The following is a 72,089-nucleotide window of genomic DNA, read 5'->3' on the forward strand; positions in this document are numbered from 1 at the left end:
CTGATTTAATTCATTATCACCAGTTAATTACTATGGTTACTTGGCATTTTGAGAATTTAACTTTTGAAGTTTTTTACTGAAAAAAAATCCTCTAACAACCCATGACATGTAGAAACTTGTAATTTTCTTTGGCATGAATTTTAATAGAGCATGCATAGACCTTGAAATCTGGAATTGTTATTTACCCAATGCCTAAATACCACCACTTATCACCTCATTTTAACAGTTGCACTTTACCCAGAAAACTAAATGAAACATGGATTTTTGAGAATTTGATGAAACACATGCATATCAGGTCATATCACTTGACAATATCAAAGTTTACCATATTTAATATCAATGGCGGTTTCAGAAGATTCTTGGCTTACATTCAAGTCGTAACGTGTAGATGTCAAAAGCTTATGATTAAAATGTTTTGATTTAACGCTTACAATGTGAGTCCAGTTATTTATTTACCAAAAAAAGTGCCAAAGATTTTCAGCACGCTGACAGCTGATGGTCTATGGCAATGCTTTTCCTTGGCATTATTGACATTTTGGGCTGTGTAATTCTTTGCTGTAGGGGCTTTCCCGTGCATTGTAGGATGTTTAGCAACATCCCTGGCTAACACCCATTGGGCGTCCCCTCCCCTGAGGTGTGACAACCAAACATGTCTGCAGACATTGGCCAAATGTCCTTCAAGGGCAAAACCATCTCCATCCCCGTTGAGAACCCTGGTCTAAGGCATTTATTCACCCTGGTTATACTCTCTCACAAATCTCTTTCTGAGCATCACTGAAGGTTAAGATGCATTTTCACAATTTCTTCAAAAGCTTCAATGATTTGGACAGCTTTTTTTCTAGAGGGCATTTGTAGGTTTCCCCTTGGCTTTCACATAAACAGCCTAAAGGAACACAAACCTATAAACTGGTTTGTAGCAAGTGTGAGTCCTTCTTATCTCACAGGAAAGGGCAGTGAAGCTTAGCACGGTCTTTGTGGGTTTTCTTTGCTTTTACTTGGTGGAATAACATGTTTCTGATTTTCACAGGAGGAGTCAAGGAGTCAAGACGGCAATTTCCTTTCATCTGAGGGGACATGACTGATCTATTTCAAGTGGCAAACTAGTACTGTTCTGTGCCGTCTTCTAATGCTCAGTCTAATTTTCCGTAAATATTTGAGCACTCTTTCAGGTATTGTGGCTTTGTGACTGGGTTTGTATCACTTTTCCTAGAGATATTTTAGATGAAAGTATGCATCACTTTAGAAAGTAAATAGTCATAATGGAGTAAAAATAATCTCCTGAACCACATGGTTCATCATCCCCATTTCAGATGACTGTTGTTCCCCCCGCCGCCCCACTCTATAAGATCGTATTGACATTAGTTTACGGGGTGATAGAAGCAGTAACTTATCATTGCTCCTGTGCAGGTTCTTCTATTTGGTGCGAAGCAAGTTTTTCTTTCCATAAACACTTGACACAGCAAATAGAATAAGTCTTAGACGTCTTTCACTCTGAATTTTTCATTTTCCAAAACTAAAGTTAGCATTCTATTTTTTTTTCCTGGTAGTTTTAAAACTTTTTAAAATCTGTGTAGAAACATTTTTTTTTTTTTTTTGTGATACGCAGGCCTCTCACTGTTGTGGCCTCTCCTGTTGTGGAGCACAGGCTCCAGACGCACAGGCTCAGCGGCCATGGCTCACGGGCCCAGCCGCTCCGTGGCATGTGGGATCTTCCCGGATTGGGGCACGAACTCGTGTTTTGTGCATCGGCAGGCAGACTCTCAACCACTGCGCCACCAGGGAAGCCCTGTGTAGAAGTATTTTTATAATGCTGGTACAATGGGCATGTTGGGTTTGCCCATCTCTGCCAGTTGGGCTATTTTTAAAAATTCATTTCTATATGTCTTCTAGATGATACTGAAAGGTCATTCAAGTCATTTCTTTGCCAGTCTTCTTCTGTATCACCATTTCCACTATTCTTTCCTTTCCTTTCCAAGGCATCCCTTGTCCCTGGGTCCTCCCGAGGCCCTAGTAATGGCTTCCTGGCTATAGCATGAGGATGCAGAGCCTTTCTGCTCTTTCCTTTACATCTTGGAGACCGTAGAGATGAAGGACTTTGCAGGAGGGACTGGAAGGAGGTCTCTGAAATTCTGCATGCTCAGAATAAATGGGTCTAAGGAGATTTTAAAAAATTATCTAAATATTATTGTCCCTTTGGCCCAGAAGACATTTTCATTTAAATCAGAAATCTTCCCTCGGGAACCCCAAATAGGTTAAAGTACAACACAGTAAGTAAGAGGTTGGAAATGATCGATAAATGCAGAGAAAGGGAACCAAGCCCATTTCATCATTTGATTGTGGAAGGTGTTGATGTTGATTTTTCTTTATGTCTACGTAACCACTGGAAACCACAGAAGTACTTGCTGTATTACAGCATCATTTAGGTACAGTCATATTTTCTCTTGTGTTTGTTCCAGGGAAGATGGTGGATTTTCCAGGGTACAGTCTGTCTGGTGTAGTTGCCTCCTTTTTCTTTGTACTGCTCAGCATGAAGCAGTCAGGTAGGATGCTCTTCTTCCCTTTACTGCATATTCGAGTGTCTCAGAGGTCCAGTCTGGGTGCAGAGTTCTAAATTCAAAAGGGCTAGTACAATATTAAGAGTGGGGATTCAGGGGTCAAAGCACCTGTGTTATAAAAAGGGCTCCTCCACCTCCAGCTGTGTTACCTTTGGAAAGTTACTTGAATACCTTCTGCCTTAGTTTTCTCATCTTCATGATAAGAATAACAACCTACCTACATCTCAAAGCTTAGCACAGCCTTTAAGATTAAATCAGACTGTACATAGAAAACACTTGAATCAGTACCTGGAACATGGTAAGTCATCCATTCTCCTGCTTCTATTTAGGACAACACTTCCGGGGTGAGAAAAAAGTGGCTGCTTCTTACCATAAATTAAACAGCATAAAAGTACTTGGAAATAAGGAACTGGAAGGAGACTTCTAAGAAATGGGGTTGGAAATCTCAGTAGCTGAATTTTGTTGGTCAAAATATTGTACCTTGAAAAGGGATTGTGAAAATTCAATGTCAGTGGGTAATATCAGAGCCCCAAGGAAAATGCAGGATTGCAAGGTGGGAAAAAACATTGGATAGGACATCAGAAGACACAGGCTCCAGACTGAGGCTGTTAGAAACTATATGATGTGGTGAGGCTTCCCTCCCTGCTATGGGATGCACCTTCCTAACCTGTAAAAGAAGTCACCCAAATGGTATGACTTCAGTTCTAGCTTTATATTCGGATTCCATCAACACAATGCAAGCAGACGTCTATCTATGTTCCATAGTGACCTTTTGAGCACCATCTACTTGATGTTGAGCATCAACTAAACGAGATGAATTTCCTTCTTAGGAGGGTTGGATCTGCACAAAGTGCAAATGGCCCTGGAGCATTTTAGGATGAGAAATAACATAATATACATGACATATGAAATTATTAAGCATAGGAACATACAGAATTATTAAACAGCTCTTCAATTTGTAGATAAAGAAGACGTCAAACATGACTTAAAATTTTATTGGAAGGCTTGAACTCTTTATACTAATCATTGCCTTTTTTTCTTTCTTTTTTTTTTTTTACACAGAGTATAGTTGCTGTACAATGTTGTGTTAGTTTATGCTGTATAATGAAGTGAATCAGCTATATGTATATATATATCCCCTCCCTCTTGGACCTCCCTCCCCCCCTCCCCTCCATCCCACCCATCTAGGTCATCACAGAGCATGGAGCTGAGCTCACTGCGCTATACAGCAGGCTCCCACTAGCTATCTACTTTATACATGGTAGTGTATATATGTCAATCCTAATCTCCAGTTTGTCCCACCCTACCCTTCCCCCCCGTGTCCACATGTCCATTCTCTACATCTGCGTCTCTATTCCTTCCCTGCAAATAGGTTCATCTGTACCATTTTTCTAGATTCCACATATATGTATTAATATATGATATTTGTTTTTCTCTTTCTGACTTACTTCACTAATCACTACCCTTAATCCACCACAAAATGTCCTTGCAAAAACTGCATTTTACATAGCCCCAGTAACTGGAGTCTTGCCCGGTCCAGACAAAAACAAAATGAAACAAAACAAAGCAAAACAAACCCAGTTCATTACATAGGATAAGACAAAAACAATTCTGAAAAGCTGAAAAATCTATTGAATAAATCTATTATCTAAATTTTAGGAAAAGTGATTACAATGTTAGTCACCAAAGTGAAATTACTAACTAGAAAATAAATCACTGTAAAATATAAAATAAATCACTAACTAATAAAGTTCCCAATTAAAAAATCAATTTACACATTAACTTATTTGAGAATAAAAACAACTCAGAGACGGTGGTTTTAAAATCTTAAAGATGAATAAATTGAGGTTGCAAATCTTAAAATCTCATCGAGAATGATGGATTTGCCCCTGAATCACACAGCTGGTAAGTAATAGATTTAGCACTCACACTAAATTTTTTTTTTTTTTTTTTTGCGGTACGCAGGCCTCTCACTGTTGTGGCCTCTCCCGTTGCGGAGCACAGGCTCCGGACACACAGGCTCAGTGGTCATGGCTCACGGGCCTAGCTGCTCCACGGCATGTGGGATCTTCCTGGACCGGGGCACGAACCCGTGTCCCCTGCATCGACAGGTGGACTCTCAACCACTGTGCCACCAGGGAAGACCATCGCACTAAAATTTTTGAACTGCATGTTATTTTTGGTACACAAGATTGTCTCTGTACAACCAAAGATGCAAATCATAATGCTGGGTTTCTCTAAAACATTGCAAATAAAACTTTCCCTCCTCCAGGTGCCCCCATTTTCATAGAGTAGACATCCCAAAGCAATCATATTGATCCTCCAGTTGGCATTTCCCAGTTTCTCTTTGTCACTCTTTTGTAGATGACTTTAGAGTGATTGGTTCTGCCCATCCTACCCTGGTCATGGTTGGGGAAGATGCCCTACTAACCTGTCAGCTCCTCCCTAAGAGGACCACGATGCACATGGAGGTGAGGTGGTACCACTCAGAGCTCAGCACACCTGTGTTTTTGTATCGGGATGGAGCTGAGGTGACGGAGATGCAGATGGAGGAGTACAGAGGCCGGGTAGAGTGGATAGAGGACAACGTTACTGAGGGAAGTGTGGCTCTGAAGATACACAACATCCGGCCATCTGATCATGGGCAGTACTGGTGCCGTTTCCAAGAGGGAAACTATTGTGGAGAAACAAGCTTGCTGCTCAACGTAGCAGGTGAGTATATCAGAAAAGACATAGGGGCTCAGAAGAAGTATATTAATTTGTGTTAAGCTTGGTTCCAATTGAAGAATTCCCTTTGAATCATCAAGGCAATTGCTCCTGTCCAGTCCTCTATCCTGATTCATTTGGAGGCAGGTGGTTCTGAAATCTTTAAAGTGAACTCACAAACAATTCCCCCAAATTTAACTTACACAGTTTTGACTATTCTTGAGGATTATTTAACATTGATGACATGTAGTCACTAGCAGTTTTGCTGAGGCAAGAATTTGTGCCATATATGCTAGTGCACAAGGGCAAGTCAATTGCTGGGTGAGCGACCCTAGCGGACTGCCCTGCATCCATGTTCTCTACTCAGCCTCAAGTACACAGTCACTGAGATGTGAACACATTGTTTCTTTGTGTAACGCCACCTCAAGTTAGAAAGTTAGTGATGAGACTAAGACGTTAAGAACATGGTGCTTTTATGGAGATTACTGTATACTAGTGTTCAGTGAATTGGGGGTTCACAGATGCTTTGGGGACATACCCATTGTGAGTGACAAGGGTCTGCATGGTGTTTTTGTGTTAGCAAAGTAGGACAGAGTCAGAAGAAGGGAAAGACTGAAGAAAGGATGTCTCTGTGGAGAAACAAATATCTGAAAAGTAAACTATCGTATGGGTCCCTGACAGGAGTAACTCCTCCATGTGCTAAAGAGAAAATCAGGCAAATCCACTTGCCTTATCAGGGAAATAGTTCTCTGGAGATGTTAACATCTCTGGCTGATGTGACCTCTTTCTGTTCCCTAACACATTTTGTCTCAACACCTATGTATGATTATTAATGTTATTATATTCAAGTTGATTCAAGATGGATGAAAGAATCCACATACTTCTGAGATGTGGAGTGGGGAGGGCACGTACTAAGGCATTTCACTATCAGGGACACTTGAAAAGAAACCATGCATTTTCTAAGCCTCTAGGTGAAGAAAAGGTGTCTCTGTCCCCAGCAAATGATAGAGACAGAACTACCATCTATGGAAAATAGAATCCTCTTCGTTTGGGTTTGAGAGTTGTGTTGAATAGAGAAAGAATTTCATGATTATATAAAACTGGGATGTCTTGACAACATTTTCCCATGGAATAGAATATTTAGATACAGAAACTCAACATGAAGCTTCCCATTTTACATGACCCAGATTATCTGTTTGCACCCCAAGTTCACAACCACCAACAAAAGAAATGAGAAGAATATTCTCCCTGGAAATGATGTCTCACTTTATATTAAATATTCTATTTAATTGGAGTCAAGATATTATCCAACAAGTCAAAGTGCCTGACACAATAATATTAAGATGAAACAGGCAGAGTCTGTGGCGTGAGGGAGTTCGTGAGTAAATTTTAACACATCTTAGTTTGCCATGCTAGAGACACAAGCAAAATGTTATTATGTCCCTTTCTCTTATTTTCATGTCTGGGTCTGAATAAAAATACTGCTCATGTGCTAAAATTTAAGGATCCAGACTGGGGTATAAATAAAGTATATGTGAACTCCAGTTTGAATGGGAAGAGGACTTTGGGCCATCTTTTGCTCCCCAGAACCTTGAACTTCTGCTCTCTCCCTATGCACTGTCATTGGACTCCCAGCCTCTGTGATTTGTGCCTCCATGGGCTTCGGGACTTAGGGCTGTGTCTTTCCACCACAGGTCTGGGGTCTGACCCTTACATCCACATGGATGGATCTGTGGAAAGCGGACTCCAGCTTGTGTGCACTGCAAAAGGCTGGTTCCCAGAACCTCAGATTTCTTGGCAAGACATCAGGGGAGAAAAGTTGCTGACTATCTCTAAGCATAGCATCCAAGATGAAGATGGCTTGTTCTATGTAGAAAGCACTCTTGTGGTCAGGAATGTCTCTACAGAGATTGTGTCCTGCTTTATCCACAGCCCCACACTCACTGAGGAGAGGGGCTCAGACATCTCCATCCCAGGTCAGTGCTCTGCCTCTAGGACCAAGATGCTCTGATTAGCAGGAAAGGTTGCAGGGACTGTTCCATAGCACTTAATATTTTTTAATCAAGAAGAATATCTAATATTTTGTAATATGCATTAAAAACTATAAAACATTTATGGCTGGAAATATATACACTATATAGCTATTGTTAATGGCATTCCAGTTTCTTTCAGATTCTGCCTTTTCTTCTTTCTTTATTAATTTTCTTTACTCACAAGTATGTGTTACATTGTAAAGGAAATACAACTGTATTCTTTCAATTGAAATGTTTTCTTGTGCTGTATTTGTGCCAGTTACTTCTAGGAGCTTTTATCATCTGAACATAATCAGAGATGGAGACAGCTGCTTCCATAGCAGCATCTTTATCCTCATTTATAAATAGCAACAAAAACAACAGCCCAAAACCCAATACAGCAGTGGAGTGTTAAGTGTCTTATGTTACTTATAGCATTGATGAAAAATGGTATTTTCAAATAATTTTAATGGTTGAAAATATCCCCCTGATGGACTACTTAAATGATAAAGATTACATCTATCTATCTATCTATCATCTATCTATCTATAAATAGATATTTCCAATCATGGAAAGATTATTGGCTTTAAATAACTTAAAATTTCACTAAGACTTTTGGGACACCCTCTACATTTAGATATAAAGAAATAAGTACATAGTTATTCATATAAATGGATACAGGAAAAAGAGTTAAAATAAATATTATATGTTAATGTTAAAAGGAACAATACATATATATACATAATTGCAAAACATATACATATATATTTATATATCTCTCAGTCTGTAATTATGGGTGATAATTGTCTATGTCCATATATTTTTATACTTTTCATGCATTTATAAAAAGAATATTATTATTTTTATGAAATAGTTAAATATCGATATGTTAAATATAAGCAGAAACAAGCAGAATCATGGGGTGGTAGAAATGAGAGTATTTTTGTTGTGCAGAGAAAGGGAAAAACAGCTGGACCACCAGGAGGTGGATGGGGAAAAATCATTATTTTTTTACATTTTATTTTTCGTATGAATCAAGTGTTTCCATAAGATGTAGAACTTTGGGGGTTTTCTTTGGGAAATATTTTCTCTCCTTTCCCTTAGACCAAATTCCTTGATATGTTATTTTCATTCTTTTTCCAGAAAAACTCCAGACAGAGCTGGGTAAGTAGAGGTGGTGGCTCTCACAAGTATACACGAGCCTCTGTCCTCTCCAGGGGAGGGTGGTGCTCCTTGGACAAAGCGTGCACAGAGAAGGTGACACCTCGTGATCCAGATGAGGAACTGAGGCATGACCTTCCCAAGTCTCACATTTAGTAGTAGAGGGACCAGCAAAGTGTAGCTTCCTGAAGGCAACTTTGCACCTCGTAACCTGCCACTTTCAGTGTTCATGGGACCCCAATGAGCCTCAGATGGATGCCTAAAATGGGTGCAGACCTAAGCTCTGGCCTTCTGGGTGGGAGGAAAGGGAGTGTGTAGGGCAAGGCAAAGGACAGCTGGCCCAGCTCTGGAGGCCCTAGTGTGAGTTTCTAGTGCGAGGAAGCAGGGCCGTCATGATAACTGGCGGCCCTCACCCACCACCTGCAACCTCTGGCCCTGCTACGGTTTCTGTACCTGCTCTTCACCCCAGTAAGCCTGACCTCATCACTGTTGGGAGGGAGCTGTGACTTTCTTAGATGCAGCCTGGGACCCTGTGCTTGGGGTGATCATTTTCCTTTTTATTTCTTTAATAGTTGGACTGCAGGTATGATTTTACTGTACCTAAGATAAGTGGTTTAAACAGTAACCAACTGATTTTTGAACCTCTTTCAGTTTCTCCTTTGTTGCCTTATCATCTTCCTCCTGTTCCTCATTTCTGTGACCTCTTCTCCCAGCCCATGACAACCAACCTGCCCCCTACCTGCTCGTTTTCTCCTTCCATCAGTACTCTGCTTTCCCTCAAGTCACCTGTTACAGGAATATATGCTTATGTGGGTGCGTGCCTGTGCACATGTTAGGTGAGTTTAAGCACACTTTTCGGCCCATGTAGGAGTTTTTGAGGAAAATTAGGGTGGCGAACACACCCCAATCTCTGTCAGAGTCTAGTGTGACACTTTGGACCCCTTTGGACCATAAAGATAAAGGAAAGGGCCTTGGGATGGTCAAAGGTAACTCCACAGTTTGAAGAGAGTGCACATCTGCGAGTCTTACCTTCCAAGTCAGATACCCTCCCACCCAGGTGACATCTGCTTGTGATAGGACAGAAACCTTGGCTGGCAGAGCTTGTTAGTTACAGATCAGAAAGCCAAGCCAGTGTTTGGGCAGGTTGACCCACGTCTCTGTCCCTTAAGAAAAATTTAAGTGAAGACTCATTTCTCTAAGTTATCTGAACCAAATTGACATGCCCATTGGACACCTAGCACACAAAATACAATCTGATGTCCTGTTGTTTCTAAGTTGTGCACACCTTCTGGGCCCACATTGAAACAATATGAAAAGACAAAGCTTCCGTGGGTTCCCCGTCAGGAGGAGGGCTGTGCCCTCAGGAGCTTTGAGGGTGAGCTCCTAATAGAGAGTAGAGTAGGAGATTCACAGCTACCTCCGTGTTTTTAGAGCTTGTGAATTAGAGCTCAGAGGCTGCTGGTGAACCGAGATTTCCTTAGAAGTCCTGAGACTGAAATCCTAGTTCCCTTCTCTGGCAAATAATGTTGTTGGTTATACAGATAATGACTAAGTTTTTGAAATGGTAATAACGTGCCTGGGACGATGTTAAGTGCTTTTCAGGAATTATTTTCTTTTCTTACAATAATTTAAAGGTGAATAGATTTATCATCATTTTACAGTTGGGAAACAGTCAATTTTAGCTCTTAATTACCAATCTCTGGAAGAGTAATTCAGTTTGAGAGTTGATTTGTACCACAGATCATGGACAGGAGTAAAAAAAAACCTCATATGGACAACAGAGATGAGGAAACAGTCTGCTTTATTACTATAAGATACATGGATGGAGAAATAGCAGCAAACTAACTACTAGTTCTTTTTTTTCCTTCTGATTCCTACTTTTGTCTTTATATTTAAAGAGATACATATGAAGTAGAGATAATATGTTTTAGGTAAAATTGAAGAACAAAGCAAACAACATGCTGGATATAACTGAGAGTCAAATTTTAGCAAGAATAGAATGAAATGATCTGAAAATTAAAATTATGTTGGCAACGAGTTTCCTCTCTAGAGAAGTACCTAGAATATTTTGGATAAATACATAATGAGGACATTTTGCCTTTGATCATTGACTCCCCGTCCAGACAGTTTACAAATTTATGCTTGTATTTCTTTATAAATGATCATTACACTTCAGCATTAGAATGGTAAAAACGTTCTACCATTTGATGGAAAAGGATGACTCTAAATATAGTATAGAGCATAATCAACATGGCCAGGACCTGATGAGAACTGAAAGTTGGGTCCAGGAATAGCCAGGAAAGCCCTCAGAGAAAATCTCCATTCTTCATAATGGGGGAATTAGACTCATTTTTATGTATTCATTCTTGCTTTGTGCTTCGTATTTTGCCAATCTCCCCAATTCTTGATCTTATAACATTTCTCAAGATCACTTGAGAACATTGACTGCTGTGTGTTTAGCGCCCCACATATGTGGGAGCTTGGGAAACTGAAATACGGTGGCTGGATCTGACTTATAAGGTATTATAAAACAAACTAGGGAAGGTTTCTTCACATTTCATTACTAAAAAGCCACCTGACTCAGTTTTGTTCCCTTCCCATTATCAAGGTCTAGAGTGGGATTGGCTCCAATGACCTCAAGTCTTATAATCTTAGGGCTCCACTCACACTGCATGGTCATCAAACTCTTTATATGGTTATTTTGTTTAACTCCAGTAAACACTTATGATTTTGATAGTGATATATTTGTCTTATGGTATAAGAAGCTGAGACATACACAGATTAAGAAGTAGTTTAAGGTTGTGCAAATTTAAAATGATAAAATTTTAATTTGATTTTAATTGCAAAATTATTTTCTTATTGGGCTATAAACTGAATAAGATTATAGGTAGGGGCTGCAGGTGTGGATTCTGTTAGTGATAATTTTCAGACAGACACACATCATGGGATGGTTCTGCCTTGAATAGGGACAACCTCTATCCTGATTCCACCAAACCTCTACCTCTCCAAGGGATGACCTTGAACCTCAGGGTTCCCCTGGGGTGTCCCTGGGTTCTAAACCCTACTCAAGGTGTTCTTACTGATGACACTATTTGCTCCAGTTTGGATCTTCCATTGCGTTTTGTCTGCTGTATTTAACAGCTTCCTTAAAAGTGATTGGACCTTCCCAGCCCATCCTTGTCAGAGTGGGAGAAGACATACAATTAACCTGTTCCCTGTCCCCAAAGACTGATGCACAGAGCATGGAGGTGAGGTGGGTGCGATCACACCGTTATCCTGCTGTTTATGTCTATATGGATGGGGACGATGTGGCTGGAGAGCAGATGGCCGAGTATCGAGGGAGGACTGCATTGGTGAGTGATGCTATCAATGAGGGGAGGCTGACCCTGCAGATAAACAATGCCAGGACTTCAGATGATGGGAAGTACCAGTGCCTTTTTGAAAAAGATGGTGTCTACCAGGAGGCTGATTTGGATCTGAAGATCATAGGTAAGGATTCTAGATAGATGTTTTGAAATCAACATTTGTTCCCACTGCTTTGACTTGCTAGTTCATGGAAAATTTCTCTGGCACCTGAAATTTTCTTAATGTCCATTCACTCGTCAAATTTTTAGTAAACTCTCCCATGTGCAGGAGCTGTAATAAATACATAAAGTCCACAAACCCTAAAGGACCAGATTTGATCCTTTGTGTGTAAATTTGTATCCTTCCCAGGATCTCCATAAAGTGGCCATATACCTAGTAAAATGTGAGATTCTTACTCCATAAGTACACAGGACTCATTATTTCAGTGTGTTTTTAAAATTCTGGGAAATATGTAGTTATTAGGAAGCATGATGATTTGAAGGCTAAACTAGATCCACCATATAAGCAAAAATCATAAATATTGACAGTATTGGCAGGACGGAGGAGGAAAGACAAAATCAATCCCTGCATCATGATTTCCCACTGCCTATGTTTGTGGGTGAGAATTGATTTTCCAAGGTTAGCAAATGCCATTGAGGACATTGCCTAAATTGTGGAAAATCTACTTGTTTCTCCCATTGATGGTGTATTCAAATTAATAAATATGTTTAGAAAACATCCATGAGAGCACATGTTAAAACTTTTAATGAACTTCATCATTTTCTGCCATTGGAGGCATGTATTTATAAGATTTTGTTCTTTGAGGATATTCTGTCTTTTTTATTTTTTATTTTTCTGGCCATGTGACTCATGACCTACCTGGTCAAAGTTATTTTGTTTCAGGTATAGAAGAAAAAAAATTGGATTTGAAATGTATTGTATCCTTTAATCTGTCCCAGAATGATTTTAGGAATACAAAGCATAAAAATAAAAATTTGCAAACAAAAGGAGACAAGTAAAGGCTCCAGCTAGTCTCGTTCCTGAGTAGAGTATAATTCCCCCCTAAGCTTTGCTTTCTTCTCCAAGTCTCTGAATCCTTCTCTTCCCCCTCTGTGCAATCACTGACTGTGTAACCACTTGCAGAGACTCTAAATTGCCTTCCTTGATCTCTATTCCCAGGTTTGGGTTCTTCCCCTCGGATCTCCATGGAGGCACTGAAGGATGGAGAAACAAAGCTGAAGTGCACTTCAGAAGGGTGGTTCCCACAGCCCCATGTGCAATGGAGGGACATGGAAGGAAAGACAATACCATCAGTTTCCCAGGACCTGACTCAAGGCAGCCAGGGCCTGTTCCATGTGGAGGCATTTCTACTGGTCAAAAGCAGCTCTGTTGTGAATGTGACCTGCTCCATCAGCAACCCCCTTCTTGGTGAGGAGAAAATGACAACTTTTTCTCCTTCAGGTTAGTGATTCCATGTGCTCCTCTCAGCTTTGGGAAATAAATATGAAGACCAACCCAAACTTACTCATTTTATTGCTTTTCTATTTTTTGTTTTTTATGTTTTCTTTCTGATGAAGTCTCTTGCTATCTCTTGCAAAGCTGGTCTTCAGGACACCTAGAGATTCTACTCTTTAGAGTTTCTTCCTGAAATTCCCAACTAAAGCCCTAAGGTTATATGGTTACATTATTATCTACTGAATTCCAAGAACTGACTCTATCATCACTATATCTATAATCTCTTTTCTTCTAATGTGAAAACAATGACATCATTTTTTCCCCCTCATGATGGGTTTTCTTCTGGATTAGAAATTAATTTTCCTTAACACCATCTTCATGGCTGTGGACTCAGTAAATTTATCCTTTTGCTGCCCTCATTATTCCAGTGATTGTGGTGGTATAATTGGAAAAGAGAAGGGGGAGAACTCTGTGTGTGTGTGTGTGTGTGTGTGTGTGTGTGTGTGTGTTTGTGTGTGTGTGTTTCTGAGAGGAGCAAACAAGAAAGTTAGCATAAACCCCCAGCCTCTCCTCAGCCTCTGCAGAGCAGGGAGAAGCAGACCCACTTTCTTCTTGACAGGACTAATTCTCACCTTCCTCTCCAGTCTAGGAGCTCTCAGATGAAAAGAACGATCTTGAAAATTTCCCAGTTTCATGATTTAATGTGATTCTGGGGTTTCCATTTTAGAGCCTGGGATGACTTTTTCATGGAAGATACTGCTTATTTTGGGATTGCTTCCTCTTGTTGGGGCTGTAGGCTTGATCTGGAGGAAGAGCTGTAGAAAAGGTAAGTTAGGGAAACAGAAACAGCGTGGAGCACACTTTGTGATGGGAGCCTTACTGTACACTTTCCCTAACCTCTCTTTTCAGCAGGCACTGAAGCACAGAGACATTCAGGGGATAGGCAATAATTGATGAAACATGAGAGTTGATGGCTTACATTCATGTAATTGAGGATCAGTGCTGAAAGAGCTCAGTTTACAGTGATAATAGAAGCAAAAGAATTAAAAGACAATAATTTAATCTCCCAGTGCACATTCCCAAGTGATTTAGTTAAGGGAGAGGAAGAAAAAAAGTGGCAAAGCCATCCTCACTTTGAAGTTGAGACTTAACTGGGATTCTGTTGGCATGAACATTTCACTAAGATCATTACAAATATGGCGACTTGCTTATTGGCTATTCCTGCTCTGCCAGTGAAGGACTTCTCATGTATTGATAGGCTGTTTTGTGTGCCCTAGAAAGTTCTTCCACTTTAAATTTCTTAAGTCATTGTAACTTTTGTTTTCCTGTTTGGATGTTAATATCATGAAATTGATATTTTAGAATATTCCTGTATTGATTATTATCAGAATGGATTTTCTTTCTTTGCAGTGAATGAGACATTGGATCCAAATACAGCTCACTCAGAACTGATCCTTTCTGAGGGAAATGAGCGTGTAGCCCACAGACGGTCATGCAGCCAGACTTACTACAGTTATCTGACGGCCTCCTCACTGTGATGGGCCAGGAGGGGCTCATCTCAGGAAGGTGGTTACAAGAAGCGGAGGTTAGGGACAGGACAGTATGGGTCCTGAGTGTTGTCAAGGACGGTGTCGTGAAGGAGTCATCTTTGTGTCAACTGAGAATGGGTTCGGGCAGTGAGTTGTTATGGAAATGAGTACTGGGCCATTTCCTCTCCTCTAAGCCTCCGCTCTCTGAAGATGTCTCTGGGACAGGTTAGAATCTCTCTGGACTACACTTCTGGATGTCTCTCCTTCTATAACATGAACAAGTGCCTTATCTATACCCCCCTAATTTTCTTCTCTGAAATTCTGGACCCCCTTCATTCTTTGGTCCCCTACTGTAGGTTCTCCTGACATTTTCCCTGCACCTAAGAGAGCCCCAGAAACACCTCCAAGGAAAACAATAACCCTGGATTCTGGAAACCAGGATTATATTCTAAGTCCCAGCTCTTTTCCCCTTTCACCAACCGCTTGAAGGGGTCTCACACGATCACCCATTTACCTAATCAAGAGGCTTTAACTTTACTCTGGCATCAAATCTGACCTGGAGACTGATCCCTTCTGTGACCTATCATATCCCAAGCTCTCTGATATCCTGCCTACGGATCACAATCTGATATCTGGTGATAAAAGACCCTTAGAAAATCCAATAGGAAATGCAATTTAGCCTAGAGGAGGAAGTGCAAGGAATGATCAAATATTTGATCGGTTTCTCTAGGAAAGTGACAATTAATTATCCAAGTGGGGGTGAGAAAACAAAAAATATGGTTAAAATGAGGTAAAGAAAATACAGCTGAATATAAGGAGAAAAATCTGATCACTAAGACATAATCTTGAAAATCACATAAAGTGTGTAATTCCTGCACCAGACTTTTTCAGAAAGTTAATTAAGAATGTGGAGTAAGGAAATTTTTCAGAAATTTTAGTCCAAGAGAAAAATGTGTTATGTGTGATGTTTATGAAAATATCAATTTCTGTTTTAGAGTGAAAAAAAGCACACAGTTTAAAATTAACAATTATAGAATAAACATAAGCAATTAATGCAACACAAGTAATAAAATGCAACGGAAATAAAAATATTTTAAAAGTCACAATGAATTAAAAGAGAGAAGCCACACATAGGAGAAGAAAGAATGTGAAGAAATAAAGATTTGGAAGAAGTCTTAAAATCTTCTGAAGTGTGAATGAGGAATACCTGCAAATGACAGGCTGCTGCTTTCTAGGAAGGCAGACATCACGGTTTTAGCTGTCCTTTGAGGATTATTCATCTGTGGCATTCTGGAATTTTCTCTTTTGGGTCATGATATGTTTTCTCTATTTTTAAACTCATAAACTTATGTTTGAAACTATGTAGTGTAATACTGTAGTATTATTATTTTACAAGTATTTTAACATTTATTTTATTTAGTTTTTAAATTTTTCCAGTAGTGGTAAAATACACATAAAATTCATCATTTTAGTCATTTTAAAGTGTCCAATTCTTATTGTTGTTTTAACTTAAAGGGAACCAAAAATCATGAACAGTTTTCAGGCCTTTTTAGACTCTGATCTTACAGTTTCTTGAAGAGAGAAATCTCAATGGCAGAATGCAAAATGGGAAAGATGTTATTACTAAGATGAGAAAGATATATAATTACTGAAATGACGTCTCAAATCTGAGTTCAATCAAAATTAGGAAGGAATGTAATCAAAGTGTATTTAATTTTCATATCCTTTAGAATTTTATTTAAAGAAAAAAATAACTGTCCAATTCTGTGGTATTTTTACCTTCACAATATGTGCAACCTTCATCAGTATCCAGCTCCAGAATATTTTGATTACTCTAAAAGGAAACTCCATAACCATTAAGCAGTTACACCCATTTTTCCCTCCCTCCAGCCCCTAATATACTTTGTTTCTGTGAATTTGCCTATACTGGGTATTTCATATAAATGGAATCATAAATACTATATATATGGATTTCTTTGTGTCTGTATTTTTTTAATTTAGTGTAATGTTTTCAAAGTTCATCCATGTTGTGGCATGTACCAGTACTGCATCCTTTTTTTTAAAATTAAAAGACTTTATTTTTTAAGAGTTGTTTCAGGTTTACAACAAAATTGAGTGGAAAATCTAGAGCACTCCCATATCCCTCCCCTCTCACCCCTTAGTTTCTTCTATTACTAATAACTTGCATTGATGTGGTACATTTGTTACAACTGATGAACTGATACTGGTACGTTATTTTCAACTAAAGTCCATAGTTTACATCAGGGTTCACATTTTGTGTGATATATATATACATATACACACACACACACACACAAACACACATATATATATGACAAAAGTAAAATATCCCAAACTGAACGCATTGTCCTTTCTGTTCCATATCATACTTCCAATACCATTTGTACCCATTTTGTTGTTACCCTCACATATCCTCATCCACATGTCCATTTGATTATACCTATTAATATTTTCCCCACCGTTCATTTACCTCTCTCCTGCTTTTATTATATCTTGCTTGTTATTTAAGCCCTTCCTTTATTGTCAGTAAAGTTAATATTCTGGACTCTGGATTTATTCTTCTTGGGTTCAAATACTGACTGCCACTTAGTGGCTGTGTGTTAGGGAACTTTTGCTATGGCAGTATACCTTCCAAGAGAGGTTGTTAAAGGGACTTGTCACTTAAAGATCTGCTAGAAGTGCAGAAAAATCTAAGTGGATCTAAGTTGATCTCATCTACTGTCAGAAAGAGAGGGTTCATTTAACAGGAGAAGCTCATATTTTATATTCTTGAAAACGTAAGCTTTGTGATAAACACCTGGAGAAGGCTTAGCTGCATTAAAGGCAAAGGAAAAACCCTCAACAGCGGGAAGAACTTGGTCAGAAAGAAAAAAATAGGCAATGTTAATGATGACTCTTTCTTCATGAAGTCTGAGGATGTTTCTCCATTCCTATTTGATGATTTTTTTTCTCTGAAAACATAAATTGTAACATCCATTCCTTTTTTATTCACATACAGTTCTGGACTTGCTGACCAGTAAGAACTTGTTTTTTTTTTTTAAAAAAAAGGCTCTTCCTTCCCAGGAGGCTTGTTCTCCTCAAATGGTTTTACAGTTATTTATCAGTCTTCAACACACCTTGGTAAAGTCCAAGTTTAGAAGTTGATGGACACCAAAGTCTGAAGAAAGAACAAGCTGAGCCATTAACTTTTAAAAGACTTGAACAGATTTCTGTGGGTATCTCCAACAGTACTGCTCAACTGAGACCCTCCCCTTTAAACATCACTCCCTCTTCCATATTTGATAACAAAAATAGTAAGAAGAGAGATTTTCTCTTTAAATGTAGCTTTAAACATATTTACTTCAAAACACAGTAAGTACCAGAACTGAAGAAAGGCTCATGAATTAACTTGGAGCTTTCTCGTGACAAATCGTTGCTGCCCAGAAAGAGTATTTCCCCAAAGGGAGCACTGGAGGAAATTCCCCCAGACATTTTCTAGCTGTGCCATTTCTCTCTCTCCCTCTACCTCTCTTTGAAAGGGGTCGGATTTATACCTAGTGAGAATGACCTACTCTTCAGAAGAAGAGCTTTCTTGGACAACATACATATAAGAAGCTTGAGCAGAGGCAGCAGAGGTGCTGACACTTCACTTATGGAGGTAATAGAGAGTTTCTTGGGGGACGCTTGTATCACAACTACTTAAATGAGTTAAAGAGGTCTTTGGAGAAGAATCAGGACAATTTTCAGTGTGATCTGAAGCTGCACAGATGGTCAAAGATGCGCCAGCACCCTGAAGGCTAAAATAAGGATGAAGGGTCCCACAGAAGGTGATTCCAGTAAAAGGATAGATGTGGGACCCATCGATCATATTGTAAAAGGACACATTCCCAGCATCCCAGTCCAAGAAAACTCCTATCTTGCAGGAGTGCTGCCTCAGTGACAGAGGCTTTCTCTGGGAGGTGGGAAATATGAATTCTCCTGCCTTGTATACCACCACCCAGAAATTCTTCTCTGGACATTCTAAAAACCACCCCTCTCTCTTTGCTGTGTCTGAGCAAACACCCAGAGCCCATCTAGCTCTAGATCCAACTTCTGTCCCAATATTTACTTCTACCTCCCAGTATTGTCTCTCCACAGTAAGAAAAATCTTGCCCAGAACACTGAAGATGGCTTCAGACTCCCCTTGCTCTTGGTGTGTTGGGGCATCACCATTCTGAGAAACACTCTCTTTTGAATAAATATGTTTTCTGCTCTCAGATAAGATGAGGTTGGGAAGAGCTGTGGCTGGATCCAGAGTAAAAACCACTGTAGGTATGGGGAAAAAAAATAAAGGTCATTCCACAGTGGAGACTGGTTAGTTTTAGGAAAGATGCAAATTACTGGGAAAGGAGAATGAAGAAAAATAAGAGGGAGAGAAATGGAAGATTAGGTAAAACAATGCATGTTCTCTCCTATGTTCATTCATAGGAGACACATGATGTGTAGATCATAGAAGGCCAGGGATGGATAGGACCTTGGGTAACCATGTGTTCCAGACAGGCTGAGACCATTTAGCCAAGAAGTCTGTCTCATCTGAAAATCTCCAGGATCACATATTTCAAGTTGGTGTTTCTCTAACCTCCTGCAAATGCTGGTTGCTCTACTGCTTGCTCTTAATAGTTAAGCCATGCCTTATTTCCAATCACAGTGTACCCACTTTCATTTAAGCTTCTTTGGTGTCATTTTTCTCTAGGCTTATGTAAAAACTAAGTCATCTACTTCTCATACACTCTTATTATATTTCTAATGGTTGAAATTCCAGGCTGTGTGGTCAGAAAGAGCTGAATTTTGATAATCACTCTGTCTTTCGTAGCAGTGATGTTGAAGTTACTTTGTCTCTCTCTGTCCCACTTTAATCTCATGAAGATGTACATCATTTTGGTACCTCAGTACATACAGGACTAGTGTGAAAAGTCAACAAGCTAATGTGTAGAGAACTTAGTACTACATCTTGTCCATGATGAACAATTGGTAAATTTTAGCTTCTGATGGTTGTAATAACACTAATACCTGTACTCATAATAACAATAGTGCTAATACTAGTAGTAATTAATCTGCTTCTTGTCAAACCAAACATCTTCAATAATTAAAAGTTTTCTCATAAGAATTTTTATGTTAGCAATTATAATATATTTTAATTTTTGGAGGATTAACTTAACTGGGAAATGTGTGTGGATACAGGGATATTCAGAGTGAAGTAGCAAGCAGTAGAAATAGAGAGTCGACTCATAATTCTGGAAAGACCCTAAGATGGTCAGGGGCCATTTTTCCACTGAGATGCAACAAGCTCTTCTGTGTATCAGACTGGGTATGTAATAGGCTTCCCTCTGACTGAACTATTCTTTCAATGTTATTCACATGAATAGATCTACCATATCACTTAAGTCTCAGATTAAATATCAATTCCTCGGGGTAATTCCTTTAATCCATGATTTTTTTTCTCATGGCAATCTTTTATTCCTTCATGAGATTCATCACAGTTTGTACATGCGCTCTCCCGTGAAGTTAGAGACCAGCTCCACTCTATTTATTTGGCACTGAATAAATAGTTGTATAATTTTATGCTGATGAATGAACGGTGTAAGAACAGTAAGAAATCTGTTAACATTTCTGCATGAGATTGAAATGAAAGCCATGAAATGAAAAACCAGTTAGGTATTACTGGGAGTTTATACAAATAGAGTAGTTTCTCATTTGTATAAAAGAGATTAAGTGAGACAAAATAGTAAGGGCACTCACCTGCTTTGAACTATTCCTTTCTCCAGTCTAAAAAGAAAATCATATGGGAAAATATGCTAAGGACGTTTCCTCCGAACTAGTGAGATGCTTATCCCTTTACCTCTTGTATTTTTTTGGACTCCCAGGTTCAAAGTAAAATCTCCAGATGATGGCGCCTATCTGAAAAATTCTCTGGAAATGCCTCATGAAATCCTGAAGTACCTGAAGCCCCAAGACAACATCAGTTACTCACCGGCATATAACTCTGCTTTTCTCCAATCTGAAATAGAACAAAGGAATTAGATTCTCTCATTCATTGGAATGCCACTTCAGGGTGTGAAATTGCAGTGACCACAAGAAATCTGAGGGTTTATGATAGTACTATATTTCTGCATTCATTATCTTAATGACAATTCTGATGTACTTGCCCTCTTTTACATCTCCTGTTTTATTTCTCACATTTTCCACATTCTACATCTATGTTAAAATATGAGGGTCTGGTTTTTTGCGGGAAGAAAGGAAAAGTAGGCTTAAATTGTGAGAGTTATTGGAAAGCCTAAAATTCTATGTGTTGCCTTGATACCTTTGAACGTCACAGGGCTCCAAATGCCTAATTGTGAGTTCTCCTGCTCTCACCAGGTATGCCGTCCACCCAGCAGGAAAAGCTCCCCCTCTCAGCTAATTTCCCTGTTGGCCAAAACAGCTGAACCACAGCTGGTCTTCAACCTAATGAACTTTACCTCCCTGTCAGCCTGCAAAAAATATCAAACAAGCCAATTACATACTTCCACAGAAAACAGCACCACCTCATTCTCTTGTTCCTGAAAACCCTGGCTCCTACAGACCATGTTAATTCGTTCTGCTCCCAGGTGCAGTCTCCATGTGGCCCTGCATGGCGTGAGGTGTCTTTCTTCCCCAGGATGTGGGTACATGTGACTAAAAAACTGCTGTCAATCTCTTTTGTCCAGTGTTGGGTGTCATGTGTTTGAACATCTTATACTGTTTAGGGTATGGGATCCCTCCCTCACCAACAAGGTAAATAGGAAGTGGCCAGAACAGAGGGGCCAATAAAATGGTTCATCCAACCATAACATCAGTATAACTCACCTTGCTGATACAGTTTCTTCCTTCTGGCTGAAAGGAATAACAGCCTGTGACAGGCCAGACATACAGCGTACAGTAGTGACTCTATTTCCTCTATTAGAGCAAAGAAAGTGGAAGACTTACCAAGCTCTTTCTCAAATGATTCTAAAAAGGAAAGAAAATAACAAAATGGATTTAACAGAAAATAAATATTTTCTAGACTATGTTACTAAGCCCAGATCCTAAGTGCTACTTCCATATACCTAAAACAAAAAAATTACCTTAATTGAGAATTATTATGACCATTAAAAAAAAAACCTCTATGTTTATACCAGTGACATTTTCTCTCTCCAATGGACTTTATAATACTTTTTTTTTTCTCATGGAGGTCCTGGGCTCCATGTTTTATAGGAGGTCTTGGCGCTCTAACTCATCCTTACACATATCTCTTTGTTCCCAAAAGATGCCATCCACATGCACAATCATGTTAACAAACCCATAAATTCACAGATCCCCACCAAATCTGATTCACAGTTTTACCTTTGGCTTTATTTTCTTTCTCCTTTTCCTTCTTGACTTCTGATAGTTTCTTCTTTTTCTGTCATTCATTTTGAGCCAAATACACAACAGCACCAATGAAAGCCCCAAGTATCACCAAAGTCACAATGAATGCTACCTTCCAAGGAGAGGTCCTAGGGAAGAAGTGTTCTGACACAGGACCCCCCCCGCCAAACCTGATTAAAAACATACACCAAGCAAGTGTAGCCCAACCCAGGTCATAAATATCCCCTCCTTACTTCTGTCCTGCCCCCCAAATGAGCAACAGTGACCTGGGATAAAAATGGTTTCCACTTGCTCTTGTCCAAAGAAAGGGTTCTTCATGGAACAGGACACTTCTGTCTTTGACCTGTCTCTCACAAGAAGGGATGCCTCAAACCGAAACAACCCATCATTATCTTGTGTCTTGTCCTCAGCGAGAGATGGGATCTTCTCTCCCTTTTCATCTTCCCATTGTATTTCAGGCTGGGGAAACCATCCCTTGCCTGTGCACTTCAGCCTTATTCCTTCATCTTCTGGACCCACCATGAAAATATGAGTACCAGAACCCAAACCTGGAGAGGAAAGTCATTCATCTGAGACTTGGACATTTTTTTTTAACATCTTTATTGGGGTATAATTGCTTTACAATGGTGTGTTAGTTTCTGCTTTATAACAAAGTGAATCAGTTATACATATACATATATTCCCATATCTCTTCCCTCTTGCATCTCCCTCCCTCCCACCCTCCCTATCCCACCCCTCTAGGTGGTCACAAAGCACCAAGCCAATATCCCTGTGCCATGCGGCTGCTTCCAACTAGCTATCTACCTTACTACGTTTGTTAGTGTGTATATGTCCATGACTCTCTCTCGCCCTGTCACAGCTCACTCTTCCCCCTCCCCATAACCTCAAGTCCGTTCTCTAGGAGGTCTGCGTCTTTATTCCTGCCTTACCCCTAGGTTCTTCATGACATTTTTTTTTCTTAAATTCCAAATATATGTGTTAGCATACGGTATTTGTCTTTTTCTTTCTGACTTACTTCACTCTGTATGACAGACTCTAGGTCTATCCACCTCATTACAAATAGCTCAATTTCGTTTCTTTTTATGGCTGAGTAATATTCCATTGTATATATGTGCCACATCTTCTTTATCCATTCATCCAATGATGGGCACTTAGGTTGTTTCCATCTCTGGGCTATTGTAAATAGAGCTGCAATGAACATTTTGGTACATGACTCTTTTTGAATTTCGGTTTTCTCAGGGTATATGCCCAGTAGTGGGATTGCTGGGTCATATGGTAGTTCTATTTGTAGCTTTTTAAGGAACCTCCATACTGTTCTCCATAGTGGCTGAACCAATTCACATTCCCACCAGCAGTGCAAGAGTGTTCCCTTTTCTCCACACCCTCTCCAGCATTTATTGTTTCTAGATTTTTTGATGATGGCCATTCTGACTGGTGTGAGATGATATCTCATTGTAGTTTTGATTTGCATTTCTCTAATGATTAATGATGTTGACCATTCTTTCATGTGTTTGTTGGCAGTCTGTATATCTTCTTTGGAGAAATGTCTATTTAGGTCTTCCGCCCATTTTTGGATTGGGTTGTTTGTTTTTTTGTTATTGAGCTGCATGAGCTGCTTGTAAATTTTGGAGATTAATCCTTTGTCGGTTACTTCATTTGCAAATATTTTCTCCCATTCTGAGGGTTGTCTTTTGGTCTTGTTTATGGTTTCCTTTGCTGTGCAAAAGCTTTGAAGTTTCATTAGGTCCCATTTGTTTATTTTTGTTTTTATTTCCATTATTCTAGGAGGTGGGTCAGAAAGGATCTTGCTGTGATTTATGTCATAGAGTGTTCTGCCTATGTTTTCCTCTAAGAGTTTGATAGTTTCTGGCCTTATATTTAGGTCTTTAATCCATTTTGAGCTTATTTTTGTGTATGGTGTTAGGGAGTGATCTAATCTCATACTTTTACATGTACCTGTCCAGTTTTCCCAGTACCACTTATTGAAGAGGCTGTCCTTTCTCCACTGTACATTCCTGCCACCTTTATCAAAGATAAGGTGTCCATATGTGCATGGGTTTATCTCTGGGCTTTCTATCCTGTTCCATTGATCTATCTTTCTGTTTTTGTGCCAGTACCATACCGTCTTGATAACTGTAGCTTTGTAGTATAGTCTGAAGTCAGGGAGCCTGATTCCTCCAGTTCCTTTTTTCGTTCTCAAGATGGCTTTGGCTATTCGGGGTCTTTTGTGTTTCCATACAAATTGCAAAATTTTTTGTTCTAGTTCTGTGAAAAATGCCAGTGGTAGTTTGATAGGGATTGCATTGAATCTATAGATTGCTTTGGGTAGTAGAGTCATTTTCACAATGTTGATTCTTCCAATCCAAGAACATGGTATATCTCTCCATCTATTTGTATCATCTTTAATTTCTTTCATCAGTGTCTTATAATTTTCTGCATACAGGTCTTTTGTCTCCTTAGGTAGGTTTATTCCTAGATATTTTATTCTTTTTGTTGCAATGGTAAATGGGAGTGTTTTCTTGATTTCACTTTCAGATTTTTCATCATTAGTATATAGGAATGCCAGAGATTTCTGTGCATTAATTTTGTATCCTGCCACTTTACCAAATTCATTGATTAGCTCTAGTAGTTTTCTGGTAGCATCTTTAGGATTCTCTATGTATAGGATCATGTCATCTGCAAACAGTGACAGCTTTACTTATTCTTTTCCGATTTGGATTCCTTTTATTTCCTTTTCTTCTCTGATTGCTGTGGCTAAAACTTCCAAAACTATGTTGAATAAGAGTGGTGAGAGTGGGCAACCTTGTCTTGTTCCTGATCTTAGTGGAAATGCTATCAGTTTTTCACCATTGAGGATGATGTTTGCTGTGGGCTTGTCATATATGGCCTTTATTATGTTGAGGAAAGTTCCCTCTATGCCTACTTTCTGCAGGATTTTTATCATAAATGGGTGTTGAATTTTGTCAAAAGCTTTCTCTGCATCTATTGAGATGATCATATGGTTTTTCTTCTTCAATTTGTTAATATGGTTTATCACATTGATAGATTTGCGTATATTGAAGAATCCTTGCATTCCTGGAATAAACCCCACTTGGTCATGGTGTATGATCCTTTTAATGTGCTGTTGGATTCTGTTTGCTAGTATTTTGTTGAGGATTTTTGCATCTATGTTCATCAGTGATATTGGCCTGTAGTTTTCTTTCTTTGTGACATCCTTGTCTGGTTTTGGTATCAAGGTGATGGTGGCCTCGTAGAAGGAGTTTGGGAGTGTTCCTCTCTCTGCTATATTTTGGAAGAGTTTGAGAAGGATAGGTGTTAGCTCTTCTCTAAATGTTTGATAGAATTCGCCTGTGAAGCCATCTGGTCCTGGGCTTTGGTTTGTTGTAAGATTTTTAATCACAGTTTCAATTTCAGTGCTTGTGATTGGTCTGTTCATATTTTCTATTTCTTCCTGATTCAGTCTTGGCAGGTTGTGCATTTCTAAGAATTTGTCCATTTCTTCCAGATTGTCCATTTTATTGGCATAGAGTTGCTTGTAGTAATCTCTCATGATCTCTTTTATTTCTGCAGTGTCAGTTGTTACCTCTCCTTTTTCATTTCTAATTCTATTGATTTGAGTCTTCTCCCTTTTTTTCTTGATGAGTCTGGCTAGTGGTTTGTCTATTTTGTTTATCTTCTCAAAGAACCAGCTTTTAGTTTTATTGATCTTTGCTATTGTTTCCTTCATTTCTTTTTCATTTATTTCTGATCTGATTTTTATGATTTCTTTCCTTCTGCTAGCTTTGGGGTTTTTTTGTTCTTCTTTCTCTAATTGCTTGAGGTGCAAGGTTAGGTTGTTTATTCTAGATGTTTCCTGCTTCTTAACGTGGGCTTGTATTGCTATAAACTTCCCCCTTAGAACTGCTTTTGCTGCATCCCACAAGTTTTGGGTCGTTGTGTCTCCATTGTCATTTGTTTCTAGGTATTTTTTGATTTCCTCTTTGATTTCTTCAGTGATCACTTCATTATTAAGTAGTGTATTGTTTAGCCTCCATGTGTTTGTATTTTTTACAGATCTTTTCCTGTAATTGACATCTAGTCTCATGGCATTGTGGTCAGAAAAGATACTTGATACAATTTCAATTTTCTTAAATTTACCAAGGCTTGATTTGTGACCCAAGATATGATCTATCCTGGAGAATGTTCCATGAGCACTTGAGAAAAATGTGTATTCTGTTGTTTTTGGATGGAGTGTCCTATAAATATCAATTAAGTCCATCTTGTTTAATGTATCATTTAAAGCTTATGTTTCCTTATTTATTTTCATTTTGGATGATCTGTCCATGGGTGAAAGTGGAGTGTTTAAGTCCCCTACTATGAATGTGTTACTGTCGATTTCCCCTTTTATGGCTGTTAGTATTTGCCTTATGTATTGAGGTGCTCCTATGTTGGGTGCATAAATATTTACAATTGTTATATCTTCTTCTTGGATCGATCCCTTGACCATTATGTAGTGTCCTTCTTTGTCTCTTTTAATAGTCCTTATTTTGAAGTCTATTTTGTCTGATATGAGAATTGCTACTCCAGCTTTCTTTTGGTTTCCATTTGCATGAAATATCTTTTTCCATCCCCTTACTTTCAGTCTGTATGTGTCTCTAGGTCTGAAGTGGGTCTCTTGTAGACAGCATATATATGGGTCTTGTTTTTGTATACATTCAGCTAATCTGTGTCTTTTGGTGGGAGCATTTAGTCCATTTACATTTAAGGTAATTATCGATATGTATGTTCCTATTCCCATTTTCTAAATTGTTTTGGGTTCGTTATTATAGGTCTTTTCCTTCTCTTGTGTTTCTTGCCTAGAGAAGATCCTTTAGCATTTGTTGTAAAGCTGGTTTGGTGGTGCTGAACTCTCTCAGCTTTTGCTTGTCTGTAAAGGTTTTAATTTCTCCATCAAATCTGAATGAGATCCTTGCTGGGTAGAGTAGTCTTGGCTGCAGGTTTTTCTCCTTCATCACTTTCAGTATGTCCTGCCACTCCCTTCTGGCTTGTAGGGTTTCTGCTGAGAGATCAGCTGTTAACCTTATGGGGATTCCCTTATGTGTTATTTGTTGTTTTTCCCTTGCTGCTTTTAATATGCTTTCTTTGTATTTAATTTTTGACCGTTTGATTAATATGTGTCTTGCCGTATTTCTCCTTGGATTTATCCTGTATGGGACTCTCTGTGCTTCCTGGACTTGATTAACTATTTCCTTTCCCATATTAGGGAAGTTTTCAACTATAATCTCTTCAAATATCTTCTCAGTCCCTTTCTTTTTCTCTTCTTCTTCTGGAACCCCTATAATTAGAATGTTGGTGCGTTTAATGTTGTCCCAGAGGTCTCTGAGAGTGTCCTCAGTTCTTTTCATTCTTTTTTCTTTATTCTTCTCTGCAGCAGTTATTTCCACTATTTTATCTTCCAGGTCACTTATCCGTTCTTCTGCCTCAGTTATTCTGCTATTGATCCCATCTAGAGTACTTTTAATTTCATTTATTGTGTTGTTCATCGTTGCTTGTTTCATCTTTAGTTCTTCTAGGTCCTTGTTAACTGATTCTTGCATTTTGTCCATTCTATTGTCCATTCTATCTCCAAGATTTCAGATCATCCTTACTATCATTATTCTGAATTCTTTTTCAGGTAAGCTGCCTATTTCCTCTTCATTTGTTAGGTCTGGTGCATTTTTATCTTGCTCCTTTATCTGCTGTGTGTTTTTCTGTCTTCTCATTTTGCTTATCTTACTGTGTTTGGGGTCTCCTTTTTGCAGGCTGCAGGTTCGTAGTTCCTGCTGTTTTTGATGTCTGTCCCCAGTGGCTAAGATTGGTTCAGTGGGTTGTGTAGGTTTCCTGGTGGAGGGGACTAGTGCCTGTGTTGTGGTGGATGAGGCTGGATCTTGTCTCTCTAGTGGGCAGGTTCACGTCTGGTGGTGTGTTTGGGGTGTCTGTGGCCTTATTATTATTTTAGGCAGCCTCTCTGCTAATGGGTGGGGTTGTGTTCCTGTCTTGCTAGTTGTTTGGCATAGGTTGTCCAGCACTGTGGCTTGCTGGTCGTTGAGTGAAGCTGGGTGCTGGTGTTAAGATGGAGGTCTCTGGGAGATTTTCGCCGTTTGATATTATGTGGAGCTGGGAGGTCTCTTGTGGGCCAGTGTCCTGAAGTTGGCTCTCCTACCTCAGAGGCAGAGCCCTGACTCCTGGCTGGAGCACCAAGAGCTTTTCATCCACACGGCTCAGAATAAAAGGGAGAAAAAGTAGAGGGAATTAGTAGTAGTATGAGGAAAGAAAGAAGGAAAGGAGGGAAGGAAGGGAGGAAGAAAGAAAGAAAGAAGCAAAGAAGGAAAGAAGGCAAGAAGGAAAGAAAGGAGGGAGGGAGGGAGGAAGGAAGGAAGGAGGGAAAGAAGGAAAAAAGACAGAAAGAAAGAAGATACAGTAAAAATAAAATAAAGTATAATAAAATTATTGAATTAAAAAATTCTTATTTAGGAAAAAAAAAAAAGGGACGGATAGAACCTTAGGACAAATGTTGGAAGCAAAGCTATACAGACAAAATCTTACACAGAAGCATACACATACACCCTCACTAAAAGAGGTAAAGGGGGAAAAATCATAAATCTTGCTGTCAGAGACCACCTCCTCAATTTGGGATGACTCGTTGTCTAAAGGAGGGAAGGAAGGAAGGAAAGAAAGAAAGAAAGAAAGAAAGAAAGAAAGAAAGAAAGAAAGAAGGTAAAGTATAATAACGTTATTAAAATTAAAATTGATTATTAAGAAAAAAAATTTTTTAAAAAAACCATGGACGGATAGAACCCTAGGACAAATGGTGGAAGCAAGACTATACAGACAAGATCTCACACAGAAGCATACACATATACATTCACAAAAAGAGGAAAAGGGAAAAAAATCATAGATCTTGCTCCTAAAGTCCACTTCCTTAATTTGGGATGATTGGTTGTCTATTCAGGTATTCCACAGATGCAGGGTATATCAAGTTGATTGTGGAGCTTTAATCCGCTGCTTCTGAGGCTGCTGGGAGAGATTTCCCTTTCTCTTCTTTATTCTCACAGCTCCCAGGGGCTCAGCTTTGGATTTGGCCCTGCCACTACGTGTAGGTCGCTGGAGGGCGTCTGTTTTTTGCTCAGACAGGGCGGGGTTAAAAGAGCCGCTGATTCGGGGGCTCTGGCGCACTCAGGCCGGCGGGGAGGGAGGGGCACGGAGTGCGGGGCGGGCCTGCGGCGGCAAAGGACGGCGTGACTTTGCACCAGCCTGAGGCCCGCTGTGCGTTCTCCCGGGGAAGTTGTCCCTGGATCCCAGGAACCTGGCAGTGGCGGGCTGCACAGGCTCCGCGGAAGAGGGGTGTGGAGAGTGACCTGTGCTCGCACACAGGCCCCTCGGTGGCGGCAGCAGCAGCCTTATCGTCTCCCGCCCGTCTCTGGGGTCCGCGCTTTCAGCCGCGGCTCGCGCCCGTCTCTGGGGTCCGCGCTTTCAGCTGCGGGTCGCGCCCGTCTCTGGGGTGCGCGCTTTTAGCCGCGGCTCGCGCCGTCTCTGGAGCTCCTTTAAGCAGCGCTCTTAAACCCCTCTCCTCACGCACCAGGAAACAAAGGGAGAAGAAAAAGTCTCTTGCCTCTTCGGCAGGTGCAGACTTTTCCCCGGACTCCCTCCCAGCTAGCCGTGGTGCACTAACCCCTTCAGGCTATGTTCAAGCCACCAACCCTAGTCCTCTCCCTGCGTTCCGTCCGAAACCGAAACCCGGTCCTCAGAGCCTCAGCTCGCAGCCCCGCCCGCCCCGGCGGGTGAGCAGACAAGCCTCTCGGGCTGGTGAGTGCCGGTCGGCACCGATCCTCTGTGCGGGAATCTCTCCGCTTTGCCCTCCGCACCCCTGTTGCTGTGCACTCCTCCGCGGTTCCGAAGCTCCCCCCTCCGCCCCCGCAGTCTCCGCCCGCGAAGGGGCTTCCTAGTGTGTGGAAACTTTTCCTCCTTCACAGCTCCCTCCCACTGGTGCAGGTGCCGTCCCTATTCTTTTGTCTCTGTTTTTTCTTTTTTTTCTTTTGCCCTACCCAGGTACGTGGGGAGTTTCTTGCCTTTTGGGAGGTCTGAGGTCTTCTGCCAGCGTTCAGTAGGTGTTCTGTAGGAGTTGTTCCACGTGTAGATGTATTTCTGGTGTATCTGTGGGGAGGAAGGTGATCTCCGCGTCTTACTCTTCCGCCATCTTCAAGGTCCAGTCAGACTTGGACATTTTTTGTCCTCGGGTTTCACAGCTACACCAGTGGGAGAAGATGGACAAAGCACCATAGCTCTCTATGGATGGAAGGGGGTTCTTTTCTTTTCCCGTGAGATAAATGGGCATCTGAAGTTCAAAAATTACAAGAACATTGAAGCTGATACTGGAACTTATACCAATGCCTGTCATATTTCCTCTACACAAGCATATCTGCAATTGGCCATAGAAGGATAATAGGGAAGGAACAGAGTAAAATTTGCCAATGTAGACATGTTGCCACTATATCTATATCTGTTCTGTATCTATATCATATGTCTATTCCATTTATTGGAGTCTCAAGGAAGACTTCTTCTGTGCTTAAATTGAGACTACATGTAGTCACTTCCTTAAACAATCTCCTTTTGTCATTTTTCCAAATTTTCTTTCTTCCACTGAGTAAAGATTATCTAAAACATGAAGGTAACAAGGTGAAGTGAGTCCATGAAAGAGTCAAGATCTTTTTACTTTTCCATTCTCACTCCTTTCTTTTCCTTCCACTACCCCTCCTCTTCTTGAACTCCGCACAGGCTAGGTCAGTTAGTAGATTCACATAACCAACACCCATATCAAAATATAACAGCACCAGAATACTAGATGAATTCACTGTCTATTCAAGAATGATGGCTATTCTAACTTCTGAGACTATATATTATTTTGTCTTTTTAAAACTTGATATCACGAAGTATGGAACCACCATAAGCTCAGTTCTATTCTAGTTTCTCAGTTGTGGGAAATATATTAGGAACCTCAGCTACATCATCTTTTTTTGGCTAAAAATTATAATAGAGCTAATAATTTTTACTATCAATCCCTGATCTTCCTGGGGGAATATACTTCTGGAAAACAGAAAGCAGTCTGAAAGACAATCCATCTTCTCAGAATTGCCTGAAGGAACTGCCAATTCTCTTGAAAAAAGGAAATAAACTGCTCCTGAGAAAAATGGAACAGATCAAAGCCTAGGAAGCAAGAACTAATAAACCAAATAGACCTTGCATTTCCTGGAAGAATATAATCATTGAAGTTCCAAGTTGACATAAGCAGATGAAACCTATATCTATGTTGAGAAAGAGGAAAGAGAAGGAATACCCATTTCTGAGCATTAGAAGTGGCTGTAAAATAGACAAAGTTTAAATGAGTGAAAGATAAGCATGGATATATAATCAAACAACTGCTTCTAAAGGTTGGACTTGTCTTTACACCAATAAGTGAAAGAACTGTTATGGGAAAGGTACTGAAAAATGCTGTCACCTGCATGAGGTTATTTCCATGACAATGAAATCTTTGACCTCTTACTGGGAGGATACTGAAGTGAGATCACAGTAACATGGCTCAGGAGAGTTTGTCACTCTTTCCTTCAAGATCTAATGGATTAGATTTTTTCCATTCAAGTTATACATAAAGAAGATGGATAAAATGAGTATATCGATATCTTGTCAGATGGTGTTAAATGAGAAGTATTAATTTAAGGTAGGCCCAACATAGTCACAGTATGAGAAAAACATTACAACTAAAAAGAAACAACGTGTTTGTCTTGGCAGAGAGTATATAGCTTTAGAAATGGAAACACCAAAGAAATAGACAGATAAATCATTATAACCACACAGAAAATTTAGATTTACCCTGGTACCTATGAGAAGTTTATGGGAAACAATGCATTGAAAACTGGTGGAGATTTTCTACACTATTCACTACTGGTATGGAGATAAATGAATATATACATTATGAAACAGTATTTTGAGCTTTTCATTAAACTTCATACCAAAAATACATTTCTATAGATGAAAGATCTAAATGTAAAAAGTAAAACAATAAAAAAGAGATAGAAATGAACTACAGCTACATTCAATTAACTACATAGAAAAATCTCAAACATAATGCTGAACAACAACAACAAAAAAAGCCAGACATAAAAGAGCCTATGAATGTGAAATTAAAAAACAATAAAAACTAACCAGCACCTCAATCTACTCTGTCAAACCCTCACAGTCACTTCCTCCAAACAGTGGATTTGGTTCTGGACCACTAACACTCCCTGTTAAGCTTCTGTCCATCATGGTACCCAGCTGGAATTCTGGTCTCTTAGAGTAATGGTACTTTTTGCTAATCATGGTGCCTTCCTTCAAAATATGTGAGGAGAAATGTAGAGGGAAATAAATGATCAATTTTTATGGTAGATATTTATGGAAATAGTTTAATTTTAAAGTACAGCACAATAAATGTATAAATAGATGAAGAGGATTTGGGGTTAAATCCACTGTCTAAGATATTGACTAGCTCTAAGGATAACTCCTTTTTTGCTTCTGTCCTGTTCACCATCCTCCTCCCCCAAATCAAGTACAGAACACTTAGATTTCCCTTAGAGTGATATGTATTCTCAGATATTACTCACTTATCACCTTTAGCTCCAAAACGGCTTCTTCAAAATCACTTCCTTTTTAAAAAATACACTTGTGCATTCCATTGTCTGAGACCCGGAGGTTGTAGATTCTCACAGCTACTCTTCCCTCAGTGATGTAGTCTTACCAACTCTGCTCTCCCTTTGAAATCTACTAGTTGTTCTCCCGCCTGCTCCATTCCATTCTGATACACATACACAGCATCTGAGAACTGGGAGTGGAACCACCGGATCTCCATATTCTCCACGCTCATGGCTGGGGACACGCGGCAGGGCAGCACCGTGTCTGCACCCAGCATGGCCACAATGGGCTCCGAGGGACCAATCACCAAAAAGGAATCTGTGGAATAGAGCCACAAGTGAAAAGAATATCAGAATACCCTGCCTGGACCTTTTAGAGTACAGCATCATTATTGGTCCAGTAAAGCCCCATAGACATTCTCTCTCTCATTCATACAGCAATAATTTGTAGCACACATTCAGACTGAAGAAGGCAGTGAACAAGACAAGGAGGATTTCCACCCTGTGGAGCTTACAATCAACAGAGTGATCTCATATTAAACAGAAGATTTTTAAATTGCCATGGTGGTAAATTCAATGAAGGAGGAGGGGAGAGTGCTGGAAAATCAAGAAGCTATAGAGTTTTTAATCAAGTCTTGGGCATCAGAAAATGCATTCCTCCAGAATCTGAGATCTAAATGAATTACAGGACATCAGTAAAGTAATTCTACCTGGTCCTGCCCTCTAAAATAATCATATAATGATTTATTTGTCCTTGTATATGGACAAATACATTATTGTATCAAAATAAAAGATTTGGAATTAACCTAGGTATATTGGAGACATGATGGAGTAGTTTAATGCTTCTGTTCAGAGAGCAAGAGAATCCAGGTATAGAAAATATAAAATATTCTCACCTGAGCCCCATATAGACACTTGGAGAAGCAAGATAAAGAAGAGGTCTCTTGGCAGAGAGAAGTCCAGGGAACACACCATCTTTCCCAGAGCAGAGAACAGTATGACCCAGAGGGAGGTCCTGAAAATAGCTGGAGTGAAGACAAAAATGGGATCCACAAGGTAAAAAAGATTATAGCTAAGGTGGTTCACAGTGCTTCTAAGAAATGGCCTCCTGAAGCGCTCAAATGACTGTAGTGTCTCTCTCAGTTTTTATTTTTAACATCTTTATTGGGGTATAATTGCTTTACAATGGTGTGTTAGTTTCTGCTGTATAACCAGAGATTTTAAATAATATAACAACTATGCTATATAAAATCTTTTACTTTATGACTTGGTGAGATCTAACAGTTTCTCTTAGTTTTTGATTAACAGAAATCCACTTCAGGCAATTAAGATGGATTAGTAGAGTGAGTCGGTGTGATACTTACCTAACCCTTTCCTCCACTGTGCTTAGAATGCCAATCCTCTCCCAGGTCTGCCTATAAAATTAATACCAAAATATCTGCTTATTCTAAGTATTCCTTTTGAAACTTGCTTAAGTATCTAATCTCATTAGAGATTTGGATTTGTGTTTCCTAAACAGGCAGGGATTTGACATGAGTATGAATAATACTATCATACTTTGGGAAAATGATTTAAATTTATGAAGTAAATCACCACCGCAGGAAAGCCATGCAGTCTCCTTGTAGGCAACTACTCTATTGGAAGGAGCTATCAGAAAAGGAGAATAAGTCAGTCCTTGATTCCTCCATTCCTAGGTGACTAATGCCAGGACGCAATATCTGAAATCTCCTATCTTCCACTTTACTCCAAATCAAATAACAGTACCCCACAGAGGGCAGGTATAAACAGAATGTGGGATGTATCTCAAAAGTTTGTACCTTTTCCCTGCTCCAATCCCCTGTGTTCAAAACCTGTAACCTTCGTTCTTCATATAAGAGAAGTTTAGTGAGGAGAAAACTTCTGATTCTTTGCTTGTCCAGAATTTTCTTTCTTTTGCTCTTACACTTAATGTTTTGTTGTTTAGATAATTCTAGTTTCTACTCAGGAAAGTGATGAAATAAAATTTATATTTTAAAGCAGGACAAGAAAATTTAAACAAAAATTCTCTCTCTCTGTCTGTTTGGGCCTCCTTCTTCCCCCTGTAATATGCAATGTGTATCTGCATTATACATTAACCCGACCTCCTCAAAGGTGGGAATGCCCGCTTGATTGTAAAGATCAATTTTTTTCTTTCTTGTGATGACAGCAATGTAACTTCCTAAAAGAATAGCATTCTTTCCCTACTCTGTAGGCAATCATGGAGACTCTCTGCTTGCTTTGTACATGCTTACCTGGACTATGTATCTTTGGTGAACTTTTATGTAAAATGTCAGTATGTCTCAAAAATATGTGTGATCCTTTGTCTCAAAAATATGTGTGACTGTGCCTTCAACTTCTAACAGGTGGAACAGTTCTCAGAGCTTCTGAATCTGTCTTCTAAGTTATAATCCTTAGTTTGGCTCAAATAAAATTCCACCTTTTTTGCTTAACTTGATTGTTAGTTGAATTTTTGTCGACAAAAATAAAGACTAATTTCAATTGTTTTCTAGTAATTAATATTGAATGACAGATGTATGATGGAATCTGATTTTTTTCTTTTGTACATAACACATTTTTCTGGACTCTGGAAGCTTTGAGGTTTTTGGTTTTTGTTTAGTTGTTTGTTTGGAGCTCTAAAACTTTATAAGAATTCATGTATATATGACTCTTTTTTTTTTTGCAATACTCCAACTTTTTGTGAAGTACCCTTCCTTCTGATTCTTGCCCCTATTCTCCTTTCCATTTTGGAAAGTGTTCTAGGTGAATGTTGAAGTTCTGGATCTATTTGCTTAACTTATATTTCCTAATTTTTTAAATCTCTTTGATTTAAAGTACCATGTAGTAACTCCATTTTCCTAACCCAATATTTTGACCTTCAGGAGTGTCTACTCTGATATTTGACATTTCCATTTGTTTTCTACTTTAAGCCAATTTTTCATTCCCAAGAATGCTGATTATTTCTTCAATCCTGTATCTCCTATGAAGGAATCCTTCCTAATATACTTCATATTTGTATTAAAAATCTTCATATACACACACTATTCTTTACCTTTTTATGTTAGAGAAATCTGAAAATTAGAGATAAGCAAAAATAATAGATAGAAACACCCATATTTGCACCACTCAGAAATAAATACCCTGGACTTCCCTGGTGGCACAGTGGTTAAGAATCTGCCTGCCAATGCAGGGGACACGGGTTCGATCCCTGGTCCGGGAAGATCCCACATGCCACGGAGCAACTAAGCCCGTGTGCCACAACTACCAAGCCTACGTTCTAGAGCCCACAGGCCACAACTACTAAGCCTGCGTGCCACAACTCAGTAGTAGCCTTCATGCCTAGAGCCCATGCTTCACAACAAAAGAAACCACCACAATGAGAAGCCCGTGCACCGCAATGAAGAGTAGCGCCCATGTGCAGCAACGAAGACCCAACACAGCCACAAATAAATAAAAATAATTAAATTTTTTTAAAAAAAGTACTTTCCAAAAAAAAAGGAATACCATATCATTATTTTTCTGTGATTTTGATGTCTATCCTATTTTTTGCAAACAAGATCATACTGTTTACACTGTTTTAAAAACTGCTCTTTGAAATCAATAATATCTTGTAGTTCTCTCTTGCTCCCTCTTCACTTTTCTCTCTCACACAAACACTGGTATGTACTCAACGAAATTCCTCAAAATATTCTCCACAGGTTAACTGATTTTACACAAACAATTATCTATTATTGGGAAAAATATATAAGTATGTATATAAATTTTTCAAATTTATTTTGTGAATAGAATATTTACAGTTTGAGATAGAATACACACACAAATATATACATTTCAAAGTAAACAAAAAAAGCAAGTCATGTCTTCAGCCCATTCCTTCTCTCCTTCAGTTTTCCCTTCCCATTCCTCAATATTTCAGACCCTAACCATACGGTATGTGTCAGACCCCAAATGAGACAGGATGGCCTTACGGAGGAGGGTTGCCCAGCTTGGTGGGAAAGAATTTGAGTGGAAAGAGAGGTCATGCATGAGGTGGGGAGACAGCCCCGAAGAGAACTGCGGAAGAATATATGGTCCTATATTCAAACAATGTAATATTATGCAACAATATAAAAAATGTTAATGTACTGATACACACAACGTGGTTGAATCCCAAAATACATTTTGTTTAGCCAAAGAAGCCAAGCACAAAAGCATACATACTGTATGACTCCATTTTTGTTGAAGTTTTAGAATAGGAAAGATTAAGCTATCATGATTTATATCAGAATACTGTTTTTCCACCCCCTGGAATGGATTGATGGACAATGGACATGAGGAAAATTTTCAAGAGACAAAAAAGTTCCACAGTTTGATGGAGGTGGTGGTTACATGAGTGTAAGCGTTTGTGAAATCTCATTCAAATGCATGTTTTAAAACCATGCATTCCATTGCATGCAAATTATATCTCAAGACATTTGATTTCTTAAAAAGGCAAATGTACCTCATTGTCTCTAGAAAATATTTGTTTAGGATCTTGGTATTCATTTAGCCAGACAGTTAGGGACTTACATACTAATATTTGTGCAATTGCTATTTGTGTCTCTGATTATCTGTAAACCTTGTGTGACATGAAGAAACATGAATCAAACTTGGAAAGAGTGTGAAATGGAAAGAAAATGCCATGTGAGCATTCTGTATCTAGCACGGTAAAACTGTGTAGTTATATCTATTCTACTTTGGGGAGCCCTAAGGTTTTTGGAAATACAGACCTATTCTTGGAGCAGAGAGCCCTCCATTTTCAACTTCTTATTTCCCCCTGTGCAGCTCTGCACGTGGCTTCCAATATCAATCATGGTGTGGTGAGAGTAAGCATGCTTCTCCTGGGCTTATCCTCTAAATCAGCTAGCTTTGTTAGATGGACATTTGGATTACCGGCCGAACTGAGTAGTATACAGGAAGATGACTCCCTCTCCCCAAATAATGTCATTTCAGTCCTTTGCAGGTGGTGGTGGGGGGGGAGCTACACTGAGCATTTTTGACCAAAGCAACTTTAGAGTTCCTATCATTCTATAGCTCAGCCCAGTCCAAAGTCTCCTGGGGTGACCTTTATTACTTCCACTTTCAAAGTAAGTAAAAGAGCTGCAGGCAGGCTGTGACTCTCTCGTTAAACCTATTCCAGGAGAGGCATTCAAATGCCAGTGCCTATTGGCAACCCTGTTTTTCCTCCTTCCTAAGAATATTTTCCTAATCCAGGGATGGGTTAGAAACCGGCTGTTTCCAGTCCCTGAAGCCACACCGTTGGAGGCTGACCTCAAGAACAACCAGGTGCAAATTGTCTCTGGAGCTGGGTCTTGTAGGTGCCAGGTCTTGTAGGTTCCAGGAGCTTCCAGCAGCCCCCCTTGGCTCAATCTGGATGGTGAGAGAGAAACATATGGTGATGTGCAGGTGTGTCTGTGGGACATGTGGGTACTAGAAAAAGAAGGGCTTGAGCTCTGAGTCATGTGGTGACAAAATTCCCTTCCCTTTCAGAAGTTAAGCCACAAGAGTATTTGCAGTCAAAATAAATAAATAAATGTATGAATGAATGAATGAATGAAGGGGGGAAATAGTCTGGCTGAGTGGAGTGGACAAATTTTGTGTCTGACTTCATCTCTCAACATTGAACTCAGGGTTTTCGGTTTCAAGAGAGCCCCGGTGAGCAGATGAATCTGTAGATAAGCAAGTGAGCCCACAGGACACAAGAGAACAGTTTACAGTTTTCTACACCTGCTGGGGAACCAGTTTTCAGGAAAAAAAAAAGAAGAAGAAGAAGGAGGGAAGAAAACAAAACCCATTGGGAACGGGTGGGCATTGGTGGTGTTTTTCTCAAGGTCTGTGAGGGAAAATAGCCAAAAACCTGTGTATAAAAGTATGTCTTTGAACACGGGATTTTTGTTTTCCAAGAACTTTCACTTGGCTAGCTTCTCAGCACCTTCTCCAACAGAGTACCTCATTGTCAGAGTGAACATTTTGTGCTTCCACCTGCTCCACTTTCTGCTCTGAAGAAGATGGCGGGTTTTCCCAGCTTCCTTCCTGCTGGCTTTCTCCCCACTCTTCTCCTTCTCCAGGTGTCCACGTGGTGCTCCCCAGGTCAGTGTTCTCCCTCATACTTTTTATTTGTAGGTGTGTTTTCAGTGGTTCTTCTCATATAATGGGTCCATCAGTCCCAACTCTGCATCTTCTCAAACGAGTTATTTCTGGGGGAAACTGTGGCTGTGTCTGCTGCTAACAGAAGGCTTGAAGGGTCGGGTGAAGGGTGGGAGTGATCTCCTTCACATCAACACATCTTAATCCTTTGAGCAGACCTCGCAAAACTCATAGCTATAATATTTATCTAAGTCTTTATTGCGTACTACTGATTTTAGCCTGTTTAAATTTGATGTAACTGTTTGTTAAAACATACTTCGTAGGGCTTCCCTGGTGGCGCAGTAGTTGAGAGTCGGCCTGCCGATGCAGGGGATATGGGTTCGTGCCCCGGTCCGGGAAGATCCCACATGCCACGGAGCGGCTGGGCCCGTGAGCCATGGCCACTGAACCTGTGTGTCCGGAGCCTGTGCTCCGCAATGGGAGAGGCCACAACAGTGAGAGGCCTGCGTACCACAAAAAACAAAACAAAAAACCATAAAACTCCCATACTTTGTAATGTTTTCACTGTCAAGAAAACCCAAGTCTGAGTACAAAGAATTTGGACTCAGGATCCCTAAGCTCTATCTGCTTATGATCTTGGACAACCCATCTATTCTTTCTGGGACATAAGTCCTTTCTTCATAAAATAAAAGGTCCCCTCAAGATGAAGTTTTCAGACTCCAGGTTTGAAGAGAACCAGCTATGAAGTCACGATAATGGCATTTTCTGTTATTGTCTCTTTAATTTGAGGTCAAAAAATAACACAAATAAGAGAGAAATACATTTGGGTCCCTACATAAAGAATGCAGGGGGGTCTACCATCTCATCCTGCCCCCCACCCCCATTCATTCCCCCAATTTGTCTTTAATTTTCATGCAGTGTCTGGGTTTTCCGTGAAGGGACCAGCTCAGCCCATCATGGTCCTGCTAGGGGCAGATGCCAGTCTGCCCTGCCAGCTGTCTCCTGAGCAGAGTGCAGCCCACATGCAGATCCGGTGGTACCGAGCCCAGCTCTCCTCCACAGTGCTTGTGTACCAAAATGGACAGGAACAAGGAGGGGAGCAAATGCTGGAGTACCGTGGCAGGACAGAGTTGGTGGGGGACTCCATTGGCAAAGGCGCGGTGGCCCTGCTGATCCAACACATCCGTGCCTCTGATGATGGCCAATATCGGTGTCATTTTAAGGATGGTCATATCTCCCAAGAAGCCATTGTGGAGTTGCGTGTGATAGGTAAGTTAACTGAGCACAGAATGTATGTGTCATGGTGTAAAGCAAAGGGAAGGGTGAGAACATATGGATTCCTAACTTGGCATTTCTTATGATCTTCCATATGTTTATATAATATTTTGCCTTGTAGAATGTCAATTTCCTAAACTGTACAGTGAGGATAAGACTATGTACTCTGCTTTTAAACAATAAAGGAGGCAATCCTTCTGAAGATATATTAGTATCCAAAAGATCACAAAAATTAATTAACTAGTATTAATTCAGATAGGTACTGAGGCCTTCAAATATTTTTGACCCAATCAGGAGAGAGAGACAACTTGTAGAATTAAACTCCTTTCTTCTAACTTTCATTGCCCCTGTTCTTTTTTCTTCTTGGAATGATCTCAAAGCTCTCTCAGTCCAAGTAAAGTGCAAAAGCATTAAGTTGATTTAAAAACTGAATCACAGGTAAGCCTAACTTTGGCCATGAGCAGTTTTGAATTCTGAGCTTCAGTTTGCTCATCAGCCTAGTGAAAGGCAGTTACACCTTCAGCCTCAGGGACTCCTGAATCCCGAGGACCACAGCCCTCAGGCACATGTCTTCTCTCCTCAGGCTTGGGCTCTGCCCCTCACGTTTACATGATGGGGCCTGAGGATCGCGGGATCCGAGTTCTGTGCTCCTCAGGTGGCTGGTTCCCAAAACCCAGGGTGCAGTGGAGCAACATGGTGGGAGTGAAGCTACCATCCCTCTCTGAGTCTCAGACCCAAGATGGAGATGGGCTGTTCTATGTGGAGGCATCACTTGTGGTCACGGACAGCTCTCTGGACAATGTGACCTGCTCCATCCAGAACCCCTTCTCTGGCCAGGAGAAAGTGTCAGCCATCTTCCTCCCAGGTCAGTACGGCACAAACTCCAAGGCAGAGTTGGGTGCATTAAGGGCAAGTAGGAGTGAAGGAAGGCTGAAGGGAGCCTTGAAGAGAGGGCAGGGCTTCCTCCAGGTCAGTCTCTCACTGTGTCTCCACATGCCTGTGTCAGAGCCCTTCTTCCCCAGGACGTCTCCGTGGAAGACAGCCCTGGCTGGGATGCTCCCTTTGCTGGTGCTTCTCCTCATCGGGATCAGCTACACTGGCTGGAGAGAACATAAAGCCAAAGAGAGAGAAGTAAAGAAAAGGCAGGAAGAATCTCATAACACAGAGGAGATGAAGAGAGAAAAAGAAGTGGCACTTAGAGTCAAAAGTAAATCAGGGCAGCAGGTCAAATCAGAGGTTCATGGAAAAGCTGCAGATACAGGTTGTGTAGGGTGGATGGGGAAATAAAAGATTACTGAAGGATCCCAAGGAAAACGCAGGGTACCAAGAATTCTACAGAGCTGGGAGTCCTATGGAAAGGAGAAAATCATGTGGGAAGTTAGGAGGTCTGTGGGCAGTGGTCACGAAGCCTCCAAATTGCGGCTCAACCCACACCATGCCTTTTCACACCACTGTGCCTCAACCTGTTTCTCTTTGTGGAAATGTCTTCCCTTAACTTCTCTTCCTTTTTGTCCTTCAAGAATAGGCTTTAGAAACACCTAAGAAATCTTAAACTCCTATGAAGCATGGGCTCTCCTTCCTGTGTGACCCCATGATACTTCCCATGTTAACGTTTCTTAGTGCCCGTCCTTTTACATTTGACAAATATGTTTGCTAATCTTTCTCACCTACTTAACTATGGGACCCTTAAGAGAAGGTCAAATTGAATTCATTTAGCTACTCACCAAACTTAGGAGCAGCTAAAACCCAGTTTCATGGATTTTATATCTCCTCCTCTTCCAGTGAACCTCAAGGCAGAGCTTGGTGAGTCTTGTTTCTTCTCATGCCCTGTGTAGAAGTTGTTCCCCTTTTCACACCTGTTCTGGGTCTCTCATTGAATGTTGTTTCTTTCAGAAAGGCGAAAGGCATTATACAATGAAGGTAAGAGACTCTGTCATGTCAATTGATGTCCTGATGACCAACAGGTTCTCAGCTCCCTATCCTTAGAGGAAAAGACTAAAGGATTGAATGATGATTAGTGGAAGAGAAATAAGGGTAAGGAAGAAAACTTCAAGGCCCCAGATTAATGTCTCATCTTGTCTTACCTCTATTTTTTCTGTTTTAGATTGGAAGAAGGCCTTGCTATATCCTGGTACGTAACTCTATGGACCTAGTCTTGCCAAGTGCCTCTGGTATTCTGAGCATAATAAGCAGAGTCATAAACACACACACACACACACACACACACACACTTGAAAGTTGTGAAAATTTATTTGGTATCACTCTGTAGTATTTTGTATTTGGAGGCTCAAATAATCAGTTGTCTTCCAGAGCTAATGATGAAGGAGAAATAATGGCTGCCTGGTCAGTCCCACCACATGGCTAGGGTAGGACTCAGCAAGAATTGTTAGCTCATCCACTATGAAGAAGGAAGGGACAGAACTCAGAGTGATTTTGATGAATAAAGAGAGATTTGGGAACAATAAAGACTATATTATATCAGCACTTCTATTCTACAAATAAAGTTTAAAAGAGCAGGAAATGTATTATATTTTATATTTGGAAAAATATATTAACTATGATTTCACTTATTTTACCTATTTGAAATAAAAAAGTAAAATTCAATATATAGGGAGAAGGTTTATGTGTAAAAAAGTTGAAAAACAACTTTTAAAAATATTTGAATATGATTTGCAAAAATATGTTTATCTGGTGGTGGGGAAATTGGCTATATTTATACCTTCTAAAATTTGTCCATGTATTCTGTGGGTTTATAACTTGTGTGTGTGTGTGTGTGTGTGTGTGTGTGTGTGTGTGTGTGTAATATAGAGTTGGACCTCAAAAGCACACCAGGTCATTTCTTGAATATGTATCTGTGCAAGTTTTATATGCCAGACATTGTGCTAAATGTTGGTGGTACAAACTATTATACTCTAACCCTGTGAAACAAAGTCCATTGGGGGAAGTAAGCCAGGAACCAGGCAACTACACACAGCCTGATAAGTGCTTTGATAAGAGGAGGTCCTCCCCACGGATTAAAGTTGATTAAGCAGTTTCTATTGAGTTTTCTTTCATGAGATACTGAAAAATAATCCCGTGTTTCTAAAGGAGTGAACAAAGTACTAAGAATGACTTTTGACTTTTAGTTCCAACTCTACCAATTACAGCTGAGAAATCAGGTTCTTTTCTCTTTTTTGAGCTCAGTGTCCTTATCTCTAAGACAAAAAGACTGGAATACATGATCTCAGATGTCCTCCTTGACTCATATATTCATAGATTCTATGCATCTGAGTGCTACACTTCTGACAGGAGCGCAGTTTAGTGAGAGACCACAGTGCTGCTCCAATCAAGAATTATGGATATGTCCTTATCTGCCTATTGTCCCAAGACTTTATGAGAATACCCAATCTTTAAATAAAATCACAAGTCCTGTCATAAGAGAAGTGGCCACAGGCAGAAGCAATTCTATTTCTCATGAGGAATTTGTCCCTGGAGAAAAATATAAGCAATCTGATTACAATCTGGGTCAAAGTAATAATGGCCCATTTAAATGCCTTAGTCATAAGCTTAAACTCCACTCTGAGGAGATCACAGGCTAGAAAAACTATAAATAAAATGGAATAGAATAAAATTAAATTAAATTTAAAAATACAGTTTATAGCTCTCATAGTGAGGAGGTCCATAAAGGTCTTGAGAGCATAGTAGAGGGACATGTAGAGCATTAGACCGTGCTCCAGGGGTCTCCAAACCTGGCTCAGACTGGAGAATACGCCCCAGCTTCGGGCTGAAATATGTGATAGTTTCTAGTGTGAGACAGAGCGCAGAAAGCATACTATTTGTCCTGTAGTTTCTGGATACTACCAGAGCTTGAGGGGTTTAGAGGAGGTGAGAATGTTGACAAGAGAAGGTGATGAGTCAGGGAAGGAAGCACCTTACCTCCTTTTCATTCCCTGGGTATGCTTCCGTCCCAGTTTCAACTTGTATTGCTCTTTTTCAGACTGGAGGAAGGAACAGTTCCAACCTGGTAAGTTGTTCTTTATCTTTTTGGCTCCCTTCCAACCTGCCCTCTGAGACCCCGCTTTTCTTTCCTAACATCATCTCCTCGCTGAAAAGACAGGGGCACTATTGTTCTGGTAAAGAGAGGGAAGAAACATCAAAATCATTAAATATTAGCCTGAACTGAAAATTGCTGCTAGGCTTAGCTACTCTGGTCGTGATTCCATTTTCAATATATTGGCACAGCTTCCTCATCTATGGGGTCCACTTGGTTCTAAAACAGAAATTAAGATAGCCCCTCAGCTGAGGAGACCTCAAACTAAGTAAGAAGTGCTCAAAATAGCAATTCAATTGTTCTTTGTAGAGAGGTCAGCTCACTTGGATCCTGTTACTAATTGAGGAACATAGGTCTAATTTGCAGAGGACACGGAAAGAACACCATTCTCCAATAAACACTTCAAGTCACCTGCTCACTCTGGCATTCTGCCAAGACACTGACCTATATAACTGCATAGATAGGTTAAGATAAGTAGCCTAGAACTCAAGATGAGAGCACATCAGCGGCCTCCCAGCACCACCTCCCCCAACACACATGTTCAGAGGGGATGCATTCTATCCCTACTCCTTACACATTTGCTCTGTTTTGTTAAGGTTTCCCTTGTAACAAAACAGTTACAGGGGAAACAGTTTTCTGAAATATATAATGTTGGCCTTTTCCTTTCCTTTTTTTTCTTCCAGCTCTTGTGACTCTAAATCATGAAAACTTTCATCAGGACAATTCTGACCCAGAGAGAGAAGAGAACATCAGAGAGGAAACACGGGTATTATTATGTAATAAGCAAGGAGACGGCAACCTTATCAATCTTGGTCAGAAAGAATTCACTTCAGGGAGACATTACTGGGAGGTGGACATTGAGGACACTGATGAGTGGACTCTAGGCATTTATGAGAAGCCCACAGAGAGGAGTGGGTTACTCAGCCATCTACAAAAGAAGAAGTTCAGCGTCTTAGAGAAGAAGGGACGTGAATACAGGGCTCTCACCTGTTCTCCCCCAGAAATTTTCCTGGAAGAGCCTCTCCTGATAGAAAAGTGTCCACGAAAGATTGTGATTTTCTTGGATTATGAGGATAGTGACATTTCTTTCTATAACATGACTGACAGAACCCACATCTTCTCTTTCACCCAGGCCAACTTCTCTGAGTCACTCTATCCTTACTTCAAACTTAAATCCATGGAGCTCTCCCCATCTGTACAATATTAAGTGACCTAGAAGAAGAACCTATAAACCATGAAGATAGTAGCCCATTCTCTGTAAGCCCTAGGACCACTGATTATGAGGCCTCTTGGCTTAAGGCTCCATGAAACTGCATGACCATAGTTTCTAACCACATCAGGCAGTGTTTCTCAAACAATCTACAGAGAAGAATCTTTTTTTTTCTTTTGGTTATTGTTGTAAATGTTTCTTGCATTATATATCACAGACATACTTTTCTGAATAAATTACTGGAAATAATGAAGTGAGTTAAAAACAGACATACAAGTGGTAATTTTATTATTAGATAAAATATAACTAATGTTTTCTGTTAATTTGCTCTAAAGTTTTGTAATACTATATTTCTGTATTTGTTTCATAAAGAACTAGTAAGAAAGGTTTTATAAATATGCACTGGTCTGAGGATCACACTTTAGTAGCACTGCTCAAGGAATAAAAATTAGATACACTTCCTCACATTTCTCAACACTGAATAAAAATGACAAAAGAGTTCTATTTTCAAATGTTGAAGTAGAAAAGTTAAACTGTAATTTGATAACAAGCTAAACTATATCTTAAATGCAAGGATAATTTGAGAAAGAAAAAAATAAATATCAATCACAATCCAATTCTAACTAATGTGGTGATGTGAACATGATGGAGGTCTGGGAAAACCAGAATCAACTGAGAGCAAATTGAGGTATTTATCCTATTGAATGATGAGAGAGAAAGGTGATTGCTTTGCTTAAGATGTTAATAAGGAGAATGACTGCTTTGTATTCTGGGGAATTCTAAGTATGTCCACCAGCAAAGGTAAGGAAAGGCCCTTCCTCTCCCCCCAATCAAAACTATCTATTGCATTAAAATGAAATGATTAGAGGAAACAGTAACTAATACTTAAACAAGGGTGAGAAGGGAATGTCATCCTACCACCCAGACTAGAAAACCTTGTAAATGCAGTGGACACTGTGTAGAGTACCCACAAAAATCTTTCCCTAGTAATGGGGAATAATTAGCACTAGACTAAATATTGATCCAATATTGATGAACAAATTTAAAAGCAAGATTCTAATGGACCAAATTGTTTACAAGTATCTTAAATTCATTCCAGAGAAAAGCTCAACAGGATAAAAAAAATCACACTGTCTGACATTCAATCAAAAATTACCAGGCAAGGAAAGAAGCAAGAAAATACAACATATAATGAACAGAAAATCAATACGTTAAAATTGACATGGAACTGGTACAGGTATTCAAATTTATAGACATGTTAAAACAGAAGTTATAACTGTATTCCAAATAGTTTAAAATATGTTCAAACAATTCACTAGAGATATACATTTAAAAGAAAGACCCAAATTGAACTTCTAGAAATGAAAAGTACAATGTGTGAGATGAAAATTTCACTGGATATGATTAATGGTAGATTAGTCATTGCATAAATAAATGGTTAGTGAACTTGAAGACATTAATTCAAACTATCTAAAATGAAATGTACACAAAAAAATTTTAAAAATGAAGAGTATCACTGATTTGATGAAAAACTTTAAAGGACCTAAAACAAAAGTAATTAGAGACCTTGAAGAGAGAGGTGTGTGGACAGAAAAAAGATTTGAGAAAATGAGAGTCTAAAGTATATTCTAAATTTGATCATTATAAACTCAAGATCCAAATATCACTCTTAGGGCAATTCCCTGGTGGTCCGGTGGTTAGGACTCCGTGCTCTCACTGCATGGTGCCCAGGTTCGACTTCTGGTTGTGAGAATAAGATCCCACAAGCCACACAGCAAAAAAAAAAAAAAAAAAAAAAGAAAGAAAGAAAAAAAATCACTCTTAGTCTGTTAGACTGCTATAACAAAAACCACCATAGACTCAGTGGTTTGTAAACAGTGTAAATTTATTTCTCACAGTTCTAGAGGCTAGGAAGGCATCCCATTAAGGTGAACAAGAATTAAAGTTTTACAATCTCACAACCACATGTTGAAACATTGTTACATTTTAAAATATATGGAAAATATCTATGGTCATCAATTGAGGCCTCATAAAAACTGCGGAGTCTAGATAATGTATTTATTAAATATAAGAATTCTTTAAATTCCTTAAGTTGAAATTGAACATGCATCTTGTTAAGCTGAATATATTCAGAAGTATCCTTTTACAGTGACAGATATTACCTGTGCCTTATGCACCTGGAAGGACTACAGAGCAGCTCCTGGCACATGAAAAAGCTTCCTGAAGTCTACATCATTTATAGACTCAAAGCCTCTTATACAGACAATACATACAGTATGCACACACACATCCCCACTCACACATACTATTAGAGATAATAAAGAAATTCAGCAAAGTTTAAGATCAACACACAAAATTCAGTTGTATTTCTACGCACTAGCAGTGAACAATCCAAAGATAAAATTAAGAAAAAGTTTTAGTTATAGCAGCATCAAAATAATAAAATACTTAGGAATAAATATAATCAAGGAAGTGTAAGATTACAAATTGAAAATTACAAAATATGTTGGAAGAAATTAACAAAGACATAGATAAATGGAAAGATATTCTGTGTGCATGGATTGGAAAACTTAATATTTTTAAGATGATAATGCTATCCAAAGTGACCTACAGATTCAATGCAATCTTTGTCAAAATGCCAAACAAATTTTTTGAAGAAATAGACAATCTGATTATAAAGTTCAGATGAAAGTTCAAGGGACCCAGAAAAGCCAAAACCATCTCAAGATGGTTTGATGAAGAACAAAGTTGGAAAACTCTCATCTCTCCATTTCAAAACTTACTACAAAGCTGCAGTGATCAATACAGTGTGGTTCTGGCATAAGGATAAACAAATAAGTCAATGGAATTTACTGAGAGTCCAGGATAAGCTCATAATTTTATGGTCAACTGATTTTTGACAAGCATCAAAAAATCACTTCATCCATTTGATAGGAAAAGAATAGCCTTTTCAATAAATAGTGAAGAAACAATAAACATCCACAGGCAAAAGAATAAAGTTGCCCTCTATCTCACATCATATATAGAACATCAACTGAAAATGGATTAAAGATCTAAATGTAAGCATACGTGTAAATCTTGACTTAGGCACTGGCTTCTTAGATATTACACCAAGAGCACAACCAAACAGAGGAAAAATAAATAAATTTGACTTTATTTAAAGTTTTGTGTCTGAAAAGATACTATCAGGGGTTTCCCCTGGTGGAACAGTGGTTAGGAATCCACCTGCCAACACCAGGGATACGAGTTCAAGCCCTGGTCCAAGAGGATCCCACATGCTGAGGAGCAATTAAGCCTGTGCACCACAACTACTGAGCCCGCGTGCTACAACTACTGAAGCCTGCGTGCCTAGATCCCGTGCTCTGAAACAAGATAAGCCACCACAATGAGAAGCCTGCGCACCGCAACAAAGAGTAGCCCAAACTGGCTGCAGCTAGAGAAAGACTGTGCACAGCAACAAAGACCCAATGCAGCCAAAAATAAATAAAATAAATAGATTTTTGAAAAAGAGACTATCAAAAAAGTGAAGAGGCAACTCATAGAAAGGGAAAAAATATTTACAAATTATTTATCAGAGTTTAGTATGAAGAATATATAAAGATTCTTAATGTTAAACAATAAAAAGCAAAGCAATTCAATTTTTTAAATTAACAAATGATTTGAATAGACATTCGTCTGAAGAAGATGTGCAAATGGTCAATAAGCACATGAAAAAATGTACAACACAATTAGTCATTTGGGAAATGTAAACCACAATGTAATATCACACATACCCTCTAGAATGTCTGTCCTATGCCCTCCCTACACCCCCATAAAAAAAAAAGAAAATAACAAGTATTGGAAAGGATGTGGAGAAATTAGAAATCTCATAGAGCTATGCAAGTCAAAACTACAATGATGTATCACCTCACATTGGTCAGAATGGCCATCATCAAAAATTCTACAAACAAATTCTGGAGAGGGTGTGAGGAAAAGGGAACCCTTCTACAGCGTTGGTGGGAATGTAAACTGGTACAGCCACTATGGAGAACAACATGGAGATTCCTTAAAAAACTAAAATAGAGCTACCGTATGATCCTCCTGGGCATGTATCTGGAGAAAGCCATAATTTGAAAAGATAAATGCACCCCAATGTTAATTGCAGCACTATTTACAATAGCCAGGACATGGAAGCAACCTAAATGTCCATCAACAGAGGAATGGATAAAGAAGATATGGTACGTATATACAATGGAATATCACTCAGCCATAAAAAAGAACGAAATAATACCATTTGCAGCAACATGGATGGACCTAGACATTGTCACACTGAGTGAAGTTAAGTGAGACAAAGACAAATATCATATGATATCGCTTATATGTGGAATCTAAAAAAAGAGCAAAAATGAACTTATCTACAAAAAAGAAATAGAGTTATAGATGTAGAAAATAAACTTATGGTTACCAGGGGGTAAGGAGGGGAGGGATAAATTGGGAGATTGGCATTGACATGTACACACTTTTATATATAAAATAGATAACTAGTAACGACCTACTGTATAGCACAGGGAACTCTACTCAGTACTCTGTAATGGCTTATATGGGAAAAGAATCTAAAAAAGAGTGGATATATGTATACATATAACAGATTCACTTCGCTGTACACCTGAAACTAACACAACATTATAAATCAACTATACCCCAATAAAATTTAAAAAAAAAATTATACATTGCTTGTTGCATGAAAAATGGCACAATCACTGTGGAAAACAGTCTGGAAGTTTCTCAAAAAGTTATACATAGAACTACCATCACTCTGTAATTTCACTCCAAGTTATATACCCAAGAGAGATTAAAGTATATATTCACAAAAAATGTGTACAAAAATGTTCATAGCAGCATTTTTCTCAACGGCCAAAAAAGTGGAAAGAACCCAAATGTCTATCAATGCATACACAAAATGTGGTACAGCCACACAATGGCACATTTTTCCACCATAAAATTAATGTGGATCCATGTAAGGATTAGAAATATACAAAGCAGAGTCTAGGTTTACATTTACAGGCAGAATTTGAGAAAGATAGAGGTTAGTCCTAAATTTGGACTGCAGAAGTATAATCCTGGAGCAAGGACTGGAATCAACAGATAAAGTTTGGGGAAAAAGGAAAGGAACCCAGAATCACTGCCTACTCTGTAACAATCCTGGCTTAAGTTTTATTGGTTTTCATAGATTGTCAAGTGAACATAAAATTTCTTCCTTTTCCAGCACTAGATAGTCTCATTGGGCTTTATCTGCATGAAGGGGAAAAAAGCCACTTATCAACTGAACTTTGTGTGTATATGTGATAATTTGTCTGTGCATTCAAGTGAGCAAATGGATACCTTCAACTAAAATATTGTTTTATCACCCTACAAGGGCAAAAGTCCAGAATCTCCTTCCCTGCTTCTGAGATACTCCATACTCTACCTGGCTACAGAGCTCAGGAGCAAGAAACGTGCTTCACGTGTCTGAAGCTCTCTGCCCCAAGGATACTGCCCTGGGTGATATAGTCCCTCTCTTCTGTACTGGTATAGGAAGCACAAAGACATTGCAAACTCTGGCAATCCAGATCAGAATAAAGCTGGGAATTTCCTGTGGACCAAGAGTGACATACATGAAACAAATGCCCTTCTGACTCAATGAGTTGGTTTAGAAAACTGTTTACAAACTCTGAGAGTTAAGTTTGATTTTTTGTTACTGTTATTGTTTGTTTTTATATGTATATATGAATCTATGTATCTAGAGTCTCTGTAAAAGTATTTGGGCCACAAAGATAGAGCAGACCGCAGGGTACAAGGCCTAGGGGTTGGAGCTGTTACTCTGAGGTCTGGTCAGCCTGTCTTCTCATTCCCTAATTAGCCATCTTTAAATAGTTCTTACCTCACCAATCTATCTCTCATTATATACTGATTTTTCTTCCACTTCTTTATTCTACCTCACTTCTTTCAGTACACTTTAATTTGTGGATACTATCACTCTTCCCATATTTCTCCTCTTCATATCTGTGATGCTTCTGGTAATATGCTTCCTGCATATTCTGAATCTTCTCTCTACTCCAGACTCACAATTCAAACTCCTTGAGTAATCTCACTTTAATCCATTCATTTTTATATTCCAAAAGTAGGAAAAAATCACCTTGTAAAATTGAAAACCAATACTCTCATACTGGGCACCTTGCAAAATAATGAAATCAAACCTTTAAAATAATATATTGATATGGAATTTTAAGTGGATATTAATATGCATGATCAAAACATTTTAATGTGCACTATTTGGAGGTTCTAAGGGTGGAGTGGAAATCCAGTCTCTAGTGATTATAGCTCCAGTTCATATTAAGTAGTGAAAAAGTATATAAAATGAGACTTTGAACAAATGATTAACCTTTTCTGTCTTGAAAGATAAACAACGATTTGACAAAGTTTACAGGTTACCAATGTCTGTTCATGCACAACTGGTGAATGAGGAAAGGTTTACCCAAATAAGAAAAGCTATTTCTTGCCATTAATGGGGTGGCATTCAAGTTACCTTCACATAAGATTTATACACTTTTTTTGCTTCTATGGATATGATTATCACTGTGAACTGCTTGACGCTTCCTCTGAGAGTAGACATGTTATCTTCACTTACTCTGGTCCACATGATGTAACACACTCATTGTCCACCAAGGCAAGAGTATCCTTCATAGCCACACAAATTCATAAATCAATTTACCCAAGCTCTCCCCAGTATCAATTCAATGTCTCCTTTCTGGAGAGAGATGGGGGTTGCCTGAACTCTGGGGAAGGCCCAAGCTCTGCTGTGTATCTAGAGTGTCCTTGAAAGGAAGGAACTAAGAAGTAACATTGTTTGATCAGTGAGTCCACCATAAACACATCTGAAGTGGATTTTTTAGATATCCATCTTGGAATAATTTATGCAATATCAGTCTGGCCATATGTATATAAATCCTGATAGCAATCACATGTTATTTCATGTATTAGAAGCCACATGAAAATGGTAAGTCAGAATCATCTTGTGATCTAAAGGAAATACCCCCCCTTAAAATAATTTACCCTTGAGTTGAGAACAGAGGTGAGCATATTCTGAGCTTCTCAGTGCGGAAGTAATCTCCAAGCAAGAGATGTCAATGTACTTTTCTATGGCCATATTTTTAGCTAGAGTTCTTTGCTTAGTGCTGGGAAATTGAATTTGAAAAAAATTTAATAAGGAGTATGTCAAAGGTATAATATACAGAATTGTGAAGGGTCTGAACACTTGGAATAAGTTGAAAATTTAAAGGGACTAATGACATTTAGCTTTGAATGGAGAAAATTGTGGAGAAGGTAAAAGCTGTTTTCATATATTGGAAGTCCTTAACATTCAGCAATCAGAATAAGTACTGAAAATGTTAAAATAGCCATCTTAGATCAAATGGTGAATAGCTTTTTTTTTAAAGAACCAACTTTTTGTTTCATTGCTTTTCACTATTGTTTTTCTACTGTTTGTCTTCACTCTAATATTTATTATTTTCTTTCTTCTGCTAGCTGTGGGATAAATCTGTTCTTTTTTTAAAAGCCCCTTAAATTGTGAAGTTTAATTGTGATTTGGTATGTTAATTCTTCTTTTAATAGCTTACAGCCATAAATTTCCCTGCTTTCACTGTATCTCAGACGTTGGATGTGTTGCATTTTTGTTTTCATTGGACTCAAGATATTTGCAAAATTTTCTTTTGTTACTTCTTCTTTAACTCATTGGTGTTTAAGAGTGTGTTGCTTAATTTCTACATAATTGTGAATTTTCCAGTTAAAAAAATTTTTTTAACATCTTTATTGGAGTATAGTTGCTTTACAGTGGTGTGTTAGTTTTTGCTTTATAACAAAGTGAATCAGTTATACATATACATATGTTCTCATATCTCTTCCCTCTTGCATCTCCCTCCCTCCCTATCCCACCCCTCTAGGTGGTCACAAAGCACCGAGCTGATCTCCCTGTGCTATGCAGCTGTTTCCCACTAGCTATCTATTTTATGTTTGGTAGTGTATATATGTCCCTGCCACTCTCTCACTTTGTCACAGCTTACCCTTCCCCCTCCCCATATCCTCAAGTCCATTCTCTAGTAGGTCTGTGTCTTTATTCCCGTCTTACCCCTAGGTTCTTCATGACCTTTTCTTTTTTCTTAGATTCCATATATATGTGTTAGCATATGGTATTTGTTTTTCTCTTTCTGACTTGCTTCACTCTGTATGACAGACTCTAGGTCTATCCACCTCACTACAAATAACTCAATTTCATTTCTTTTTATGGCTGAGTAATATTCCATTGTATATATGTGCCACACCTTCTTTATCTATTCACCTGATGATGGACACTTAGGTTGCTTCCATGTCCTGGCTATTGTAAATAGAGCTGCAATGAACATTTTGGTACATGACTCTTTTTGAATTATGGTTTTCTCAGGGTATATACCCAGTAGTGGGATTGCTAGGTTGTATGGTAGTTCTATTTTTAGTTGTTTAAGGAAGCTCCATACCGTTCTCCATAGTGGCTGTATCAATTTACATTCCCACCAACAGTGCAAGAGTGTTCCCTTTTCTTCACACCCTTTCCAGCATTTATTGTGATTTATGTCATAGAGTGTTCTGCCTATGTTTTCCTCTAGGAGTTTGATAGTGTCTGGCCTTATATTTCGGTCTTTAATCCATGTTGAGTTTATTTTTGTGTATGGTGTTAGCGAGTGTTCTAATTTCATTCTTTTATGTGTAGCTGTCCAGTTTTCCCAGAATCACTTATTGAAGAGGCTAAACATTTGTTTTTTAAACCATTTAGTTTGTTGCCTTTGTTACAGCAGCCATAACAAATGAATACACTCTATTTTTATCGCAAGAATTCCATTGAACTTTTCACTTTTCACTTTTTTATGTATACATAAATAAACACATACATAGTGGAGTCTGCAATTCTTAAATTAATTAACTTATTTATAAATCAAGAAAGAATTGATTGAAAATGGGAACAATGAAAAGAAACAAATATATGAGGAAATATGAAGTTATTCAACAACTAATAGAAGAGAATCTTCCAGATATGAGGAAAAATAAAGGATTCTTCAGATTAAAAAGGGTTGATAGTTGGTCAAAATAATGGAGAACCTGAAGAAATCTTCAAATAGATCTCTAAGAAAAGATCACCTGTATAAGGACTAGCATCAAACTAGCATCTCGTTTCCCATCAGCAGCATTATGTAATAGTAACCAGTGGAATAAAAATGCCTTCTAATTTCTGAGGCGATAAAGAATTTAATATTTAGCTAAAATATAAATAATATTTTAGAAAAATAATACTTAAGATATGCATGGTCTCAGAAATTTATTCCTACTGCACACTCTCTTAGGAAAATATTGAAGATAATACTCCACAGAAATGAGAGCCTAAACTAAGAAAGTGGATTCAGTCCAGTTGAATAGTGAAAAGAATTCCAAAGTAAAAAAATGGGCAGGAGATTTAAAGAAAAGTGTTCAAGACTGGGGAAACTGTGATTCCATCAAAATTATAAATTGGAATTAAAGAATCTATTTCTGGCAAGTTTTAGCTGGAAAGGTTTGTATTAAAGGATATTACAGAGAGAGATTCAAGATGGCAGAGGAGTAGGTGGATGTGGAGTTCATCTCTCTCCACGGATGCATCAGGAATACATCTATAGATGGAACAATTCTCACCGAACACTGGCTGAAAACTAGAAGAAGACGTTGGACACAGGAAAGGACTGTAAATATCCCTGCATAACTGGGTAGAATGGAAAAAAAGAAGGGAGAAGGAGGAGGAGAGGAAGTGGGACGGGACCTGAACCCCAGGGCGGGGGAGCTGAAACAGAGGAGAGATTCCCGAATTCAGGGAAACCCCCTGTCTGATGGGGAAATTGATTGGTACAGAAGGGAAGCATTTGAGGCGGTCAGAATAGGGTGAAGCAGCCGATCTGTAGCAGACGGGACAGAGTGAGAAACACAAGAAATTCACAGATGGTCCGTACCACGACCCTACTGGACTGGGACTTGTGTTCACAGGTGTGCAAAGGGGCTGGGAGCTGGTGAGTGGGAATTGGAGAACAGGCCCAGAGTGAGAACTGCCGTTGGCTGTGGGGAGATGGACTGAGGGGACGGGAGGGAGGACATCTGCAGCAGGGCATGCCTATGGAGGAAGACTGGACTGCCATGGAAGAAGGGCGCTACTGCTGAGTCACATGCAGGGGGAGGAGCCACTATTGTAGCCTCTCTCTCCCCACATGCCGGTACCTACTGATGAAAATAAAGGAAGCCCGCTCAGGGCTGGCTCTTGTGAGCCGGCTGACAGCAATAAAAAAGTCCCCTCAGAGCTGGCCCTCACACACTGCCTGCAGGGCAATAATAATAAAAAAAAGCTCCCTCAGGGCTGGCCCCCACATGCCTTCTGCCAGGTGCCAGAAAAATCCACGGACAGGGCTGGCTTTCACGTGCCTTAATGCTGGGCACCAGAAAAGGCCCTCACTCAGGCCATATCTCTTGTGTCTGTGGCCACCGGTTTGCCTCTGCATTTGGTGCCACCGGGGCTCCTGCGATCCAAGCGGTCATACCACCTCTGTGCCCGGTCCTCACAGGGGCGGACCCAAGAGCTCCAAGGCAGCCTCAGGACCAGACTCCTGTGGGTGGACCACACGCAGAGGTAGGGATAAAACCAAAGCTGAACCCCAGAGATGGGGCAACTAAGGAATAGGATGGAAAATCTTTCCATCAACTGTACAAGCTGCAGATTAAATCCGCATGATCAGCTAAGTAGACCCTGTGTCTATGGAATATCTGAGTAGACAATGACTGTTCCCACAAATGAAAATGGTCTAGCTCTGGCAGCTGTGGACTTTGGGGGCAAGTACACACAGGAACTGGGCCAGATCAGAGTCTGAGTGGTCCCCACAGGCCCACAGCAGATCTAGAGACCAGCCCAGAGGCAGAGGAGAACCTCTTGGGGAGGCGGAGGTGGGCTGTGGCTCACAGCATGTGCAAGGACACTTAGAGAGGAGACCCCAGGGAAAGATAATTATGACTATTAATTTTATTATGTTTTGATTCATTCTGCTGTTGGTTCTAGCTTTTTTTGGGTTTCTTTTTCTTTCTTTTGTCATTGTTTTAGTTTTTTTAATTTAGTCTTTTGGGATCTCCATGTTTTATAACATATTTTTATACATTTCTATTTTTAATTTGCTTTTTGGTCATTCTGTGTTCTTTTCCCTTATTTTTTTCTTCCTCTTTTTCTTTAATATATTTCTCTCTTCTTTTTTAAATTTCCATTTCTACTTTGCTTTTCTGTTGTACTGCCTTTTTAAAATTTAATTTAATTTTATTATTATTATCTTTTTAATCTTTTTTATTGGTTTGTTCTGTTTCCTTGCTTTATTCTTCAGTAAGCACACTGCTTTGGTTTTGTTTTTAGGTTACGTGTCTTTGTTAGTTTTAATCCTTATTGATTTCATTTTTGACTTCTATTTGTCTGGTTGTTCTCTTGCTTTTTGTTGTATTTGGCTCTGTTTTTGTTTCTTTTACATGTGTGGTGTTTCCTTGTTTCTGTTTTTGTTTGTTTGTTTTCACCATTTCTCTGGGGGTTTATCTTTTTTTTTCTTCAATATATTTTATATATCTTTATATTTCTGTTTCTGCATTGCTTTTCTGTTGTTCTGTGTTCTTTCCCCTTTCTCTTTTTATTTCTTTTTCTTTTATATCATTTTTGTCAGTTTTGTTTCTTTGCTTCATTCTTCAGTTGGCACTCTGCTTTGGTCTTGTTTCTGATTTTGAGTTTTTGTCAGCTTTCTTCTTAATTGTTTGATTTCATTCTTAGGTTCTTTTGTTTATCTGGTTGTTCCCTTGCTATTTGACTTTTTGGTTTTGTTTTTGTTTCTTGTGTGTGTGTGTGTTTGTGTGTGTGTGTTTCCTTGTTTCTGTTTCTGTTTGTTTGATTTTACTTTTTACCACTTGCCTGGGATTTTGTTAGTCTTTTTTTTTAATCCCCTTTATTGCCAGGACAAGCCACTTGTGTTGTCTTGGTACCTTGACCAGAAGTCGGGCCTGAGGCTCTGGAGTGGAAGCACCAAGTCCAGGATGCTGGATGATTAGAGAATACCCGGTCCCAGGGAAGACTAACCACCAAGAGCTCTCATGGAGGCCTCTATCTGAATCCAAGACCCAGTTCCACCCAACTGCCAGCAGCTCCCAGTGCTGGACACCTCACACCAAACAACAAACAAGACAGGAACACAAACTCACCCATCAACACAGAAACTATCTAAAGTCATACTAAGCTCACAGATACCCCAAAACACACCACCTGACATGACCCTGCTCATTAGAGGGAAAAGACTCACCTCCACCCACCAGAACGCAGGCACCAGTCCCTCCCCTCAGGAAGCCTACACAAGACACTAGAAGAACCCCATCACCAGGGGCAGAGAACAGAAGCACAAGGAACTACAACCCTGTAGCCTAGGGAAAGGAGACCTCAAATACTGCAAATTAGACAAAATGAGAACACACAAATATCTTACAGAAAAAGGAGGAAGGTAAAACCTCACAAGACTAACTAAATGAAGAGGAAGTAGGCAAGCTATCTGAAAAAGAATTCAGGGACTTCCCTGGTGGCACAGTGGTTAAGAATCTGCCTGCCAATGCAGGCAACACAGGTTTGAGCCCTGGTCTGGGAAGATCCCACATGCCACAGAGCAACTAAGCCCATGTGCCACAACTACTGAAACTGCACTCTAGAGCCGTTGAGCCACAAATACTGAGCCCATGTGCCACAAATAGTGAAGCCTGTGTGCCTAGAGCCCATGCTCCAGAACAAGAGAAGCCACTGCAATGAGAAGCCTGTGCACTGCAACAAAGAGTAGGCCCTGCTCGCCACAACCAGAGAAAAGCCCACATGCAGCAATGAAGACCCAACACAGTCAAAAATAAAATAAATTAAATTAATTTAAAAAATAAGAATTCAGAGTAATGATAGTAAAGATGATACCAAATCTTGGATATAGAATAGAGAAAATATAAGAAACATTTAACCAGGACCTAGAAGAGCTAAAGAACAAACAAACAGTAATGAACAACACAATAATTGAAACTAAAAATACTCTAGAAGGAATCAATAGCAGAATAACAGAGGCAGAAGAATGGATAAGTGAGCTGGAAGAGAGAATGGTGGAAATAACTGCCACACAGCAGAATAAACAAAAAAGAATGAAAAGAAATGAGGACAGTCTTAGAGATTTCTGGGACAACTCTAGGCACACCAATATTCGAAATATAGGCATCCCAGAAGAAGAAGAAAAAAAGAAAGGGTCTGAGAAAGTATTTGAAGAGATTATAGTTGAATACTTTCCCAACATGGGAAAGGAAATAGTCAATGAAGTCCAGGAAACACAGAGAGTCCCATACAGGATAAACCCAAGGTGAAACAAAGACACATATTAATCAAACTAACAAAAATTAAACACAAAGAAAAAATATTAAAAGCAGCAGGGAAAAGGAACAAATAACATACAAGGGAATCCCCATAAGGTTAACAGCTGATCTTCCAGCAGAAACTGTACAGGCCAGAAGGCAGTGGCAAGATATATATAAAATGATGAAAGAGAAAAATCTACAACCAGGATTACTCTACCCAGCAATGATCTCATTCAGATTTGACTGAGAAATTAAACTTTTACAGACAGGGAAACGTTAAGAGAATTCAGCACCAACAAACCAGCTTTACAACAAATGCTAAAGGAACTTCTCTAGGCAGGAAACACAAGAGAAGGAAAAGACCTACAAAAACGAACCCAAAACAATTAAGAAAATGGTAATAGGAACATACATATCAATAATTACCTTAAATGTAAATGGATTAAATGCCTCAATCAAAAGACACAGACTGGCTGAATGGATGCAAAAACAAGACACACATATATGCTATCTACAAGAGACCCACTTCAGAATTAGGGACACATACAGACTGAAAGTGAAAGGATGGAAAAAGATATTCCATGCAAATGGAAGCCAAAAAAAGCTGGAGTAGCAATACTCATATCAGACAAAATAGACCTTAAAATAAAGACTGTTACAAGAGACACAGAAGGACACTACATAATGATCAAGGGATCAATCCAAGAAGATATAACAATTGTAAACATCTATGCACCCAATATAGGAGCTACTCGATACATAAGGCAAATGCCAACTGCCATAAAAGGGGAAATCAGCAGTAACACAATAAGAGTCGGTGACTTTAACACTCCACTAAACACGAATGGACAGATCATCCAAACAGAAAATAAATAAGGAAACACAAACTTTAAATGACATATTACACCAGGTGGACTTAATTGATATTTATAGGACATTCCATCCAAAAACAACAGAATACACTTTCTTCTCATGTGCACACAGAACATTCTCCAGGATAAATCACATCTTGGGCCACAAATCAAGCCTCAGTAAATTTAAGAAAATCAAAATCATATCAAGCATCTTTTCTGACCACACGCTATGAGACTAGATATCAATTACAGGAAAAAAAACTGTACAAAACACAAACACATGGAGGCAAAACAATACACTATTAAACAACCAAGAGATCACTGAAGAAATCAAAGAGGAAATAAAAATTACCTAGAGAGAAATGACAACGAGAACACAATGATCCAAAACCTATGGGATGCAGCAAAAGCAGTTGTAAGAGGTAAGTTTATAGCTATACAAGCCTACCTCAAGAAACAAGAAAAACCTCAAATAAACAATCTAAACTTACACCTAAAGGAACTAGAGAAAGAAGAATAAACAAAAACCAAAATTAGTAGAAAGAAGGAAATCATAAAGATTAGAGCAGAAATAAATGAAATAGAGACAAAGAAAACAATAACAAAGATCAATAAAACTAAAAGTTGGTTCTTTGAGAAGATAAACAAAATTGATAAATCTTTAGCCAGCCTCATCAAGAAAAAGAGGGAGAGGTCTCAAATCAATAAAATTAGAAATGAAAAAGGAGATGTTACAATGGACAGCACAGAAATACAAAGCATCCTAAGAGAACAGTACAAGCAACTCTATGCCAATAAAATGGAAACCTGGAAGAAACGGAAAAATCCTTAGAAAGGTATAACCTTCCAAGACTGAACCAGGAAGAAATAGAAAATATGAACAGACCAATTACAAGTAATGAAATGGAAACTGTGATTAAAAATCTTACAACAAACAAAAGTCCAGAACCAGGTGGCCTCACAGGTGAATTCTATCAAACATTTAGAGAAGAGCTAACACCCATTCTTCTCAAACTCTTCCAAAAAATTGCAGAGGAAGGAACACGTCCAAACTCATTCTAGGAGACCACCATCATGCTGATACCAAAACCAAAGATACTACAAAAAAAGAAAATTACAGACCAATATCATGGATGAACATAGAAGCAAAAATCCTCAACAAAATGCTAGCAAACAGAATCCAATAGCACATTAAAAATATTATACACCATGATCAAGTGGGATTTATCCCAGGGATGCAAGGATTCTTTAACATATGGAAATCAATCAATGTGATACACCGTATTAACAAACTGAAGAATAAAAATCATATGATCATCTCAATAGATGCAGGAAAAGCTTTTGACAAAATTCAACACCCATTTATGATAAAAAAAAAACTCTCTTGAAAGTGGGCATAGAGGGAACCTGCCCCAACATAATAAAGATCATATACGACAAACTCACAGCCAACATCATTCTCAGTGGTGAAAAATAGAAAGCATTTCCTCTAAGATCAGGAGCAAGACAATGATGTCCACTGTCGCCACTATTATTCAACATAGTTTTGGAAGTTTTAGCCAGGACAATCAGAGAAGAAAAAGAAATTAATGGAATACAAATTGGAAAAGAAGAAGTAAAACTGTCACTGTTTGCAGATAACGTGATACTATACATAGATAATCCTAAAGATGCCATCAGCAAACTTCTAGAGCTAATCAATGAATTTGGTAACGTTTCAGGATATAAAATTAATGCACAGAAATCTCTTGCATTCCTATACACTAACAATGAAAGGTCAGAAAGAGAAATTAAGGAAACAATCCCATTCACCATTGCAACAAAAAGAATAAAATAACTAGCAATAAACCTACCTAAGGAGGTAAAAGACCTGTACTCAGAAAACTCTAAGTCACTGATGAAAGAAATCAAAGATTATACAAACAGATGGAGAGATATACCATGTTCGTGGATTGGAAGAATCAATATTTTGAAAATGACTCTTCTATGCAAAGCAATCTACAGATTTAATGCCATCCCTATCAAATTACCAATGGCATTTTTTACAGAACAAGACCAAAAGAATCCTGAAATTTGTATGGAGACACAGAAGACCCCGAATAGCCAAAGCAATCTTGAGGGGAAAAAAAGTATCTGGAGGAATCAGACTCCATGACTTCAGACTATACTACGAAACTACAGTAATCAAGACAATATGGTACTGGCACAAAACAGAAATATAGATCAATGGAACAGGATAGAAATCCCAGAGATAAGCCCATGCACATATGGTCACCTTATCTTCGATAAAGGAGGCAAGAATATACCATGGAGAAAAGACAGCCTCTTCAATAAGTGGTGTTCGGAAAACTGGACAGCTACATGTAAAAGAATGAAATTAGAACGCTCCCTAACACCATAAACAAAAATAAACTCAAAATGTATTAAAGAACTAAATGTAAGACCAGACACTATAAAACTCTTAGAGGAAAACATAGGAAGAACATTCTTTGACATAAATCACAGAAGATCTTTTTTGACTCACCTCCTAGAGAAATAGAAATAAAAACAAAAATTAAAAAATGGGACCTAATGAAACTTAAAAGCTTTTGCACAGCAAAAGAAACTATAAACAAGACAAAAAGATAACCCTCAGAATGGGAGAAGGTATTTGCAAAGGAATCAATGGACAAAGGATTAACCTCCAAAATATATAAACAGCTCATGCAGCTCAATATTAAAAAAAAAAGAAACCCAATCCAAAAATGGGCATTAGACCTAAATAGACATTTCTCCAAAGACATACAGATGGCCAAGAGGCACATGTAAACTGCACAACATCAATAAGTATCAGAGAAATGCAAATCAAAACTACAATGTGGTATCACCTCACACCTGTTAAAATGAGCATCATCAGAAAATCTACAAAAAAAATGTTGGTGAGGGTGTGAAGAAAAGAGAACCCTCTTGCACTGTTGGTGGGAATGTAAATTGATACAGCCACTATGGAGAACAGTATGGAGTTTCCTTAAAAAACTAAAAATAGAATTACCATATGACCCAGCAATCTCACTACTGGGTGTATACTCAGAGAAACCATAATTCAAAAAGACACATGCACTCCAATGTTCTTTGCAGCACTATTTACAATAGTCAGGTCACGGAAGCAACCTAAATGTCCATCAACAGACAAATGGATAAAGAAGATGTGGTACAGGTTCTGTTGGGGAAGACGGCAGCGGCCAAGAGCACCCTTCTCTTCTTGCGGCCAGGGACTTCTGACTGAGCCTTCCCGGGAAGAGCGGTGACTGCAGGCGCCCTGCATCCCAGGAGCCCTAACCAACTTGGTTCCTCAATTAGTGGTGGGGAAGGGCATATCCTCTTGTGTAGGACTCAGGCTCTCCCTGCTGTCAGGATGAGGGCTCAGGGGGAAACCGAGGAGTCCGAAAGTGTGAGTAAGATGAGTTCTCTCTTGGAATGGCTCCATGCAAAATTTAACCAAAGTAGAACTTGGAGTGAAACCATTAAGCTTGTGCATCAATTCATGTAACATCTTTACCAGCAATGACTGACTGGAGTCTATAGCAAGCCAGAATGGACTGGGCTGTCATCTCAGTGCCAGTGACACTGAATGTTACATCACATCAGATATGTTCTATGTGGAAATGCAGTTAGATCCTACAGGACAGGTTTGTGATGTAAAAGTGGCTCACCATGGAGAGAATCCTGTGATCTGTCCAGAGTTTGTACAGCAGCTAAGGGGGAAAAATTTTGATGAATTTTCTAAGCAACTTAAGGGTCTTGTTAATCTTTATAACCTTCCAGGGGATAACAAACTGAAGACCAAATGTTCTTGGCTCTCCAATCCCTAGAACAAGATCTATCTAAAACGGCAGTTATGTATTGGAAAGTAACGAATGCTGGTCCCTTGGATAAGATTCTTCATGGAACTGTTGGCTATCTCACTCCAAGAAGTGGGGGTCATTTAATTAACTTGAAGTATTATGCCTCTCCTTCTGACATGCTGGATGATAAGACTACATCCCCTATCGTTTTGCACAAGAATAATGTTCCTTGATCTTTGGGCATGAATGCATCAGTGACAATTGAAGGAACATCTATTATGTATAAACTCCCAACTGCACCATTAATTATGGGGTCACATCCAGTTGACAACAAATGGACTCCCTCCTTCTCCTCAATCACCAGTGCGAAGAGTGTGGATCTTCCTGCCTGTTTCTTCTTGAAATTTCCCCAGCCAATCCCAGTATCTAGAGCATTTGTTCAGAAACTTCAGAACTGCACAGGAATTCCATTGTTTGAAACCCAGGCAACTTATGTACCCATCTATGAACCGATCACTCACTTTGAGATGTCAAAGGACCCTGACCTTGTACCTTTGAATCACAACATGTGATTTTATGCTGCTGTTCCAGGTCAGCCACACTGCTATTTCCTCAACAAGGATGCTCCACTTCCAGATGGTAGAAATCTACCAGGAACCTTGTTAGCAAAATCACCTTTCAGCACACTGGCTGGGTTCCCCTTATCCTGAATCTGATCAGACACCAAGGGGCTTAATACACCCTAATTGGAAGCTGTGTCAAAAGAACTATTCTGAAAGAAGATTCTCCTGGGCTCCTCCAATTTGAAGTGTGTCCGCTCTCAGAGTCCCGTTTCAGCATATCTTTTCAGCACCCTGTAAATGACTCCCTGGTGTCTGTGGTAATGGATATACAGGACTCAAAACATGTGAGCTGTAAACTCTACAAGGGACTGTCAGATGCACTCATCTTCACAGATGACTTCACTGCCAAAGTTGTTCAAATATGTATGTCCATCCCTGTAACAATGAGGGCTATTTGGAAGAAAGCTGAAACCATTCAGACCAACACCCCAGCACTGTCCCTCATTGCAGAGACAGTTGAAGACATGGTGAAAAAGAACCTGCCCCTGGCTAGCAGCCCAGGGTATGGCATGACCACAGGCAACAACCCAATGAGTGGTACCACTACACCAACCAACACATTTCTGGGGGTCCATATTACCTTGTTTAATATGAGCATGAATATCAAAGATAGGCATGAGTCTGTGAGCCATGGGGAGGACTTCAGCAAGGTGTCTCAGAACCAAGTTCTTACCAGTTTGTTGCAAATAACAGGGAACGGGGTGTCTACCATTGGCTCAAGTCTGACCCTCCTCATCACATGCCGCCACCTGTCTCTTCGAAGGCTGGAAACACCAAGAACCACCCGAAGCTCATGAATCTTCTTAAAGATATTCCTGCCCAGGATTTCTCAACCCTTTATGGAAGCAGCACTTTAGAAAGGCAGAATTCCTCTTCTGGTGCACCCCGGATGGAAATGTGCTTGGGAAGCAACCAGAGAAAGAAGAAGAAGACATAAAGATTATCACCTGACAAACCCAAGCACCAGACTGAAGATGACTTTCAGAGGGAGCTATTTTCAATGGATGTTGACTCACAGACCCTATCTTTGATGTCAACATGACAGCTGACACACTGGATATGCCACACATCATTCCAGCTCCAAGTCAGTGTAGCAATCCCCCAACAAATTACCGACAACAAGTAATTCATCCCCAACCCAGTATTCAAAGGAAAGGGTTAGGGTTAAGGTTAGGGTTAGGGTTAGGGTTAGGGAATGGTGTATGATTTAGGGTACAGGTTAGGGTATGAAAACAGGTTAGGGTTAGGTTACTTGTTAGGGTATGGGTTAGTGTTAGTGTATGGGTTAGGATTAGGGTAAACGTTAGGGTAAGGGTTAAGGTTAGGGTTAAGTATAGGGTTAGGGAATGGATATGGTTTTGGGTACAGGTTAGGGTATGACACGAGTTAGAGTTAGGGTACATGTTAGGGTATGGGTTAGAGTTAGTGTACACGTTAGGATTAGGGTATGGGTTAGGGTAAGGTTTAGGGTTAGTGTTAGGTTTAGGGTTAAGGTAGGGTTAGGATTAAGGAAAGGGTATGGTTTATGGTACAGGTTAGGGTATGACAATGGGTTGGGTTTAGGGTACATGTTAGGCTACGGGTTAGTGTTAGGCTTAAGATTAGGGTACGGGTTGTGTAAGGGTTAGGGTTAGGGTTAGGGTTAGGGTCAGGGAACGGGTATGGTTTAGGGTTAGTACAAAGGTTAGGATTAGGGTATGCGTTAGGTTAAGGTTTAGGGTTAAGGTTAGGGTTAGGCTTAGGCTTAGGGAATGGGTACTCTTTAGGGTACAGGTTAGGGTACGACAAGGGGATAGGGTAAGGGTACGTGGTAGGGTATGGGTTAGTGTTTGTGTACAGGTTAGGATTAGGGTACAGGTTAGGGTAAGGTTTAGGGTTAGTGTTAGGGTTAGCGTTAAGGTTAGGGTTAGGGTTAAGGAACGGGTATGGTTTAGGATATGCCAAAGGGTTAGGGTTGCGGTACATGTTAGGGGACAGTTTAGTGTTAATGAAAGGGTTAGGATTAGGGCGTGCGTTAGGGTAAGCATTAGGGTTAGGGTTAGGGTTAGGGAATGGGTACGGTTTAGGATAGAGGTGGGGTACAGCAACAGGTTAGGGTAAGAGTACTTGTTAGGGTATGGGTTAGTGTTAGTGTATGGGTTAGGATTAGGGAATGGTTTAGGGTAAGGTTAAGGTTAGGGTTAGGGTTAGGGTTAGGATTAGGGGATGGGTACGGTTTACGGTACAGTTTAGGGTACGAAAACAGATTAGGGTTAGGGTATGTGTTAGGGTACGGGTTAGTGTTAGTATACAGGTTAGGATTAAGGTACAGGATAGGTTAAGGATAAGGGTTAGGGTTAGGGTTAAGGTTAGGGTTAGGGAACTGGTATGGTTTAGGGTAGAAGTTAGGGTATGACAAATGTTTAGGGTTAGGGTATGTGTTAGGGTACGGTTTAGTGTTAGTGTATGGGTTAGGATTAGGGTAGAAGTTAGGGTATGACAAATGTTTAGGGTTAGGGTATGTGTTAGGGTACGGTTTAGTGTTAGTGTATGGGTTAGGATTAGGGTATGGGTTAGGGTAAGATTTAGGGTTAGAGTTATTGTTAGGGTTAGTGTTGGGGAACAGGTACAATTTAGGGTACAGGGTAGGGTACGACAATGGGTTAGGATTTGGGTAAGTGTTAGGATATGGTTCAGTGTTAGTGTACGGGTTAAGATTAGGGTACGGGTTAGTGTAAGAGTTAGAGTTATGCTTAGGTTTAGGGTCTGGTATGGTTTAGGTTACAGTTTAGGGTACGAGAAGGGTTTAGGTTTAGCATACGTGTTAGAGAACGGGTTAGTGATAGTCTACGGGATAGGATTAGGATACGGGTTAGGGTAAGGTTTAGGGTTAGTGTTAGGGTTAATGTTAAGGTTACGGTTAGGGTTCAGGAACGGGTATGGTTTAGGGTAAAAGTTAGGGTACAACAAGTGTTTAGGGTTAGGGTACGAGTTAGTGTACAGGTTAGGATTACGGTACAGGTTAGGTTAAAGTTTAGGGTTAGTGTTAGGGTTAGGGTTAAGGTTAGGGTTAGGGTTAGGGAATGGGTACGGTTTAGTGTTAGTGTTAGGGTTAGGGTTACAGTTAGGGTTAGGGAATGGGTATGGTACATGTTAGGGTACGACAATGGTTTCGGGTTAGCATATGTGTTAGGGTATGTGTTAGTGTTAGTGTACGGGTTAGGATTAGGGTATGGGTTAGGGTAAGGCTTCAGGTAAGGGTTAGGTTTAGGCTTAGGGTTAGGGTTAGAGTTAGGGTTAGGGTTAGGGAATAGGTGAATTGCAGTGCCCCTGTGCTCCATATAAAGTGATGGAAATATCCAATGGAAGTGTTAGAAACATCTTATTTTACCCGAGCCTTATACACTGCTATATATTAATTACAGTGTGGCTCACACATCTGTTCATTGAAGTTACAATGTTCTCAATTTCTCTTACTGATCCTCTAGAGTGGGCCCCAACAAGGCTCCCCTTGCCCAGTGTCATTGGAGCCAACAGATCGAGACTGAGTTTGGTTCAGAAGCAAGGGAAACTTTATATTTTGATCAGAGAATGGAGAGATGAGAGCGTGCGCTCCCACGCGTGCTGTGGGCTGAGCTGCTGTTTAGGGATCGCAGCAGCGTCAGCGGGAGGGAGGGGGAGGAGCTCTCGAGGGCTGGGTTGGCTGCAGCTGAGGCTCTATGTCGCGGAGTGTGCATGGAGCCCCGGGAGCTGAAGTGTCGACCCAGTCATTCTGCACTAGGAAATCGGGTCTGAAGTGCCGGGTGTGGGACCTCTGCGTGCGGAACCCTAGGAGCACGTGAAATTAGACAAAGCACAAAGGAAAAAAAGGTTAGACTTTAGTTTATTGCCCAGATTCTATTTTTATCTCCCAGGAATTTTTCATGGGCTTTGGCGGTGACAAACCCCTCCTCTGCCTTTTGTCCCATTCCTAATTCTTGGTGCGCTGTGGGTGCAGACCCCTCTTCTGTAACTGCTTCGTGCTGAGTTGGGAGTCCTCATACTCGTGGGGAGGGGCAGAACTTCTCCCCAGCAGCCTCCGGGTGAGGTTGATTGTCCCCAGGCCTCCTGCCTCACTGCTCGTCCGCCTGAGCGCCAGCATTGGAAGTGTTATAGATTCTAATGACCTTGAAGGGTGCAGGAAAGAGATGCGCAGAGACGCTGTGGGGGCCGGTTTTACCCCACCCCACATTTGTTCGGCCACCTTAGGCTGACGGTTTCTGCCAGCCTAGATGCTCTGACCAGTAGTCTGTGCTTTCATCAATTAGGCCCCTAAATTAACGTACAAACAGCACCAGATGTCAGAGCCCTGCCCACTCAACTCCCAGACAGTCCAGGCCCGGTGGTGATCCACGACCATGACGGCCACTGAATCAACGGCCTTTTGAAGTAACCAGGTGTCCAGCTGGTCTCATTGACTGCCGTCACTGCGGTGTCTGTAGGCTTTTCTATGGTGACAGTGTGGTATACGGTTCCTCCGCCAAGCTTATTAGCTCCCCTCTGGGTGCAGTAAGTCCTGCAAGCAGTAGTCTGCTCTTTTGGGGCACACTCTTGTTGTTTTCTGAGAGAAGCTCCAGGTCATGTGATGGTCACACGAGTCGTCATGGGGGCCCGTTGCCCCCGGTTGTCTCTCTGGAGGTTGGAGCTGGAGGGCCTCCTCACTCGAGGTCAGTGTGCCCAGGGAGCGACCCCTGCAACTTCAGGGCATGGTGGGTGGTTAGGATCACCACGTTGGGTCCTTTTCCCTTAGGAGGGAGCTGGCCTTGTGGGCTGCTGATTTCCAGGTTTTTAGATACCCCCAGTACCCTGGCCGGATGGGGCAGTGGGCCAAGCCCTTGGTGACCATAGTTTATCCTACCTGGAGGGCATTCTTGCGTTGTTCCATTTCAAGTGGTCCCAGTTTTTGCACTAATACTCCAAGGGTGATTCACCTTCTATGCGGATGTAAAGGTCAAAGGGTTTAGCTAAATTAGGGAGTTCCAGGGCAAGGGACTGAATTGACTGCTCTTTCCATTCTTGAAAGGCCGCTTCTGGCTTCTATTCAAAAGGATCATCATCTTTTCCTTTCAGTGTTTCATATAGAGGCCCAGCTATTAGACTGTAGTTAGGGATCCAGATGCAGCAAACCCTGGCCTCCCCAGTAACCCCTAAGTTGTCTTCTAGTTTTAGAAGGGGTAAGGCTGCAAATGGCTTCTTCCCTTTCCTGGGATGGGCTTCTCTGACCTTCTGTGAGAATGAAGCCCAGGCAGGTCACCTTAGTCTGTGATATTTGAGACTTTTTCTTGGACACCTTCTATCCTTTATTGGCTAGGTAGTTCAGAGGCCTCCTTAGTAGGGCTGGCAATAAGAATGTCATCTGCATATTGAAGGAGGGTTCCCTTTTCCAGAGGTAGAACTTTTAGGTGTTTAGCTAAAGTTTCCCCAAAGATGCTGTGGGAGTTTTTGAACCCTTGGGGCAGGACGGCCCAGCAGTATTGTTTTTGTTGTATGTTGAGTCCTGCCACTCACAAGCCAAAATTTCTTGTGACTCTGGGACTAATGGAATACAGAAGGCATCATTGAAGTCTAATACAGAATACCACGTCCTGGTGGATGGTAGAATGACCAGCAGGGTGTAGGAATTAGGAACTACTGGATGTGTATACTTGGTGGCTTCACTGACTGTTCTGACATCCTTTACCAGGTCCCCAGCAGCCCACGGGGCTCTCGTGGTCAGGCCAATCCCAGGATATGGAGCTCATCTTGGCAGGTCCCCAGCAGCCAACAGGGATCTCGTGGTCACGCCCCTCCAAGGATAGGGAGCTCACCGTGGCAGGTTGCCAGCAGCCCACGGGGCTCTCGTGGTCAGGCCTCTCTCAAGATATGGAGCTCACCTGTGCAGCTACCCAGCAGCCCATGAGGCTCTCGTGGTCATGCCCCTCCCAGGATACAGAGCTCCCCTGGGAAGGTACCCCAGCAGGGCTGGGCACACAGGAACCGTGAACATAGCCCTGATTGCAGAGCAACCCCAGCTCACCTGTCACTCAGGGCTGACACAGAACACCTCAGAGCAGGACTTGAACTAACAAACAGCAGCTCTGACAGGTCTGTAACCCTGGGCATCCCTCTGTGTGGCCTCCCTCCGCCTGGCCTTCCAGAGACTTCCAACGCAGCTGGGGCACCAGGCCTCTGTCTCCACCCACCACCCCTCCTCTCCCTGACTCCTGGGTTCCTCTCATTAGGAGAGGGTCTTCTTGAAGTTGTCTCCCACTCATGGGCCAGATAAAATGATTACAAGACAAACCAGAGCTGCAGCCTCTTGTCTATCCTGACTCTCAGGAGCCACACCTGTTCCTTGGACTTAGCCAGTTCAGCAAGGTCCATTTCCTGCAACTGTGAGCCCCTGAGGGGTGAGGATTGGCTGAACTGGGCAGCCTGACCATGCGGGCCAGCCCTCCCCAGGTGTGCCTGGGTTGAGGTCAATATAATCACTGTTGCAGGCAGCAAGAGCCCCTGCAGCTGTGCCTGACGCCATATTCTCTGCCCCGTCAGCAGTGTCGGGGCCGGGCTGGTGGGTGGGAGTGAGGGGCTACGGCTTTGTTGGTGGCCTGGTGTGAGTGGGGCTCTGCTGGACTTTCTCCAGGAGTTGCCAAGTTGCTACCTGTTAAAGAAGAGGATGTGTCACCCGTAACTGCCACTGGAATTTCTCCCTGGGCAGAGGTGAGGAAGGAAAAAAGCAGTGGGGGCCTGGACAGGAGGGGTATCTCAGGCAGGGAAATGGAAAGCTTCCAGAAGAGCACCCGGGGCCAGGACAATCCTGGCTGGCCTGCAGGCACCAAGTCAGCTGGCGTGCTGTCGCTGGTGTGGCTCCACGGCCCTTCCTCTAGGCTTTTAAGTCCTTGTACATATTCAGGTGTTTTACCTGGGAAGGGTGGGAACAGTTCAGCAGCAGCTGGCCTGGGGCTCAGCTCACGTTTACTCACAGACGCCTCGGCACGGTCCCCTAGCTTTGCAATGAGGATGCTCCTTGCGGGGGTGCTGCTGGCTGCATGGGAGACGATTCCCCATCTCTGACCAACTTCAGAATTGTTTACCACTGGAGCAAGTGCCCTGATGGGGTTTTCCTCTGTATAACTGGTAGGTTCTTTTTGTTTCTTTTTTCTTTTTTGGCTCCAGCTAGATTTTATTCCTCCTTTTTGTATTTATAGATATAAGCATGGAAATAATTCATTCCTATAAATACATGTATGTGAAGGGAATAACTTTTTTCTGTTTCTTTAAACTTTATTTATTTTTTTAATTTTTATTTTTATTTACTTTTTTATACAGCAGGTTCTTATTGGTTATCTATTTTATAGATATAAATGTATACATGTCAATCCCAATCTCCCAACTCCTCCCACCCAACACCCCACGGCTTTACCCTCTCGGTGTCCATACGTTTGTTCTCTATATCTGTGTCTCTATTTCTGCCCTGCAAAGCGGTTCATCTGTACCAGTTTTTAGGTTCCACATATATGCATTAATATACAATATTTGTTTTTCTCTTTCTGACTTACTTCACTATGTAGGACAGTCAATAGATCCATCGACGTCTCTACAAATGACCCAATTTCATTGCTTTTTATGGCTGAGTAATATTCGATTTTATATATGTACTACATCTGTATCCATTCGTCTGTCTCTGGGCATTTAGTTTCCTTCCATTACCTGGCTATTGTAAATAGTGCTGCGAAGAATATTGTGGTGAATGTGCCTTTTTGATTTATGGATTTCTCTGGGTATATGTCCAGTAGTGGGATTGTTGGATCATAAGGTAATTCTATTTTTAGTTTTTTAAGGAACCTCCATA

General features: G+C 40.1%; 3 protein-coding genes and 1 pseudogene across 3 annotated transcripts; 3 read left to right on the plus strand and 1 right to left on the minus strand.

Moving 5' to 3' along the window:
• The first annotated feature begins 2,461 nt into the window (after positions 1-2,461).
• BTNL2 (butyrophilin like 2) lies at positions 2,462-15,959 on the plus strand. Its single transcript, XM_060163930.1, has 10 exons — positions 2,462-2,540; positions 4,920-5,267; positions 6,956-7,237; positions 8,417-8,437; positions 11,576-11,923; positions 12,959-13,240; positions 13,962-14,060; positions 14,645-14,709; positions 15,120-15,177; positions 15,919-15,959. Exons 1-10 carry the CDS (start codon positions 2,462-2,464, stop codon positions 15,957-15,959), a joined length of 1,623 nt encoding a protein of 540 aa, XP_060019913.1.
• Positions 15,960-18,409: 2,450 nt separating this feature from the next.
• Positions 18,410-33,824, minus strand: LOC132527919 (butyrophilin subfamily 1 member A1-like). Its single transcript, XM_060163931.1, is given in 10 exon segments — positions 18,410-19,068; positions 20,542-20,568; positions 20,774-20,800; positions 21,628-21,654; positions 21,748-21,768; positions 22,144-22,311; positions 22,434-22,715; positions 32,823-32,953; positions 32,955-33,168; positions 33,746-33,824. Coding segments are annotated over 10 exon segments (1,635 nt in total).
• A 5,066-nt stretch (positions 33,825-38,890) lies between these two features.
• Positions 38,891-45,481, plus strand: LOC132527920 (butyrophilin-like protein 1). The gene is made up of 9 exons (XM_060163932.1): positions 38,891-38,972; positions 39,888-40,238; positions 40,828-41,109; positions 41,251-41,451; positions 42,027-42,047; positions 42,138-42,164; positions 42,349-42,375; positions 44,221-44,247; positions 44,958-45,481. Exons 1-9 carry the CDS (start codon positions 38,891-38,893, stop codon positions 45,479-45,481), a joined length of 1,542 nt encoding a protein of 513 aa, XP_060019915.1.
• Positions 45,482-63,187: 17,706 nt separating this feature from the next.
• On the plus strand, positions 63,188-68,061 carry LOC132527921 (mediator of RNA polymerase II transcription subunit 1-like; annotated as a pseudogene).
• Positions 68,062-72,089: the final 4,028 nt, after the last annotated feature.

This window comes from Lagenorhynchus albirostris, chromosome 10, assembly GCF_949774975.1.
Source record: "Lagenorhynchus albirostris chromosome 10, mLagAlb1.1, whole genome shotgun sequence".
Classification (NCBI taxonomy): Eukaryota; Metazoa; Chordata; class Mammalia; order Artiodactyla; family Delphinidae; genus Lagenorhynchus; species Lagenorhynchus albirostris.

Coding starts and splice junctions, on each gene's coding strand:
- LOC132527920 (XM_060163932.1), top strand. CDS start 38,891: ATGGCGGGTTTTCCCAGCTTCCTTCCTGCTGGCTTTCTCCCCACTCTT. Junction 41,110..41,250: donor GTCAGCCATCTTCCTCCCAG/GTCAGTACGGCA, acceptor TGCCTGTGTCAG/AGCCCTTCTTCCCCAGGACG. Junction 41,452..42,026: donor AGTGGCACTTAGAGTCAAAA/GTAAATCAGGGC, acceptor CTCCTCTTCCAG/TGAACCTCAAGGCAGAGCTT.
- BTNL2 (XM_060163930.1), top strand. CDS start 2,462: ATGGTGGATTTTCCAGGGTACAGTCTGTCTGGTGTAGTTGCCTCCTTT. Junction 8,438..11,575: donor AAAACTCCAGACAGAGCTGG/GTAAGTAGAGGT, acceptor TGTATTTAACAG/CTTCCTTAAAAGTGATTGGA. Junction 11,924..12,958: donor TTTGGATCTGAAGATCATAG/GTAAGGATTCTA, acceptor CTCTATTCCCAG/GTTTGGGTTCTTCCCCTCGG.